Below are 72089 nucleotides of genomic sequence, written 5' to 3'. Positions count from 1 at the left end.
TCGGCACCAGAAATATTTTACGGACCTGACGGTCTACCTCTTCCACCTGGTCTGATTGCTATAGAAGAGATTGTGGAGGATCCTCCATCTAGTACTCCATCGCAATTTGGGGTCGGGATCACTCTATATCCTTCTTCGTCAGAAATTAGTCTATCGCCAGTGGAAGCTCTTGTAGAATTGCTAGGTAATCTTTTAGATAGGCTAGAAATGTCTGAACAACCGTCGACATCTAGGACTGTGTCATCCGACACAGCGACAGCAGAACTTCCTACTATCACTCCAACAATGTTCTTCGGTATACCATCTGTCCCAACCAGCTCTCAATCGCTAGAAGGGGCCCACTCAGGGGCTATTTCGACAGTATGGTCGGTTCCTGTTTGTTCATCTGGAATAGTATCCGGAAACTCTTATGTTGAGTCTCAACAAATTGATCCTTCAGGATGTCAATTTGGGCAGTTCGGTCCTCAAGGGCAAACCATTCCTTTAAGTACCAGATTACCACTGTATGGGGGGCAGTATACCCTTTCATTGTCTCCTCTAGGAGGACAGTCATACGGGAGTTCACAACAAAATTCAGGTTATGCTAGAATTACATCTAGCAGTTGGGTATCGATACTACCTCAACAACCAAGAGTTGTATATTCGATGCAACAATGTTTACCTATGTCAAATATACCAACTATGCCAGCTATTGTGACGGTATCACAAGTACAAGCACTGCCTGTTGTATGCCAACCTCAGGTTTCTCAGGTTGTAATGCAACAGCCTCTTGACCCTGCGACTCAACCACAATCGCCGACTGGTGGAATGACATAGGCCCAAACGGGTACAATTACCCCTCATCTTGGTCAAACAGTTAGTATCGGGCAACAGCACATGGCTTCACAACCATGGTTGGTGCAATACCAACAACCGCAATTCCGACAAGTATACCAAGGATCTGAGCAACAAGTCTTTGCAAATAGTGGGTAGCCGTATATTCAAAACGGTCAAAATCAACCATTCTACAATGGTTATGCCCACCAACCTTACCAAAGTTACCAGCATCAAATGCATTATGCTAGTATGCAAAGACCAACTACTCAGGCGATTCCATCTTATCCTGGGTATGCTTCACCTAACCTGAATCAACAGTTACCCTTCGTGGTGACTTTAGAGTTACCGGACCTAAATCGGTTAACAAACAATCCAATCGCTTACGCTCCTTGGTGGGCAGCGATTCCGCATAAACTTCCGTCAGATATTCCTAAATTTAATGGAAATCCGGGTGAAGATCCGTCGAATGATGTGATGACCTTTCATCTGTGGTGTTCATCAAACACCCTAAATGATGATTCGATTAGGCTTTGCCTTTTTCAGAGGACGTTAACTGGTCCAGCAGCAAAATGGTATATCGAATTGTCCAGAGCTTCGTATGACAACTTCAGTACCCTAGCCACAACCTTTTTAACCCATTTTTAGTTACCGATAAGGTACGAAACAGGAACGGAACTTCTTACCAATTTCAAACAAACAACGGCCACTCACATATCTGATCATATTCATGAGTGGCGACGTCGTCGTAGAATGGTAAAAACATATGTTCCTGATCAGCTTTTAGCTGAATGGTTTATTAAGTCTTTGTTTCCTTCCATCACAGAAGATGTGGCAAAAGGGGAAGTCGTCACTGAAGAGCAAGTTATCGCTCATGCACAATATTTAGACTTGATTTACACTCAGTCTGGCACGCTCTACGATAAGATACCTGATGCTCCTAGACCAGAATTCTCAGTCCCTCCTCCTCCTAAATCAAACAATGACTCTCATGCCGGCGATGGCGTGATTGGCACAACAGACACAAGATCGACAAAGGCTACATCTAAAAAGGCTCGTAAGATTTCCAATCAAAATGCAAAAGAAGAACTTCTTGCCTCGGAAGTAAATGTCGTCTCCACAGATAAAGGCAAAGAAACCAAGCAACTAGGAGGCAAGAAGAAAACCAAAGGGAAGAAGAAGAAACAGGAAGAATCATCGCTTGAAAAATCTTCTACAAACCCTTCTCGAAATAGGAAACCAAATTGTCCATGCTTTATATGCGATGAGGATCATTGGACAGCAGATTGTCCACACAGAGCTGAGCTTAAAAAATTCTTCAAGAATTCAAAAACCTCGGCAGTATTAACTGATCCGTTTCCAAATCCAGGAACAAATCTGGTTGACAGTGGAAATGCTTCCTCGTCTCAAGTGCTGATGTTGTCAGTTTCCAAACAGCAAAATGATGCTTTGATATCGACAAGGAACAAAGATTACGGGAATCCATAGCTGTCGAACAACAAGGATAAAGATCAACCTAGTAGTTCGACAACAACTTCGACAGAAGTTGCGCCGCCCATCATTCCTGAGTTGACAATAAAACTGCCAAAGGGAGTAGTACACAAGTCGACATTTAATCCTCGTGCTAGAGCAGCACAGCATTATAATATAGTGGAAGATCTGGCCCAATCACCATCCGCTATGTCGACACTTGAGGTGCTGCAAAATTTCCCATCCCAAAAGCAGGCTTTATTATCAGCTATCAGTGGGATAGACCCAAAGGATTCCAATCTTGTATCCTTTAATCATAAAGGATACGATCCTCAGTTACCAGCCCAACTAGCTTTCCTCGTTCAAGTGAAAGCCCTCAACAAAACTGTTCATCAAACAATTATTGATGAGGGGGCATCAACATGTATTATGTCGATGAGTTGCTAGAAAACTTTAGGATCTCCAACCTTGTCACGATCTTCAACAACATTAAAAGCATTCGACGGACGAACATATACCCCATATGGTATTCTAAGTAACTTGCAAGTTGAACTAGGGGGGAAGACAGTAGAAATAGATGTTGAAGTAATCGATGGAAACCTCGACTACAACATCCTACTGGGAAGACCATAGATATATGCTATGGCAGCTGTTGTGTCAACCTATTTTAGGAATATTTCATTTCCCTTTCAAGGAGGGATTACAATTGTCGATCAACAAACTTTCCTCCCCAATGGTTCTCAAGTTACGGGAAGCATTCCGATGATCCATGGAAGCCCCCATTCGCTTCAAAATATCGGAGTAGGCCTACTAAAAGACCCTATATTAATGGGAACTTTTTCCCTTCCACCTCCAATAAACCTGGCGGAAGTAGCATCGGTAGGAACCTGCAATATGATATCCTCGATTGAAAATATCTCAGAAAACGATATAAACATGGATCATACGCAGGTATTGCCTCCAAGCCCAACGGAAATATTGTAGCAATCAATGTTCCTAGCATGGGAGGCAAACCCAAATCAACGCTCATCAAGCGTTTGGATAGATAGGTCTAAGGAATATGGCATCCCTTTAGATCCTTGGTCGTGAGTGCATTACACCAATGAAGGAATTGTTCAATCAATGGTAATTGAAGGGGCACCATGGGAAGATTACCACCATCGTTCCCTTCTTCCGGATTGTGAAGAAGATACTCCTGATGACCTTCATCATCCCTCAGTTTTTGATTTCCTATCAAATACTGTAAACACGGTGGATTCTAAGCGAAACTTGTCCAACATTGAAGAGACTATCGCCATAAATATCTCGACCAAAACAGATGTTGTAGAGAATATTTATGTTGGCAAATGTTGTTCTCCTTCAGAACTGGAAATATACAACGCTCTTTTTCGCGAATTCAGAGATGTCTTTGCCTGGTCATATAATGAAATGTCAGGCATTGACTCGAGTATCATTGAACACGAAATCAAGATGTATCCAGATGTCAAACCAGTACGACAACGGCTACGACAGGTGCACCCCAAGAAAGCCACTGCCATCAAGGCGGAAGTTGAAAAGCTCCTCCATGTTGGTTTCATTTACCCGGTTCCTCTAACCGATTGGGTGTCGAACATTGTCCCTGTTATGAAAAAACAAGGAATGATTAGAGTGTGCGTCGATTATAGCGATGTAAATCAAGCTTGTCCAAAAGACAACTACCCTACACCCTTCATTGACCAGATAATTGATGAGTGCGTTGGATGTGAAATCTTTTCATTTATGGATGGATTCTCCGGGTATAATCAAATAAATATCCGCCCACAGGACCAGTCAAAGACTGCATTTATTTATCCGTGGGGCACATTCGCATATCGAAAATTACCCTTTGGTTTAAAGAACGCAGGGGCAACATTTCAGAGGGCAATGAATTATTCCTTCCATGACATCAAAAACATCGTTCAACCATATCTCGACGACCTTCCGGCTCATTCGCGAAAGCGGACTGATCATCTGCAGCATGTAAGAGCGATATTTCTACTTTGCCGACACTACAAGATACGACTCAATCCACACAAATGTGTGTTCTGTGTCAGTTCTAGTCGTTTACTTGGCTTTGTAGTCTCAAAGGATGGGATTCGTCTTGACCCATGTAAGGTTCAGGCAATCATAAATTTGCCTCCACTTTCGAATTTGCTTCAGATTCACAAACTCCAAGGGAAAGAAAACTTTCTAAGGAGGTTCATTCCAAATTATGCCAAACTTGCTAAAGGTTATACACATCTATTGAAAAAAGAAGTGCCCTTTGTCTGGGATCAGGTTGCGCAAGCTTCCTTTGATGCTTTAAAAGAATCCCTAATGAAAGTATCATTAATGTACGCTCCCGATTATCAAAAATACTTTAACCTGTATCTAGCTGTAGAGGATACAACCATCGCAATGGTTTTAGTTCAAGAAGAAAACGGAATTGAAAATCCTATATATTATTTGAGTAAGAACTTAAATGATACAGAAAGCAAATATTGTTATGTTGAAAAGCTAGTGCTCGCAGCTGTTCAAGCGATACAGAGATTTCGACACTATGTCCTCTTTCGAAAAACTACCATTCTGTCAGATTGCAACCCCATGACTTATATATTGTCGCGACAGTTGCTGGGGGGCAAATATTCAAAATGGATAGCAATTCTACAAGAGTTTGATCTGGAATTTGTAAAATCCAAATCAAAGAAAGCTCTTGCTTTCGTAGAATTATTATGCGACCCCCCATCATCGTCTAACGATGAAACATCCGAAGAAACAATCGTGGATGAATCTTTGTTTCTGATATCTTCAAGCAATCCGTGGTATGGAGATATAATCATTTATCTCCAAACCCAAAAATATAGGCCTAATACCTCCCGCTCCGAACAAAAACGTATTCGATACCAATCAAAAGACTACATGATCGTCGGTGATACACTTTACCGTCGTGGTGTCGATACAGTTCTGAGGAGGTGCCTCACCCATGAGGAGGCCGAAAAAGTCCTGAATGATTGCCATTCAGGCGCGTGTGGGGGGCATCAATCTGGTTACGCTACATCGCAAAATGTTTTACGACCAGGATACTTCTGGCCAACAATGTTCAAAGATTGCATAACCGCAGTCAGAAGTTGCCATGCCTGTCAAATTTTCGATAGCAAAACCAAAAGACCACCCGCACCTCTACAGCCAATAGTTGCTGTTGGGCCATTCGCCAAATGGGGCATCAATTTCATGACATGTAACCCCACCTCGACTGGGGGCATGGGTATATCATAGTTGCAGTTGACTATGTTACCAAATGGGCCGAGGCGATGCCTACATTAGATAACAATGGTGAAACAGCTGCCCTCTTCTTTTTCAATCATGTAGTCGCCAGATTCGGCATCCCACAGGCTATAGTCACAGATCATGGATTGCATTTTCACAATCACATGATGGTCGAATTAGCTGCCAAATTAGGGTTGTCGCATGACAACTCTACTCCATATTACCCGCAAGTCAACAAAGTCCTGAAATGCATGCTGCAAAGGATGATTGGAGTTCACAAAAGGAGTTGGCACCTGATCCTGTACTCAGCCTTGTGGGCATACCGAACATCGATAAGGAATGCAACCGGGTTTACACCTTTCCAACTAGTGTATGGCCTAGAAGTAATCTTACCAGTTCAGTGTGAAAGCTCGTCCCTAAAACTCGGAATCGACCTTCTCCCCGAAACTTCAGAAGAGGAGGCTCATTTCTTGGAACTAATCCAATTGGATGAAACCCGTCATGATGCCACTTTGGCTAACGAAGCCCATAAGAAACGAGTCAAGGCGCAGTTCGACAAGAATGTCAAACCCCGTGTCTTCTCAAAAGGTGACTTGGTCTTGCTTTATGACCAAGAATCCGATAAATTGGGAGCAGGTAAATTCAAGTCTTTATGGATGGGCCCCTATATTGTTAAGCGAGTGTTAGCAAAGGAGTCTACGAGTTAATGGATTATGACGGGATTCCACTGGCACAACCTCGTAACGGGTTGTACCTTAAGCGTTACTATGCGTGATTCAGTATAGTAACCTATATGCTTTTGTTACATTTTTGTTTTCGCTAAAGTATTTGTTTTGGTCAAGTAAATCCGTTTTTTACATTTGTCACAGATGTTGAACCTATTGGAATCATTTGTTGGATATGCCGACAGAGCGAGTCGTAGTTCGCGGAACCTATCTTCTGCGGTCTGGGCCATTTTCAATCCAAGTGGCGAGTTAGTAAGTTTCAGAGGGGTATGTATTGGTCGATCAACGAATAACATCGCTGAATATAGCGCGTTGATAGAACTTCTCTCTGATGCCATCACACATGGCATATTCTGATTGGTCATCAGGCTAGACTCATAGCTCGTCATACTACAACTCACTGGTATCTACTCCGTTCGAAATCCAACTATCTATCGCATGTTCCTAAGGGTCAAGATTTTGGAAAGGCAATTTGATTTTATTCAATATCAGCATATTTCCAGAAACTTAAACACATTAACTGACTCTTTGGAAAATTATGTGTTAGATAGACATTTGCAACATTTATAACAAGAAGCATCTCATCAATATTTGCATCAGGATCATATAACTTAACCAAAATAAAACTCCGAAAATAAAAAATATATATATAATTGTTTATGGTTTACACATAATGTTCTGTAACCAAGACAAAATTGGTCAAATGACCCAAAACTCAAAACGCTAGGGGGCACCCTAGTCTAATGATGCTCGTGATAACAAGTCACCGCTTATGCAATCATGCGTAAAAGCCTAGTCCATTGACTTGGCACGCCAGTAGTATGTCGCTGCAACCTCAAAGGCAGCTCATCAGTCCTCACATCTGGAATACCGAGAGTGAGGCCCTCGATCTGATCCTGTAATGCTGAAAGAGTCTCGGCCACATCAAGGTCGCGAAGGATAGCCCTTCCAACAACCTCTCCTGCTGGGGCGGCAGCTGGCACTCTCAGGCGTACTACTGGCCGAACAGGACCAACATCTGCATGATCACATGAGTTCTGATTAGTCTTGACAGAGTAAAGCATGAGGACATTATAAAAGAAAAACAATAAACATAAATATGGTCAAGAATTTATCAATGGCACCCCACTGTTCGCCAGCCGGCAGTACCAAATCTGTGTCACCTCGAAAGTCCATACTAGCATATGGATACTTGGAATAAACCATCTCTTGACGATCAAACCACCTAAAGAAGGTATCAGAAAAGGAAATCTGAGACTGACCAGCATGCCTAGACATATGGTCGACCCATCTCTACATACGTGGTTTAGTCGGTGGAGGTAAACCGAGTGCAATATACTGTGGCTGCATCAGTGGTATCTTTTCCAAGGCGAAGGCAGTCAAAATAGAACCGTATCCAAAGTTCTTCAACCTCCCGCTTTTCACCTTGGTCAACTGTTCTTTCATCACAAGGAGTACTGCGTCACACCAGTTGAACACCTTCGGTTCGAGGCATTCCAAGGCATACTGCATATAAGATCGGTTGGCCACATGAAGAGCCGCACCACCAACCATCCTACCAAAAGTGAACAGAATGGTCCTCAAAGACCTGTCAGTGACATCTCGGATGATGATCTTGCCATATTTACTCGGCTGAGATCCATCTCTGCAATACCTGCGAACATAATCTCTCATAGATTCACCTCCACGGGCCGAACCTGATAAAGAGATGGGGGCACCCCGCCTTGATAAGCCGGTCAAAAAATAGATGTCCACTACAGTCAAGGGGATGGATTTGCCCCTAATCTGGAACACCTGGCTGGTAGGATCCCAAGCATCGAGCAAATACTGCAGCAAGTTGATTTGTTGTCTCATGCTAGAGATGCGGAAAAACTTCAACAGGCCACAGTTCCGCAGTGCGTTTACTGTAACCGGATCATGTAAAGCAAGCATGTCCTCTTCTTCATGCTCACGTTCTCGCCATGTAATAGCCATCTTGTTCCAAAAAATCTCTAAAAACAAAAAAGAGAAGAGTTAGATCCTGATTTGGTGAGAAACAGACAAAATTTCCATCAAAAAACGGTGCATAAATTTCCTTCCTTGCGCTCATCTCACCTACAGTAGTGTTCTGGGTGCGTTGCATGTCAATTGGCTAGTAGAAAGGCAAACATCCAACGCACCTTTCAATACATAAAGGGTGCAATGGAGCCAGGGCGAGTTTTTCAAACCCCAGAGGCTCAGAAAAACCAGAAATCAAGCTCAGAATGCAAAATGGAAAGCATGAAATGAAAGAGCTCAGGTTTAGCTCCTACCTGGTCCAGACGGTGCCGAAAATTGTCCACAGAATCTCCCAGAATCAGCTGATGAAAATCAAGGGGGGAAAGCACCTCCAAAGCTCCAACAAGCCAAAGTTCAAATGAAATGGTAAAATGAGAGGTAAAAGCACTTTTAAGTTACTTTTACATAATTTGAGTAAAATATTAGTGTCCTAACTCATTTTTTTAAACATATATTGTTCATTTCTAACTAGTTTGATGAAGCAATTGAGCATGCAGTACAATCTTTGAAAGAACAAAGCTCTTTATGGTAAAGTCAAGAAGTGGTCGTTATATCGAGCAGTTTTAGCACATAATTCAAGCTCGTTAAAAAATAAACATAAGTCATGAGCAAATGTTTCTCCCCGTGTTTAAGCTCATTAAAAAATGAACTAATTTCTGGTAAATAACCATCGTGAATGTAGTACTTCAGCCTTTAAAGCCTTGGTCGTGTTCTCATCATCACCTCCACTCTGTATTGGCCGATCATTCACCTCCATTTGATTGTTTACCCCTTTTGAGGAACAGCTGCGAAGAGTGATTCTATTAGCCATCCTTGTAACACTGCCATGATTGGAAAATTCCAAACCTTACCTGGAATCAGCTGCGACCCAAATTTATCACTCCTTCCTCAAAAAACGAGTCTCCTTTAAGCTCTTTTCAACTGACTCGTAAAATATGAAAATATTGCCGAGCCATTGGCCTCTCCAGCTCGTTAAAGGGACCGGAAGTGCTATCCCTCCTTTAGATTTTAATCTTTTTGGACCTGAGGGATTATTACACAAAAAGATCGAGCGCTTGTTTTGTTCGGCTCGTTAAAAGTATCGAAAATTCATCCCTTCTGTATTGTTTTATACTTTTTCGGACTTAAGGGATTAGATGACGAAAAAGGATTTTTGGAGTTTCCTTTACGTCCCTTTTCAGACTCTCTAAAATTGAAAAGGACCGAGTTATCTTTGTCGTTAAACTCGTTAAAACCTAATAGCGACAAACTTGTCCATAGCAGACAAGAATGAGTTTCACTATCGCTAGGCTCGTTAAAACATAGCGATGGGTTTGTCCGAAGGGAAAATTATAGAACAAGCATATGTTATCCTCCTCAAGCTTGAAAAAAATAAAGAGGTACTGGTCAACAATGACTGGGGAAAAATTGGGAAGAAAACTTGAAGAAACTTTGTTGGTAGCAAGTCGCTCTTGAACATGACACTTTCACTCCGCATCCAAGTCGAGTTGGGTTGTTTCATTCACCGGTCACATCACACCATCCACATTTGGGGTTAATGCTACCAACCCATCATGTCAGTGTCGCCGATATGTTCAAGAGAAGTCACTCAGATAATTCACCTGTGTCTCACCCGCTGCAATACATTTACGCTCCATTCATTCATGACTGCCACCCTGAACCTTATATCACAAGACCGTTTTCACCTCCATTAAAATCATTTGCTCCGTTCCGTGTCATTGATGTGGGATTCATTAAGGCCCTCCTACGATGGGTCGCTTCTTGTCGACATCAGCTCATTATCCAAGAAGTCGATCTAGGAACACCCATTCCAGTACTTTGAAGCTTGCATGCCTCAATGGCAAGTTTCTCACTTCCGGCGACAGGTTTACATCAATGGCCTTCGACCGAAAGATTTTGTGTGGTGTTCAACGCCAAGTCCCTTATTCACACCACGTGAATTGTACTGTAGTACCTTGAGGATCATTATCATTATCGGTGATTCCTCTTGCGCCTGTTAACAGCTTACATCATTGGCTGGTAATCAGGTGATGTCTTTCCATGTTCGACTCCAGAACATCTCTCACATGGATCGACTTGTACTTTGAGTGAAGATCGAACGAGATTGAAGACCCCGGATCTAGTTTCATCCATCCGGGCTGCGATATATATTCAGGAAAATAAAGACATCAAATGTACATCATTGCTGCACAGATAATCATCCAATCTATGGGATGATGGCTCCTCCAGAATCATCAGTCTACACTCAGACGATTGTCTGTCCTATGTACATGAAAATGAATTTATAAAGCTGAGCATGGGAATGCCCGACTCAGCTAGATCATGAAAATATTATGAAGATAATGTATTGTATTGTATCTTATTACAGGTCTCCTCCCATCTTGAAAGAACTTCAGATCCTCATGATAAAGCATTTCCCCCGACATCAAAAAAAAAAAAAATATTAATGACCTCATGCTTTAGGGGGCAACTGTTATAGACATTTTTGGGCACTGCAACCCCAAGCATAAAATGTCCATAAATCAAGGGCTCCTAAGTCCCTAAAAGTGTTGTTCCAACCCCTAAAGGAACAAGGTCAACTGATTACATCTTCTCCCAGAAGTTCCCCATGAAAAACTACTCAGAACTGGTCAAAACAGGATCATTTCACCTGCTCCATAGGCAAAGTGCGTTGCATCTCACCTAAGTACACTCAGTGGGTGCGTTTCATTTCAAAAGGCCCTTCTATGGGGTGCAATGGGCGAGAAGAGATAAATGGTAGTGTCAATCCGCGAGGTGGAGAAGCATGGAATCTTCTAGAAACTTCTCCTGTGACACTTGCCTCTCTGAATTCGACCAAGGAAGAGTAAGAGATCATCAATCTCCAAGTGGAAGCAAGAACTATCAGAGGGAAGACACTAATCAAATCACAAGCTGACTCATATCCCTTACAGATATCTATATATGGATCCCTCATCCCAGAGATCCAAAGGCTGGAATTTTGCATCTTGTAAGGAATTGCTGTTGGTTTCTTGAGGCAACATCATAGTGTTGGGTGATCTAAGCTTTGCATGAGGTGAAGAAGGGCTTACTTGCTGAGAGGATGATGCTAGGTCAGAACAACTGGTTGTAACTCTCTTGGCTCTTTCTTGATTTTCAATAAAGCTACTCAAGTTTTCCTCCATACTCTTGTGTAATCTATGTTTTGTGCATTTGTATGGTCAATTTACATCTGATCCTAGATTGTTTATGATAATAGATCCATGTTCTCGTATAGTGTTATGTTGCTTTGATTCTACAGGTACTCTGTAAAGCTGGGTGTACAAGGAAACAAGTAGCAAAGGACTATCAGAAGAGAGAGGAATCGAGCAAGGAACCAAGCGCAAGACAGAGGTTGGTCTCCTTTATTCTTCTCTCATCTATCTTTCATAAAGGAAAACGAAAGTAGTTTTACTTTGTTTGTTTCTAAGGTAGCTACCACGCCTTAGTGGGATTAGCAGTTCTGCATAGACACTTTTCCCTGTAACACACATGGTGGCAATATCACTGTTTTTTTTCACATTTCCACGACATGGAACTTTTTTATAAAATTATAAAAAAGCCAACCAAGTCCCTTATAATATGCAGGTAAGTTTATAACAAAGTCTGATACATCTACTATGCTTGTCTTCATTCAATTTTCATAGTTTCTATACTTAACACCGCAAATCACAACTCTTTCAGAACTCAACTCTATAGTGTAATTAAAACCTTTGGAAATTGAATCTGACAACTCTATAAAAAGGATTAGTGAAATAGAAGATTTTGTGAATGAGCCCACTACTTATCACTGCTAAACAATCAATCTAGAATATGAAGTCTTCCATCTTGATCACAATCGTGCTCATGATCAAGGGAGTGCGACCACCTAGCCTGACATAATGGCCATCATAGCTTCCAATAATCAACAACCACCTTGCAAGGACATCCTAGCTCATGTCTCATGAATTTTATTCATCAATCTTAACTGATATAAATCTTATAAAGATACTATTAGAATCCTCTCCGGATTCACTGTTAATACAAGGGTAAAGGAAATTTTCTAGCTCAAGGCACTAACCAATACCAACTTTGGTATTTTTGACCCCTTTGTGGGGATGCATCTACCCTGCCCCATTGGGTTTCTGCCTTGTAACATAGTTCAAGGATCACAAGACTTTCCAATCTTCCTAATCCATTAGACACACTTTATATGCTATACATAGTGAATGGAAAAGAAGCATTATAGAACACACAATTTCACAGAAGGAAGAAAAATCTTAGCCAGTTCAATATCATTAACCACTGATTAATAAAGAATAACAAGTAGTGTAATGAATTGTTCCGAGTTATTTATTTACAAGCTGTAAAGAATGTAGTGGAATGGAAAATATTACTTAGGCAACCCTTCAATATTTTCTATTAATATGTCTATGCATGTACATATGAAATTAAGAGCATTGTTGAATACAAAGTTTCCTTTTCTCTTGCCTCCATTTTGACAAATCAGTGTGAAATCAGTGTCACTTTGAATCTCCTTTCCTATGTGGATGTTTTGACAAATCAATGTGAAATCAAAGTCACTTTGAATTTCCTTTCCTGCGAGGGATCACATCCACAGTTGAGTAGTAAAATATAATCTATTATATATTATGTTCAAGAAACTGACTGCAATCTACAGTGGAAACGAGACCTCAATTCTTATTTTGAATTTGAATATCTCAGGACAACATAAGAGATAAAAATGCATATGGCCTTCGTAGCTAGAAAACAACCACTCCATCATTACAAGACCACCTAGATTTTGGCACTTAATCTAAATAATGGCACTAGTTGTAGTGCTTATTTGCATTAACACCATGGAAAAGCAACAACAATGTTTCAAAGCACACTTACTAGAAAAGTTGTAACGTTCTGAGAATATTTAATGATAGCATCTGAACCTCATAGCTATGGTGGGGAAACTAGGGAACCCAAATATTGGAAGATATCTCATACCAAATCTGAGAAAAAAATAAAAAAGGAAAGAAATCAAAATCTATAAATCAAGCAATGAATTGTTTACAAATCAAATACAATTCCTTTAACTAATAGTTAAATTGTGGTGATATATTTAAATATTTAGTAAGAGGGTAACTCCAAACCATGGAATATTACCTTTGTCATTACCGTCATCCCTCAATGATTGAGATTACAAATCAATACTTATGGAAAGATTGTAAGAAATTCTGTGAAATAGTAAAGCGTAACCTCTATTTTCAAGCAACAAAATCAAGACATTGTTACATCAAGAGCCATAATTGATACATAATCAATGAATCAAGTCCTTGTATGGCACAAGCTTGTTTCCCAACCTCTATTTTCTCAATAACAAAATCAAGACATTGTATGTGGTTATTGCCAAAAGGAAACTGCATTCTAATTTGGAAGAGGATCTTATCAAAAGACATGGATTTATTCAAAGCTACAAAGCCTAATGGGTTACTGAAAAATAAGTTGGAATATGGGATCATGATACTTAAATTGAAAAAATATGCTTTCCTTTTAGAAACATTATAGTTATACAATGCTTTTTGAAAGCATTAGAATTTGGAATTGGGCCTTTCTATCAAGACAAATTTTCATTAACAGAATGTACTTTCCTACCTAAAACGTTGTAGATATCCAAGAAAAACTTGAAAAGCATAAGAGAACTTAGCATAATGTACTTTCTTTCCTTCCTTAACATTCTTAAAGAGTTGAGTTTCTCCAAGTCATCTGGTAACTTTCGAAGGAAATGACAGTTAGTAATAGTCCAATTCACAACTGAAGATGTGTCACAAATACGAGGGGGCATCTCCTCCAAATCACAAAAGTGCTCCAGGTTAAAATCTAGCATTATTGGAAGCTTAATGCTCGATTGGTTGTTATTGAACATAGACATTTTTCAATTCTTCAATAAAAGCTTAAATATAGCTTCTCTAAGTTCTACATGACTTTACTATGCTCTTGAAGTGGGTGCACATGCAGGCTCTCCAAGTGAATAGTCTTAAACTAAGTGAAGATAAGGCCGATAGATCATTCAGTGTGGATCTCTTTAACCCATAATTGAATAATATGTCTCTCTTGAACCCATAATTGAATACTATTAGGACTTTCAATTTTTTCATGGAACTCAAAAATGTTGGAAGAAAGTATTTGCTTCCAAAAAGAGTAAAACTAAAGCCTCTGCTTGAGGACAATTGATGTCACACCACTAACACTTCTCCATGGAATCTATATAGGTAAACCACAAATCCAAAATTCCATTAGAATATTGTGTTTATTGAATACACAAATGAAATCATTGCATTTCTTTAAAATATCTTTTGAAATCAAAATTACAGAAATTACATATCGATAACCTAGTGGGTGTAGGATAAAATTCACCCGTGTCATTCACAGAAAGCATGAGAAAAAATCTAATACTATATATAAAACCAAAAAAAATTCAAATTCATCACTTCTAGGGACCTCGTAACAACCTCGCCAATACACAAGTATGTTCCTATTTGCAGTTAGAAAAATTACCCAAATTACAATCTTTTTACCCCAGCGTATGTTGGAAAGTTATAGAAGGATGACTAGTGCAATCAATCCATTCCTTTTAGCCCTAGATTTGTTTCAGTTTAAAACAGAAGTATACAAATATACTTGTCCAATGTCTATGCTTTAACCATTCACCTTAAGATGTTTTTACAATATAATTTCCTAAGTCTATTTAATATCTTCATTATCATAAAAACCAACCTATATCCATCTTAACTCCACATCTACCACTCTTAGGGGATGAAATCTATTTATCCCTCTAAGCACTGGGTAGACCTAGAATTAAGATGGATCTAAGATGATAGAATTTCCCCTTTAAATAGTCTATTCTCACATGAATACCATGGTATTACCATGGGTCAATACCATGGGTTATCATAAACCTGGAGCTTAAAAATTACTATTAGTAATTTATAAAAATTAATAAAATTAATAGTTGAATTTTATTTTATTTTTTATTTTAACCAAGCTAAAATGTTTAACATACATTAAATCCACCAAGCCCCGAGAGGGATCAAATATTTTTTCACTCTATGCTAGTTTGCATATCATGATATTTGATACCTCTCGGGAGTTAGTAGATCCAGAGTAAAGATGGATCTATGCTGGTTTAAGTCCCCCATTTAAATATGCTACATTCCAGGTGAATACCATGGGTCAATACCATGTGCCATTTTGGTGAATACCATGGGTCAATACCATGTGCCATTTTTATTTTTATTAATATTAATATTAGGGTTAATAATGTTTTTTTGCATGGTATTAATAACAATCTAGTCCATGGTATTTGTCCCATAGTATTTTGCCTATAGGTTTCAGCTAAATATAACGCATTTTTTGAGTGTTCGTAAATATATGGTGACTTGTGGAGTAAATATAAAAAAATGTTTTATGTGTTTACCATACCTCTCGTTTATTTATATTTTTATTAATTTACCATACCTATTTTACAAATATGGTATTTGGCTCATAAGATTCACTTAAATAAAACCTCTTTCTTGAGCCTTCATAAATAGAACAAGGGTTACGGACTAAATATAAAAAGAGGTTTTATTTATTTACCATATGTCTAGTTTATTTATATTTTTATTTATTTACCATACCTTTTGAGTAAGTATAAAAAGATGTTTTATTTATTTACCATACCTCCACTTATATTTTTATTTGTTTACACCCTTGCAAGTATATAAGGTGACTTATGGAGTAAATATAAAAAATGTTTTATTTATTTACCATACCTCTCATTTATTTATATTTTTATTAATTTACCATACCTCTTTTATAAATATGGTATTTGGCCCATAGGATTCACTTAAATAAAACCTATTCTTGAAAATGGGCGAATGGAAGGTTGTAACTCCTAGTTTCAAGGGCTAAATTTACCTTTTTTACCCTCTCCCTTAAAATAAGGTGGGCTATTTGAGGTGATTTGTAAAAATGTGCTATGATACAAAATATTCACCCACTAAAAATTTAGAAACCCCTTAATTTCGCCAAAGGGCGAACATTCGCCACTAAAATTTTCCATGCAGTAGAAGGACTGGAGTGAAGACAGTGACAAATTACTATGTAACAGATGCCCCCTAAAGTATGAAGCCCAAGAGAGTGGGAGGGGTGAAATTCTTTACGAAACTGACTGAGCTGGAACACCATCTGGAAGAACCTACACGCAAGTACAACTGATATCTCTGATAATGAAGTACACATAGTCTAGGCATGGTTGCAGCCATCCAAAAGACATACGAACTAGGTTTGTGGTATGGATGCAGCCATCCAACTAACGAGACCATGATAATGATAAAGGTATGGTCGCAACCATCCATGAAGACTCAAGTATGGTCGCAACCATCCATCAATGAGTCATGTAATCACAAACCAACCCACGCAGCCCGAACATAGGTAATCTGAGTTCAGGGTCTTGAACCCAACTGACCGTAGTACAAATTCTAGCATGCGAATAGATGTGTTGAGGTCGAGCATGATAGAAAGTCGCTTGATTACCGGTCAATGATGAAAACCGTTAACAAGCGCGAGAGAAACCACCAATAATGCCAATGGTTCTCAAGGTACTAAGGAGCACAATCCACGAAGTGTGAAAAAGGAGCTGAAGTCGAACAATCGTGGAATCACTCAATCGACGACCAATGATGAAAGTCGACCGTCAGGTGCAAAGAACTTACCATTGAGGCATGCAAGCTCTAAGGTACCAAAGGGGACCTCTAGATCGATCTCCTGGATAATGAGTTAATGTCGACAGGAGATAATCCGTCGTAGGAGGGCCATAATGTTTCCCCCATCAATGACACGAGATAAGGAACAAGCGGTAGATGGCGAAACAGAGTATCAGAGAAGGAGGCAAGGATGTAAACTGCAGAAGGATTATACTCTTGAGCATGTCGGTGACAGGACTCCAGAGGGTGGCAGCATTCAGGGACCAAGGGATCAGAGGCACGATGGAAATGGCGTGAATCAGATGGAATGAGGCTAAATGACAACCCAAACCCATGGAAGGCCAAATGACGATGTATGGATGTCCCAACCTGACAAGAAGAGAAAGTGTCGACGTTCAAGAGTGACTAGCTACCAATGATGATTTCCAAATTTTCCCCACCATTGTTGACGAGTAACCCTATTATTTTTGAAAACAAGCTTGAAGGGGATAGCATATGCTTGTGAATTAAGTTCGACCACTGGTCGAATCCAACCTAGTAATGGTTTAACGAGCCCTAGGGAGGAGAAGCTTGAGTCTCGTCATGGTCACGAGTCCAATGTCGTCAGGGTTTAACGAGTCCGACATAGGTAAAACTTGAAGTTTTTTTCATGTTTAGGGAGTTTGAAAAAGACACGAAAAAGAAAACTCCAGAGGGGTCCTTTTTCGTATATTTGTGTCTCTCGAACCCGGGAAAGTATAAAATTATACTCAAAAGAATCGCTCGACCATTACGATCGAGGAGTACTTTTCGTAACTAGTGACTTCAACCCGAAAAAGTAGAAAAGTGATCGAAATCACGTCGTTTCGTAACCAATAACGAGCTTGAAACGACAAAGGCCCGACAATCTTTTCGTGTTTACACGGTCGGAAAAGAGCTTAAAGTCGACCGCCTCTTATTTCGTTTAACGAGTCAAAAGGAAAAACTCAGCAATCTTTTCGTCTTTAAACGGTCAGAAAAGAGCTGAAAGCAAACCTCCATTTTTATTCTCTTTAACGAGTCAAAAAGGGAAAAAATACTCGGCAATCTTTTCACCTTTTATGAGCCAGAAAAGGGCTTAAAGGTGACTCGTCCTAGAGGAACGAGTGGTATAAAGGGGAGCAACTGGTTCCGGCAATGATGGAACTGCTCAAAACATGTAATGGTCAAGAGGCTGGCTAATAAAACCACTCATCGCTGCAGTTCCTCAGGAAAGGAAAAACAACCAAGTGAAAGAAGATGATTGGCCAAAGAGATGGTGGTGATGGAATGAAACAACCAAGGCTCATCTAGCAGATAAAAATGGAAATCACGAGGTGTAAATCGGCTATGGGTGGGTTCATTTTTACACAAGCTTGAACCATGGAGAACTCTGCTTGGATTTGGTTTCATGTATACACAAGCTTGAAATGAAAAACTATGGTTGTTATAAGTTTGCATGCCCCCATGCATAATGATGAAAATCGAGGTACATGCCCCCCAAGCTTCATTGCATTCAACAAGATGGATGGAATGAAGGTTCACATTTGAGATCTTGGAAAGACTCGACTTGGATTTTACGAGATCTTAATCAAAGACTCGATTTGGAAAGGGGAGTTGTTTCATTTTTTAATGAGGTTGACACGGTAAAAGAACTTTCCTCAAGACTCCTTGTTTCATTTTTTAACGAGCTTGACACAATATAAGGAACTATGCTCGTACTCTTGTTCATGGGCCATACGAGAACATGGCTCCCAAGAGGTCTTTACGGGATGGAAGAAACGCACTCTGGGAGGAATACATGTCATGATGCACCAATGAAAGATCGAGTTCCAATGCCCCCAGTACATGATGTATGAGACCATTTGCATGATCATTAGCAGAGGCGGAGACTGAACAGGTAGCCACATAATTGACCTATGGCAAGGAAGGCACTGCTTGTGAGCAAGAACCGAGAGGGGATGACAGCGGCGCAGGAGGCACCGGGGGACTAAAGAACGATAATTGATCTATGGTCACCACTCTTCGTCGTGTGGAAAACAAACCACACAGAAAAGTGAAGAGATGAGGGCCCCCATGGCATAGACATAGTCATGACTAAGGAGAAGACTGAAATCTAAAGCACCTTGGACAACCATGATGTTTATATAGACAGTTTTGCCTCCCAAAGTAATAGGAAGCTTGGGGAGGATCCCTAAAGGTTGATTGGTTCCTCTGTCAAACTCCAATAGATTTCGTGTGACTGGCACAATTTGTGGGGTGCCCAAAGCTTGCCAAGTAGTGGAAGGCATAAGACTGACAGACGCACCCTCATCCAAGACAGTGCCAGGTACTACCTTATCATAGGCATGTACTGTAATCTAGAAAGGCACATAGGATGGAAGGTGGAATGCAGTCAAATGACTCTTGTCAAAGGAAACGACTGAACTACTTGGTGGGGGAATTGTATGATTGCCCCCCTGCTCTACAGGAACTGAAGAAGGACTCTCTGAATCAGCTAGGAGAGGAGTGTCGTTCTCGGACGCAGGAGAATCTGACAAGATGAGAGAAACATGAGCATGATGCTCTTTAGAAATAGAGTGATCAACAGGTGGTGAACCCAAGTCGACACTCTCTCTGACCAATGGTTGGTCCAGAACAGGCTTAGCACAGCTAGGCTCGGAAGCAGGAGGATGGACAACAGAAGAAGCTAAGTTAATCTCTTTGTCAACCAGGAGAGGGTCTAAAGAGAGCCTCTGATAACCAACAGGAATTTGGGGTGAAGAAGCTGTAAGAATTTCCAAAATGGCAGAAGCTTTATCCATGAGTGGACAAAGGTGAAGGGGATGATTGCCTTCACATAGCCTAAAGGGGAATCGAATCTTCCCTTTCTTCTGACCACTGCCAGTTGATAGGGTAGCATCATCATGAGCTTTAGAGGACAATGAGGGACGAGCTTTAGATGGTCACCCTTGCACAATTTACAAGGAAACTTAACCTTCCGCGGAGGAGCAGAAGGTGGTCCAACCTGAGATGTACTCAGAGCAATAGCTGCACAGGTGGCCTCGCATTTATCATACTCCTTCTTCTTCTTCTTCTTCTTCTTCTTTTTCTTAGTCTCCTGGTTACTAGATGTGAAACTTTCGCCAGGCGAAGGAGGAGAGGAGGAGGAAGAAACAGGGGAAGAAGGCATAGGCCCAACCTTGGAATCTGTTAGACTCCGTCTTGTCAGCTCGCGCAGTCGAATTCACCAAGTTGCAGAGGCTGGTTCTCCTTGCCAAAGTTCAATATTGCAAAGAGGATTTCATCAGATGGTGGCGGTGCACTCATCATTGATTATGGACAAATATGGAAGGCGCCCACTTCTAATGATTGCTGCAGGAGGAATGTGCATAAGCTGCTTCATTATTGGATCATTCTACATACAGGGACATTTTGATGGGTCTTCTCTTCTACTACTTGCAAGAAAATTATCATTAATTGGTCTTTTGGGTTATATTGCAACATTTTCAATGGGCATGGGTGGAATTCCATGGGTCATAATGTCTGAGATATTTCCTTTGAATATGAAGCGTATTGCTGGCAGTCTGGTGTCTCTCACAGCTTGGTTTGGTTCATGGATTGTCACCCTCACTTTTAATTCTCTCTTTTCTTGGAGTTCTACAGCTTCCTTCTTTATATTTTGCATATGGCTTTTCTGAGGTTCATATCATCGCACTCTGTGGCATCCAAGGATCGTATATAATCTCTGTACCTGTGGCTTGCATCTATGATTATAATGGTTCGATTTGTTCAGAATCACAACTTATTGAGGTGTTGGAAGTCCTGTATGAGCAGTATACACAATATTTGACTTACTGCAAGTATTCTGATTTATCTCAAAACACAGGGAAATGCTACAGAACTATACTGTTCATGTTTCCATCTAGTAATCATTTCCCTTTAGCTTGGCATGAGAATCAACAGATCGGAGAATCGATAACTATGACTGACTCTGAGGTCATCTCTTAACATGCTTGAAGGAGGCACAGGCTGTTGTATTTGGCCAGCAAGTTTGTTCCTATTTGAGTTTTCGTTCTCTCATCCACAACTTTTTTCTAATAAATCTTGTTTTGAGGTGGGATCCGGTGTTGGTTTAGTTGGCATATGTCTCGCTAATGTTAAAGCTTCTAAGGTCATACTGAGTGATGGAGACTTGTCTAGTTTATCCAATATGAAGTTTAAATTAGAAACAAATCAGGTAGCCATCATGGAAAAGTTAAAACAAAAGTATTATCAGGATCTTACATTTACAACGCAGTTAGAATGCAGATATCTAACATGGGAATCGGCCTCTGCAGATGAAATTCAAAACTGTGGTGCAGAAGTAATATTGGGAGCAGATGTAATTTATGACCCATCATCTGTGCCACACCTTGTACGGGTTTTGGTTGCACTTTTGGGGACCAAAAAGGGTTCATTGGGGAGCCACGATGGAACACCAGTTCCAGAGCCACCAATTAATGAGAATAGATCCATGTTTGGTTCGATTGAGCTAGAAAAGCCTGATAAGAGTCACAAGGACAATAAAGGTCCTAACAACGCATACCTCTGTAGTTATTTCTCGCAGATTTTATCCAGACTTAGAGTTAAAAACATCCAACAGGCACACATATACTACAAATTGGACCAATTACAAAGGAATGAGGTCACGGGAATCCAAATTTGCAGATCTTCATACGGTTAGATAGTTCGACAAATTCTTTGATGCGATTGCAAAGAGCAGAAATTGATATGGCTTTCACACTATATCAGGAGCAAATGATTTGAGTCTAAATCCAGATGGCTCAGCTGTAAATCCTACAGCTATGCAGCAGCACATTCGAAATGATTCACATCTTATGAACCTATTGCTGGAGAGAGATCCAGCTTTTGCAGAGGTTGTTATTGGGGATAACTTGAATGTCTTTTAAAATACTCTCAGACAGCAGCACCAGCAAAGGCTGCAGCTTGAACGCCAAAAACAGGAAGAAATAGCACTCCTTAATGCAGATCCTTTCGATGTGGAAGCACAGAAGAGGATTGAAGAGGCTATTCGACAGAAAAGTGTTGATGAAAATTGGGAAGCTGCACTAGAACATAATCCAGAGGCTTTTGCACGAGTGGTTATGTTGTATGTTGACATGGAGGTCAATGGTGTTCCTTTAAAGGCATTTGTAGACAGTGGAGCCCAAATGACAATAATATCTAGGAGATGTGCAGAGAGTTGTGGTTGATGGCATGTAAGGTTGCTGAGACTTTTGGATCGACGATATGTGGGTGTTGGTCATGGGGCCGGTCAATCTGAAATAGTCGGTCGTATACATGTGGCACCAATTAAGATTGGAACACAATTTTACCCCTGTAGCTTCACAGTGCTTGATTCTCCTAACTTGGAATTTATCTTTGGGCATGGACATGATGCTTGCTGGTTATTCACCATCAAAAAAGAGACTCTTAAAAAACTCAGAAAGTGGTGTGTTTGTGAATTTGATGTCGATGGGAAAACTATAGTCTTTTCAGGGCATGTCAAGGTCCAAGGAGTGCCATCTCATAATTGGCAGCGCTATTCAAACGGAGCCAAAACACCATATTTCTTGGATAGTATAACGGTGAACGGCAGCAAAGTAAAAAGTCAAAGTTTAAATTGGAACGTAGATATTCATGACAGCAGAAAACAAGATTCGATTGCCTATATTTATCTTCAGTAATGGGATTGACATCTGTAAATGCCACCTCTTCATCAGTTATCAACAGATTCGAGTAGAAAATGGAGCACTTATCTATCTTCAAAAATGTTGATTGGCTCTTAGTTTTGTTTGTTTAATAATGATAAAACAAATTCCTTGTCTTGGGGTCGATGGTTTTTCCCCTAGCAGAGTTTATTTAATGTATTAAAAAATAATTTGTAAGGAGGGGAGAGAGAGTTCTGAGCGCTGGTGGAGGAGAGAGAACAGAGCTTTCATTGTACAGTCTTTGACAGGGATTTTAATGAAAATACCTAGCTCTGGCTTCTAAGATTCCTGTGGTATGAGATTTAACATTTTTGTCCTCTTTTGTTTCATATGTAGCCTGTTATGTGTTCATGTCATTTCATGATAGTTTCCAATTGAACAAATGAAGTGTTAAGGTAGAATTCATATTTTGTATGCTCTGCCTTTAAGTTTGTTCATATTTAATGTTTTCTTCTGTTTGACAAGGATTCATCCTCTATGCCCTTGTCAGCTCCTCAGCAGTCTTGCCATTCCATTTAATCTCAATTTGATGTTAAACTTTCTTGCCTACCTTGCCTCAGGAGACAATCTGTGTTTTTGATTACATTTCTCTATTCAAGCTATTTCTTAGCCCCATGCAGCCCAGAAAAACCCCATCATTTTATTAAAAACCCCTTTTTTATCAATTTACTAGCCTAAAATCAGTATTCATATCGGTCATCTCAGCCCTTTGAAGACCTTTTGCCGAGATAGACCCGGAGAGAGCCCTCTCCTGTCCTCGTAGGGCTAGCTACGAGGCTAAGTGGTTTGATGTTGCCTTGGATTTTGCCTTCCTTAGCCTGAGGCAAATTCGAGCGCTAACATATTGGCGACCATACTGGGGAGAACATTCAACTTGTTGATTGTCTTGTTCCAATACATGAAATCAAATTGCAGATCTGATGCTGATGGTGGACAGCAGTCAGACACATATGCAGGCTGAACCATTCACCTGGCGACTCCAATTCGATCCAGACATTCCAACGCTTGCTGATCCATTCATGCAATGGTAGGGTATGTGGCAAACCCTGCCCTGTGTGAAGCTGTAGAAGAAGTAAGAAATGAGTTAGCAGATTCTGAATTTGATGAAGATTTTTTCAGTGCCTTGCTTCATTGGTTGAAATCTCCAAAGTTCCCTTTTGAAACTAAAACTAGATTTTGTGAGTTAGTTGTTGAAAGAGTTGAGAAGGAGATTCAATATTTAGATGAGCAGATCCAGTCATATGATTTCCAAGACCCTAAAAAGTTCTTGGAAATCCTTCCTCCATTGAAACAAGAAATCATAGAATTGCCTACAGATGTTTACATTGACAGTGTGCAGCTGGAGGTATGTGTTGCAGAGTTTGGGCAGCCAACAGAGTCTGGCTTCCGTGATCCAATTGCAATGTACATGGAAATGTTTTTCAGTTTGATTAATAGATCAGGCTATATTCTGCGTGACCAGGCTCATTACGTGCATGAAGGGCTGCCAGCAATTACATCTGTGTCCTGGTGGAAGCATTTTCAACCGGCATCATTCTCAGGTTTACTTGAATGGTTGATCTGGCATTTCAGTATTACCTGATCTATTGCTTTTACAGCAAAGTAGGGTAGCTTTTGTAAATAAATAAGCAGCCATAAGGTAGCATTTTGTTCCAGTTTCATTACAGTTTAGTTTGAAGTTTGCCGAATTAGTCTTTCAATCAATTCAGTCAGTTTCCAGTTAATAAGTTGAGTCTTCAGTTGTGTTGATTTGTTGAAATAATGGACTCCATTACCCAATGGATGGAGGCACTGTCTGCTCTCCCAAAGTTCTGCGGTTCTTGGCACCTCCAAGAAGCGGCAACTGCCATCCCTAGTGGAGCCGATGTTAGACACCGTCTTGTCAGCTCGCGCAGTCGAATTCACCAAGTTGCAGAGGCTGGTTCTCCTTGCCAAAGTTCAATATTGCAAAGAGGATTTCATCAGATGGTGGCAGTGCACTCATCATTGATTATGGACAAATATGGAAGGCGCCCACTTCTAATGATTGCTGCAGGAGGAATGTGCATAAGCTGCTTCATTATTGGATCATTCTACATACAGGGACATTTTGATGGGTCTTCTCTTCTACTACTTGCAAGAAAATTATCATTAATTGGTCTTTTGGGTTATATTGCAACATTTTCAATGGGCATGGGTGGAATTCCATGGGTCATAATGTCTGAGATGTTTCCTTTGAATATGAAGCGTATTGCTGGCAGTCTGGTGTCTCTCATAGCTTGGTTTGGTTCATGGATTGTCACCCTCACTTTTAATTCTCTCTTTTCTTGGAGTTCTACAGCTTCCTTTATATTTTGCATATGGCTTTTCTGAGGTTCATATCATCGCACTCTGTGGCATCCAAGGATCGTATATAATCTCTGTACCTGTGGCTTGCATCTATGATTATAATGGTTCGATTTGTTCAGAATCACAACTTATTGAGGTGTTGGAAGTCCTGTATGAGCAGTATACACAATATTTGACTTACTGCAAGTATTCTGATTTATCTCAAAACACAGGGAAATGCTACAGAACTATACTGTTCATGTTTCCATCTAGTAATCATTTCCCTTTAGCTTGGCATGAGAATCAACAGATCGAAGAATCGGTAACTATGACTGTGACTCTGAGGTCATCTCTTAACATGCTCGAAGGAGGCACAGGGTGTTGTATTTGGCCAGCAAGTTTGTTCCTATTTGAGTTTTCGTTCTCTCATACACAACTTTTTTCTAATAAATCTTGTTTTGAGGTGGGATTCAGTGTTGGTTTAGTTGGCATATGTCTCGCTAATGTTAAAGCTTCTAATGTCATACTGAGTGATGGAGACTTGTCTAGTTTATCCAATATGAAGTTTAAATTAGAAACAAATCAGGTAGCCATCATGGAAAAGTTAAAACAAAAGTATTATCAGGATCTTACATTTACAATGCAGTTAGAATGCAGATATCTAACATGGGAATTGGCCTCTGCAGATGAAATTCAACATTGTGGTGCAGAAGTAATATTGGGAGCAGATGTAATTTATGACCCATCATCTGTGCCACACCTTGTACGGGTTTTGGTTGCACTTTTTGGGACCAAAAAGGGTTCATTGGGGAGCCACAATGGAACACCAGTTTCAGAGCCACCAATTAATGAGAATAGATCCATGTTTGGTTTGATTGAGCTAGAAAAGCCTGATAAGAGTCACAAGGACAATAAAGGTCCTAACAACACATACCTCTGTAGTTATTTCTCGCAAATTTTATCCAGACTTAGAGTTAAAAACATCCAACAGGCACACATATACTACAAATTGGACCAATTACAAAGGAATGAGGTCACGGGAATCCAAATTTGCAGATCTTCATATGGTTAGATAGTTCGACAAATTCTTTGATGCGATTGCAAAGAGCAGAAATTGATATGGCTTTCACACTATATCAGGAGCAAATGATTTGAGTCTAAATCCAAATGGCTCAGCTGTAAATCCTACAGCTATACAGTAGCACATTCGAAATGATTCACATCTTATGAACCTATTGCTGGAGAGAGATCCAACTTTTGCAGAGGCTGTTATTGGAGATAACTTGAATGTCTTTTAAAATACTCTCAGACAGCAGCACCAGCAAAGGCTGCAGCTTGAACGCCAAAAACAGGAAGAAATAGCACTCCTTAATGCAGATCCTTTTGATGTGGAAGCACAGAAGAGGATTGAAGAGGCTATTCGATAGAAAAGTGTTGATGAAAATTGGGAAGCTGCACTAGAACATAATCCAGAGGCTTTTGTATGAGTGGTTATGTTGTATGTTGACATGGAGGTCAATGGTGTTCCTTTAAAGGCATTTGTAGACAGTGGAGCCCAGATGACAATAATATCTAGGAGATGTGCAGAGAGTTGTGGTTGATGGCATGTAAGGTTGCTGAGACTTTTGGATCGACGATATGTGGGTGTTGCTCGTGGGGTCGGTCAATCTGAAATAGTCGGTCGTATACATGTGGCACCAATTAAGATTGGAACACAATTTTACCCCTGTAGCTTCACAGTGCTTGATTCTCCTAACTTGGAATTTATCTTTGGGCATGGACATGATGCTTGCTGGTTATTCACCATCAAAAAAGAGACTCTTAAAAAACTCAGAAAGCAGTGTGTTCGTGAATTTGATGTCGATGGGAAAACTATAGTCTTTTCAGGGCATGTCAAGGTCCAAGGAGTGCCATCTCATAATTGGCAGCGCTATTCAAATGGAGCCAAAACACCATATTTCTTGGATAGTATAACGGTGAACGGCAGCAAAGTAAAAAGTCAAAGTTTAAATTGGAACGTAGATATTCATCACAGCAGAAAACAAGATTCAATTGCCTATATTTATCTTCAGTAATGGGATTGACATCTGTAAATGCCACCTCTTCATCAGTTATCAACAGATTCGAGTAGAAAATGGAGCGCTTATCTATCTTCAAAAACACTGATTGGCTCTTAGTTTTGTTTGTTTAATAATGATAAAACAAATTCCTTGTCTTGGGGTCGATGGTTTTTCCCCTAGCAGAGTTTATTTAATGTATTAAAAAATCATTTGTAAGGAGGGGAGAGAGAGTTCTGAGCGCTGGTGGAGGAGAGAGAACAGAGCTTTCATTGTACAGTCTTTGACAGGGATTTTAATGAAAATACCCAGCTCTGGCTTCTGAGATTCCTGTGGTATGAGATTTAACATTTGTGTCCTCTTTTGTTTCATATGTAGCCTGTTATTTGTTCATGTCATTTCATGATCATTTCCAATTTAACAAATGAAGTGTTAAGGTAGAATTCATATTTTGTATGCTCTGCCTTTAAGTTTGTTCATATTTAATGTTTTCTTCTGTTTGACAAGGATTCATCCTCTATGCCCTTGTCAGCTCCTCAGCAGTCTTGCCATTCCATTTAATCTCAATTTGATGTTAAACTTTCTTGCCTACCTTGCCTCAGGAGACAATCTGTGTTTTTGATTACATTTCTCTGTTCAAGCTATTTCTTAGCCCCATGCAGCCCAGAAAAACCCCATCATTTTATTAAAAACCCCTTTTTTATCAATTTACTAGCCTAAAATCAGTATTCATATCGGTCATCTCAACCCTTTGAAGACCTTTTGTCGAGATAGACCCAGAGAGAGCCCTCTCCTGTCCTCGTAGGGCTAGCTACGAGGCTAAGTGGTTTGATCTTGCCTTGGATTTTGCCTTCCTCAGCCTGAGGCAAATTCGAGCGCTAACAGAATCAACATGTCATGGTTCGAACGAAGGAGACGGTGGAACAAGAGTCATGATGCTCAGGACCACCGAGGTTGAAAACAAGCACAGGGACAGACCGATGATTAACCCAGGCAAGGACAGTGTTGCCATATACGGAGCACCAGCATTTCCAAAAGGTTGAAACGGACTAGGATTCCCCTCTAGGGACAAACTTTGGCCCGTAGACTCGGGGAATGTTGCCATCAGGAACGAGCCTGAAAAACAATCGAACTGTAAAGAAGAATTCTAACTATTACGAGGAATATTTCGTGGGCAGTAAATTTTATGACACAGGAACAAAACTTGACCTTTTCATCTTTAAAGAGTAAAGAAAAGGACAAAAATATGACTCTAGTCGCCTTCGAATATTTGATGAGCCTAAAGTGACAAGTGCTCAGATGGACCTTTTCTTTTAGGGAGTTCAAAAAGGAACGAAGGTGACTACTCTGGAGAACTAGGCAACAATTTTACCAAACAACCCATAAAACTGCATATACACCTTGGCAGTCATATGAAAACCAAGGACTTTCCGTACGACAGTTAATCTTCTCGAATGCTATGTTCGATGCGTTACGGTTTGCAAGGTTGCAGACACGGCTTCCTAAGGATAAATGATGATAACCTAGTGGGGTCTCCCAACATATACTCGATGGTACATGGGAGCACAATTCTGTACTAGACCGCTATTGAGTCACAGAAGGAGGAATCACCCAACCTTGAGTGAAAATAATAGTGACTAGGTTTAACGACGTCGGAGCACGTCTCTAGCCTAAACCTCTAAATAGTGTGCATTATGTTCTAATGCATTGTTATATTCATTCAGTTCGTTTTAAGGTTGATCTTGAATTATATTTCAGTTTTCAGGCCTTACCGTATGTATACAACAAATCCTAGGATGCAGGTAGAATGAATGAAAAATCCTTTTTCTTCAATGAACACCTACCTACAGGAGGGTAGAGAGATCATTCCCAAACCAAGAAAACCAAGACAACAAAGGCAGTCACTCAATGCATACAGACATCAATCCTTAAAGTGCACGGATACTACTAATGAGAGATCTTATCATTCGCTTTCCAATATGAAAACTTGAATGCAAATTCACTTTCACTTTCATACACTAAATGGATGCAATCCTTTTGATTTTGATGTCTTTAAATCTAGAAGAAGCACATAATCAACAAGAAAGTGTGGAAAAAGTTGGTTGATCCAAACAATTGTGATCTATGTTCGGTAGCGAAAAGAAATCGAATCAATGCCAAATATTGGTTCAATAACAGTCACTAAACAATCAACCAAAAACAAGCAAAGGGGAAGGCTCAATGAAACCAATAAAAAGTTGCAAATGAACCTTGAACGAACAAGCAACCAAGCCAATTGATTCAAGAAACTTGAAATAATGAACTAGGTCACATAGGCAAAAAAGCAAGATTCATTCAACAGAGCTGACAAAAGAGTGCCTCAACCATAAACAGTGAAAAACAAGCTACTAAGCAGGTAAGAAAAGCAAGGGACCAGCAGGACTGATGGACTCAGGAGGCAAAATTGAGAAAATCAATTCTACAGCAATCAGCGCGGGTAATACACAAGCAACAAGCACTGATAAAGAACTAGCTGCAGCAACAGAGCAATGTCAGCGCGGAAGTACACGACTTTTCCGCGATGGTCGGATTTTCAGAACCATCGCGACTGTGAGGCGTAATTACGCGATGCACAGGATATTACAAAAGGGTGAGTGTGATGACAGCGCGATTGTTAAATTTAAATCCATGATGATGTTCAAAACAATGACAGGCGAACCAAAACTCCCAAATCAAAAGCAGTCAATTCTTCAATCAAATAGAGGTACTTCCTAGATCAAGCCAGGAAACTCAAAATACTGGTAACTAATCCCAAAACTTCAAAAGAGACCAAATCGAAAATCAAAACAAGAGAAAACAAAGGAAGAACAAAGGCCAAACTCCCCAGTGGAGTCGCCAATATGTGATGCAGGAAAGTGTTCCTTCTGTGGACAGAGGCAACCCCTCTAGCCCTAGAGTGGGTCTAGTCACAAACAAGGACAGATCAACAATAGCTTTCCTTAAACAATCATAGTTGGAGGCCTACCTCAACCGGTGGTCGATGGAGTTCCGTTGCACTACTCCAGCTTCTGCTTCCTTCTCCTAATGAGTGATCAACCTGAAACAATGCAAAGGAAATACAACAAAGCACGTAACCGGAAAACAACAATGATCTATTTACTCACAAAGTCAAGAAGTCATGAGATATCAAGTAAATTACATATAAGACATAGGAAAACATCATTGATTGTATTAATAATGAAATAATAGTAAGCTTACAACCAAAGTATTGACGTCACAAGCCTTCTCAGAGGGATCCAGCCAGCATGTTCCTCAAGCATTCACTCTTTGGAAATGGATCTCCCAAACTCACAAAGTTCTCTCTCACTCATAAGTTTTATAAAATGTTAAGGGCACTTCACAACTTTCCACAAGCTATCAACAATCCCACACTTGTCACACTCACACCAACTATCTAGCAAACTCACAAACACTAACAGCACTACTCAACTAGCCAACTATTAGAAACTAGCAATGCATAGCAATGGTGAGAGTTTAAATAGGAGGAGTCTCCATGAAAAGTGGAAGAGTGAGCTTATCCCAAAGGAAGGTAGCACAATTGATGGAACTGCCATGCCAGAGAAAGGAGGGTGATACAAACTATGCCAACAACCAGGTTTGGAGTCATCTAGAAGGCTGACTGTTAGAACAAATTCGCCCAATCTGGATCATTGTGGGTGAATAACTGAGATTTAGCACTGATATTGATAGTGAGCAATGTAGCTAGTTAGATCACCGCTAAAGATAATAAGTAACCTCTCACTGGAGCATGAAATCGGACCATCGTGGGAATTAGATATACTTCTGCACTGGTAGCGCAGCTGGACTATTCATGAGCATGCTTCAGTGCATATATTAAGTCCACAGTCGCGATGAGGCAAATAACTTAGGAAAAATGGGTCATTTGGCAGCACAAGAGAGAATTTGTTCAATATGAGCATGTTTGTCTTGGACACATGACAGAGTAGAAGGACTGGAGTGAAGACAGTGACAAATTACTGTGTAACACCAGGTTGATAAAAGTAAAGTTGGTAGCCTAGGAGTTACAACATTGTTTGCTGCAATATTGGTGCTCACCACTTTTTGGTGCCATTTCCGGGGAAGCTTCAGAGTATTCTTTGATTACTTCTTTCTTCTATTTCCTGTTGCAACATTTTTCCAATAGTTTATTTCGGCAAAAGTAGACTAGTCATTTCTTTTCTTTCAGTTCTGCATTTCCTTGCTTTCCTTTTCAATTCTATAAATTTCCATTTAGCAAGTTCATTTCAGCTAGTTGCAATTTGTTTTGTTCAATCACAATTTCAGTTTTTGCAGGTACTTTCAGTGTGGGGAAAAAGAAACAAAAAACCAACCAAAAATATTTCCTTTGATGCCTCGTAGGAGTAGAGATAACTTAGGGAAAAATTTTCCCAACACCCCCACTGCTTCACACAGCTAACCTTCTCTATTCTTTGGTGGCTGCAATCAAGAAGAACCCTTAGGTGAAAATCCAAACATATTTGAAGAAGCTATAGAGGAAGAGGAAGAAGAAAACATATTCTACAAGTTCGGATATCTGAGAGAGTTGATCACAGACCAAGGCAGTCAATTCACTTCCAACCTAATTAAAGACCTGCTCACACATCATAAGATCAAGCACAGGACTTCCACCCCTTACCATCCACAAGCCAATGGGCAAGTGGAGGTCACTAACAAAGCATTGGAAGGGATCCTAACTAAGGTAGTGAGCAACAGCAGAAAAGACTGGGCGGACAGATTAGTTGAGGCCACTTGGGCCTACAACACAACATGGAAGACCATCATCGGGTTCACACCCTATGAATTGGTCTATGGGAAGAAGGCTTTACTATCAATGGAGTTTGAATTCAATACCCTAAGGATGGTAGCTCAGCTGGACCTAGACCTCAGCCATGCACAGAAGGAGAGATTACTTTATCTCAATGGATTGGATGAATACAGATTGCAAGCCCTTCTCCATACAGAGGTAGTTTAGCTTCAGAGAAAGATATGGCATGACAGAAATATGAGGGAGAAGCAATTCTAAGAGGGAGATTGGGCACTACTCTATGATTTAAGATACAAGGATTTCAAAGGCAAGCTGAGGACAAGACAAATGACAATGGTTTAATTCTGATCAGAACCATTGATGATGAAGCCATCCCCATGCTTGTCAATGGACATCGGTTGAAAGTCTACAAGAAACCCCTATCCAAGTGAGAGTTTATTGAAGATTTGAATAAAACAGTGATGGTAGTGGAGCATGTCTTAGCTTCCACTTCACCCACTCACTGAAGAAAAAAGAGAAAAAATAAGGACACAAGTGAAAACCTCCATGAGGTGCTTGAGTCCCATCATTGGGTTGAAAACCTCTTCTGAGGCAGTCCAGTGATGTCAAAAAAAAAAGGAGAAAAGAATAATATCCTTGGGTGAAAACCTCCCTTGGAGGTGCCCAGGGTAGGCAATTAAGGTGAAAACCTCTTTGAGGTGCCCTAGTTGTTTTCAAAAAGAGAGAGAGAGAGAGAGAGAGAAAGAAAAAATGAATTTTTATTGCATTGCAGGTTTGCAGGAGGACTACAGGGAGCAGAAGAAGGTGCCAACGGGACCCTGACATTCATACTAGCATCCATCTCATCTTCTCCACACCTTCCTCCATCATTTTTGGCATCTCTTTCACCCCACTGTACCTCTTCTTCCAAAACTATGTTTTCTATAGGATGCTCCTGTAGGAATTACAGAGAGCCAAAAGTGTCTACAAGAGGCAGTTTGAGGGACAAGAAAATCTTCTTAAGGAACCTATAATCCCTCTTACCATCTTCAAACCTCCTTGCCATCATTTCCAAACCTACATCACACTCCAAGCATCATTATTATTATTATTATTTTCTCATTTCCAAGAAAAAAGCACAGAAAAAACAGTTTTTTAGTTTTGAAAAAAAAAAGAGGAGGAAAATGCACCATTAACTTTACTTGAAGCTTACCTACTATCCCTCCATCATTCATCTCCACCTATAGCATCATTCTCGAGCTCCAAGCATAGGGAAATAGCTAAAGTTTCAAGGGGAGAAGCAGATACAGGAGCTCATGCAGGAATTCCTGTAGCAGTTGATCCCATAGAACTCCAGCACCAGCGACAAGGGACAACACATTTGAAGGTTGAAAAGGCACATTTAGCTTAGCTCTAGAAAAAGAAGAACCTGCAAAAACACACAACAACACATCAGCAAGAAGAGACAACATGCATGAAGGAAAATGAAGGCATGCAGTAGAGAAATCCACAACACCTCATAGTCGATGGAAGCAAATACACTTGGATTACAGGTAAGTAGGTAAGTCACTCCTCTATCTGCATTTGTGTAATTAGGAATCATACGAAGGCAACGAGATGGTTGTAATTGAAAGAGGGAAAGGTGGCCAGTTAACTTGGCCACCTTCATTTAGTTGACTCCACTTAACCGAGATATCACCCACATGTGCGCACAGTCAACTCAAGCAAAAGACGCGAAGGACATGTAGTGGGAGAAAGAGTTAACTCTGATGCAGTAATGAGGGGATGATTATGAGGGGGGTCATGATGACCAAGCAGGTGGGGACCAATGGTCCTAATTTGGGCAATGTACACCTTGCCACCTCAGCACTCATAACTGAAAACAACCATAAAGGTAATGAGCACTCCTCCCTGCGCATTCTCATCACCTTTTCTTCAGTTTCTCCTCGTAACTCAGCCACACAGTAGTCTTCTTATGCCCCCACAACCTCATATCCACCATCCTCCATTGATTTCCTCTATATTTTTTCTCTCGGCATCTTCTATAGGAGCCCTACAGGTTTTCTATAGGAGCACCTACAGGAAATCTACAGGAGGGACAACGGGCTTCTATAGGAGGGGCAGTGAGTCATTTTTAAGGGAGGAAACGTGATTTTTGGCACGAATTTTAGTCTGAAGAGGTAGGGTTCATGAATGCCCTCTATTGAATATCAAAATGTGAAAGAGTTGGTCTCAAATTGAAGATAAAATGAGTCTTTAAGAGGGTAGAAATACATTAAAAAAAAATTTGTTTTTTTTTTAACACAGTCCACTCTGTTTTTCCATTTCACTCAAAATTATTTTCTCCGCCTCCATATCCATTTTTTCAAAAGAAGTACAGGCAGTATGACAGGGGGTTTTATGAGAAAAGAGCCCACTAACTCCACTAGACTCCATGCACATCCTCAAGTGGTGGAAATATTTACAAGGGCAGACAGGATGAATTTCTTTGAGAAGTTTAGAGGGTTTGATGATGAAATTGCCCATGAATTTGCTCTCTCTCTGGTCCCTCACACAAGAACTCATGCTATTGTAACCATTAGAGGCTTCTCCATTGAAATAACCCCTAAATTCATCAGTAGGGTCACTACCCTTCCTCTTGGGCTGCCTTGGAGTAAAGATGAGAAAATAATTGGCCAGGTGTTATAGACATTTTTGTGCCTTACAACATTGAGCATGAAATTTCCATAATCCAAGGGATCCAAAGTCCCTAAAAGTGTTGTTCCTGCCCCTAAAGGAGCAAGGTCAGCCAATGACAGCTTCTCCCAGAAGTTCTCCACCAAAAACTGCTCAAAACTAGTCAAATCAGGATCAATTCAGAGGCTCCACTAGCTTCCTGCGTTGCAAAGCACCCAAATACACTGGCTAGGTGCGTTGCAACGCAGGTGAATGCACTACCAGGGTGCGTTGAGCGGGAAATGACAAATGGCAAGCTCATTCAACGAGGTGGAAAGACAATGGAAGCTTCCAGAATCTTCTCCAATGACACTTGCCTCACTGAATTCGACTAATGATGAGTAAGAGGCTCTCAGTCTCCAAGTGGAAGCAAGAACTGACAGAGAGAAGCCACAAGTCAAAACATAAGCTGACTCATCCTCTCTGCTTACATCTATATATGGATCCCTCATCCCAGAGATCCAGAGGCTGGAATTTTGTACTTTGCAGAGAATTGCTGTTGGTTTGAGATTGAGATTAGTGCATTGGGTGATTTATGCTTTGTTGGAGGAGAGGAAGGGATTCCTTTGCTGGGAGGTAGATGCTGGATCGGGACTCTCTTGGTTGTATCTCCTCTTGGACTTTCTTATCATATCAATAAAACTATTTGAGTTTCTCCTACATGCTGTGTATCAATGATGCTTTGTTATATTTGCATGTTTAGCTTAATCTGATCCTAAGCTTTTTATGAATGTAAATCTATGTCTTTTGTGTAGTTTCCTCTTCTGTGATCTTGCAGGAACTTGGTGAAGTTGGACTAGTGAGGGAGCAGGTAGCGGGAAGCGAACAAAGAGGAGAGCGATTGGACCAAAAAACTAGCGAAAGACACAAGTTAGTTACATCCTTCCTCTTCGTTTACATTTCATAAAGAAGAATACAAAAATAGTTTTCCTTCTTTGTTGCTAAGGCACTATCACACCTTAGAGTGGGATAGGGGCGTTCTGAATGGATACTTTTCCCAACAACACCAGGCTGCCAAGAGGAAATTTTTCCAAGATAATGAAACCCCTGTTGAAGACAAAAATGAATTAGGAGGGCTAGTGTACCTTATCTGTGGGATGAGGTTAGCTACCAAATGATCAAATAAATTTCTTTTGAGGGGAGGAAAAACATTGTTTATGGATATCATTTCAGAATCCTCCAAGAATTGAGATATGGCATGGATACCCCAGCACATCAAAAGCTCATTATCCCTTACTTTCTCCTTCAGCCACTCATTAACTCCAGCACCAAGGTACAAGAAGGAAATTCATAGCAGCTAGCTCACCATGGCCTAGTCAAGATCCTAGTAGAAGAAGCCCTCCATACCCTTACAATCCCTATAGCATGGGAAGTTTTCAAAAATATGACAGCTGAGGATGACATCAAGGCATTAACCTATGATGTCAGTCTTGTTGTCAGTGAGGAGGGAGAATAGGAAGGAGGAGGAGATGAAGCCAATGGTGACATAGCAGAGCAAGAGAGGAAGGAGGAAAGAAAAGAAATATAGGAGGGGAGAGTTGAAGAGAAAGAACAGGAGGTAGAAAAAGAGACAGGGCAGGAGGAGGAAAAAGAAATAGAAGAGGGAGAAAAGGAGGCAGAGAGGGTAGAGCAAAGAGAAGAGTCCCCTAAAACTTTGGAAAGAGAAGCAGTAGCTGCCCTCACTACCCTTAGTACACCAGTCAAATAGAAGCAGAAGAGGAAAAGAAAAACCTCCATGTATTTCAAGGCAAGGAAGAGTACCAAAATTAAAACAAGCAAACCTCAGCCCTCATTAAAGACTCCCATCAACATTGAAGATTCACCATTTGCCAAGGTGAAAGAATCTCCTTCCAAGACACCCGTAACCTATGAAAGGAGGACTACAAGATCTTCTACATGGAAGGGAAAGAAAATTCTACAGGACCCCAAACCAGACCTATAGGAGGCTAAAACAGTCCTACAGGAGACATTGTCCAAACTACAAGAGACACAAAAACTTGAGGAAAAGATAGGAGGATAGTGAGAGGTGAAAGAGGAAACACAAGAGTTACAAGAACCTGACCCCTAGCCTAATCTTGACTCCTATTATAGACTACTTGAGGGAGGCAAGAAAATCCCATAGAAATTTGCAATTCCACTATTTTTTGAATTGGAAAAAGAGAGAGTGAGTATGCATAGGTGGATGTGGATAGCCAAGTCCAAAGGAGTTGAGGATATTGGCCACATGGAAGACAAACTCAGGGAAATGGGTAGGGGATTGAGTGCTCTCAGAGACAGAGAAGCCATTACAAAAAGCCACGTTGAGAATGAGAATGAATTATTAAGGAGGTAGCTGTAGGAGAAAGAGACTCATTTGGCATACATGGCCAACTTATCCATAGAAGCATTACAATGCAGAACACCAGCCAAATCTTATGGCCTCTATCTAAAGGATCAATGGCTTCAATTCCAAATAAAAACTTTGGCACAAAGAGGCATAATGCCTTTCCAAGACTACAGGCAGTTCATGGATTTGTGTGACCAAAGCACCTCCGAGGACAAAGCAAAGATGGCAGAGTTCTATCTACACAACATGGCCCTCACAGAACTGAATGTGTGGGACCCCAATGCCAAGCTAGAGGATCTGCAGGTAATGGCCATGGTGTCATGGATGAACCATGAAGAATTGAGGGCAGCAGAAATGAAAATATTGTTAATAAAAGAGCAGAATGAACCATTGATGATAAGAGTTGAGCCATTAGATCCTATGGCACTCATCAGCACACACAACCTGCTTGCTAATGACCCTCAAATTGCCCCTAAATATCTAGCCAATCAGGAACAAGCCATTGCACACTTTGATATATGCTTAAGCTACTTAGGGATGATTGTGTGCATGCATGCATGAGAAGATGGAACACCCTACCCCACAGCTTGCAGATCAGAGAATACCATTCCCCCATGAGGTTGAAGGAGGCAATGAAAAGAGTGCCAATGTACAAGCGCTCCATGCAAAGGCTGAAGGTCAACTAGATTGGCCTCAAACTGAGTCCTCCACTCATATTAGGCATGCTAGAAGGCAGAAAAGAAGAAGAGAGAAGGAGCAGTGGAAGGACATAGATAGAAAGGCATGATTTTATGGAGAACATGAGCAAACCACATTAGAAGCCTAGAATGCTAGGGAGGCCACCAGGGCCATGAAAGACTAAGAGATTGACTAGGTTTCTCAGAGGATGAGAAACACCTTCAGTAGGGGGTGATGATGAGCCTCATAAATGAGTAATTATATGGGCTCATTTTACCTCCTAACCTAGTCAAATCAACCATTCTCTTAGCTTATTGTATGATTTTCTGATTATATTTATGCTTATAGGGTGAGTTGAGTTAGTTATTATGCCATGTGGTCTAACATGTATTTAATACAAATTATTGATGGATTTTGAGGCCAAAGTCAGGGATCTAGTGGTCAAATTGCAACAATAACTCGAAGTAGACAAAGGAGATGAATTATAGGAGGGAATCGCCCTCATTTATTTCTCCTCACTTCAAATTCCCCTTCATTAAGGTCGGAGTACAAGCAACTGAATCATGCACTAGAAGGCAACTGAGCAAGTGGAAGATGATTGATAGTTATCTCGAGTTTTGGGAGCCAAGCCTCCTGGATTTTAAGGAATTTGTAGGTAGCTTCAAATGTATAAGTAGAGAGACCTAGGGCCTCACTAGGGTCAACTTTTTTGCTTGTGTAAACTCTGCTCAAATTTCAAGCTTACTATTTTATGACAATTTTATGTAATCTTGCTATCTTTTTATAATGAAGATGGAATCCTTTTTTAGCTAGCACTGAGTTACCTCAGAGGACTGAAACTCTTAGGTTAGGTCCCAATCCAAGTATCCAAGCTTCTCTTTACTTGTATTTGCATGCTTTACTTTAGTTTGTAGATTAGTTTGCTGATAGATGTATTTCTCTTATGGTTAAGAATAGGTTGCTTTTGATGATTTAGTAGATTGCTTCAATTTGTGCTTTCTATAGTAGGTTAATTAGTGATCAGAGAAGATTCAAAAGGCTAGCAACAATGCCCTAGCCTCTCTTCCTCCCTCTGGGACCATGATCTGAGGCAAAGACTCTCTTGCTACCCCAAAAACACAGATTTTTTCCTCATTCCTAGGACTTCTAGTGTTTGTAGCTCTCTAGTAGGTTGATAGTCCAGTTTTGATTTGCTTTAGATATTCTTTATCATGTTTACTTCTTGAAATGAAATAGTCTTTTTGCATTCTTTCATTTCTTACAACATTTCCTAGCATTTCCTTCTATACATCATAGTTTAGGCCATTTTAATGCAAAACTCTGTTTTTCCTAGGATGCACTCATTTCATTGGTTGCTTGATTTTCTTGGTTGAATGTCAGTTTCTATGTAGAAGATCTCTTCCAGTAGTAGGCCAGCTTACCAAAAATCACACCCTCCATCTGATCCATGCCCTATAGGTCTCCCAAACCTCACCTCAATTATGCCCTAGTTTCCTTCATTTTTCATAGAACTTCTTCCTCTCTCCTTGAGAAAACCTAATCATCTTTCTCTCTCCTGGTGATTCATGGTAGACCTTAGGTTCCCTAACACCTCATTCCAACCTTCATCCACCTTTTCCACCCACTCTCACACCCTCAAAACAGTGAAAATTTCTCTCGGCCTCCTCCTATAGGCCTCCTGTAGTCTCCATGTTTTCCTATTGTAGTTTTCTTGTGTCCTCCTGTAGTTTTTCCTGTAGGATTTCTTTTGAAGGCCGAGTGTGGGAAAAACCTCCAAAAGGCCACCTAAGACCTCCTAGGACCCATCCACACCATCCTACATCCTCCCAATCTCCAAAACCGCCCTCTAACACCACCTGTTCGTTGCCACACTCACACACAATAAATTAGATGCATGTTAAATTCACATAAAAACACATAAAAAACCAAAAATATGTTTTTTTCTTATTTACTTCAAGAAATAGCATGGTTAGATGTTGTTTACTTCCTTGAGTAGGTAATGGCATTTCTTTCATGGTTTTCATAGTGTTTTTGGCAAAAGTAGAATTAGCTTGTTAATTAGGGTTTACTAGGTTTTGCTTTACATTCCAGTCTTTCTCCTTTTTGCAATTAGAATAGCATATATAGAGTAATCTTTCTTTCATTTCATCACACATAGAGCTTCTTCTGAAATCTATTGAATTTGGCTTGAGCTCCTAGCGATCTCGTGCCAGCTGACCAAGTGACAACCTACAGTGAGAACTAGTACTTGTGCATATAGCACCGACGCTTCCAAGTTTGTTACGAACTACCGGGTTGATAAAAATAAAGTTGGTGTTATAGACATATTTGGGCACATCAACCCCAAACTTATATGTTTATGTATTAGGGTTCAACAGCCCCTAAAAGAGTTGTTTCATACCCTAAAGAAACATAGTCATCTGAATACATCATTCCCCAAAAGTTCCATCTCAGAAATCATCCAAAAAGTGCCTAAACTGAACCATAATGACTGCTACACTATCAAAGTGCGATGCATACTGACTTCTACACTGTCAAATTGCGATGCATACTATTTAGGCCTTCTATAAAGTGTGATGGGCGAGGATGGACAAATTTCCGGGACAGTTTATTAGTTGGTTGCTCATGGAATCTTCTAGAAACTTCTCCTGTGCCACTTGCCTTTCTGAATTTGCCCAAGGATGACCAAGGGAATTAGGAAACCATCTCTAATTCCCCTCTCTTGTGGAACCAATTGTAACAAGTGGAATGATACTAAGCAATCCCCATGGATGACTCACACCCTCGCAAACATCTATAAAAGTATCTCCCATTCAAGAGATCAGGAGGTTGAATTGTTGTGAATTGCAAGTAAGTGTTGCTATTTTTAGTATTGAGTAGAGAGCATTGTATTCTTGTTGGTGTGTTCTTGATAATTCATGAGGTGAAGAAGGATTGATGCTGGGAGGATGGCACTGGATTAGACAACTGGGTTGTAATTCTCCTTTTTATTAATAAAGTTCTTCAGGATTTTTCCCAATTGATTGTGTAATTATGAATGCTTTCATTTGTTCATTATATATCCGATTCTATAATGTTTATGCTATAATAGATCACGATGCTTTGACAGTTCTTTGTTGCTGTACTTATGCAGGTACTCTCTAAGTGTGTTAAGTACGAGGAGGAGTTACGGGATCTGCCAAAGGAGAGAGAGATCAAGCAAGGGATCAAGCGAAAGTTCTAGGTTGGTTTTCTACTATCTTTCTCTTATCTGTTACACATAGGAAAGATCATTGAATTGCTTTAAACTATTGTTTCTAGGGTAGCTGCCAAACCTATAGGGTTAGTCATTCAACAAGACACTAATTTTCCCAGAAACAAATTGGCTACTCCGCTGGGTAAACCAGATGTTTATTTGTTGTTTGTTGTTTTGTTATATAAACTATAGACAGAGTCTGAAGCTAGCCAGGAAGCCTTCGAACCGCTCTTGTTATGTAATTGCGTAGTAGATGAATGCTACTTCAGTCAATCTCTGGTTTAGTTTATGTATTAAACATCTAATTCAAAAACACATCTATAAGCCCTTTTGGTAGCTCAGTAACCTCTCAATACATTCCATCATACTTTGCTTACCTTTACTCCTCAAAACCAACCTTAATCCATTGAAAATTTCTGCAAATTTGAGCCAAAACACTTTCAGAAATCGTTCCCTGGACCATCACACTGTCTTCCATTGTGACTTAGTATGCATCTCACTTCCCGAATGGGTAAGGTGAGATGCATCTCACCCTCTTCAAAGGCCAGGTGTGATGATTTATTGAACTCAATTTCCCATCTAGGAGTTGAGGGTTTTTGACTAGTTTTCAGTTTTGTTTGGTTGTTTGCTAAATATGAACAATGTCTCATCACTGAAGCCCACTTACATCACTCAGATCAGCCTCAATTTAGATTAGGATTAGTAAATGTTTTTGTGTATTTGTTTCTCATTTACAATCCATTTTCAAAAGGTGGTGTTAATCGATTTGTAATTTTGATAGAAAAAGTGTCGTGAAATCTTCCATTTTCGTAAAAAAATTGAAGTGTCGCACAATCCTCCTTCATTTGATAATCGATTAAAATATTTTTTGTTGCATTTAATTTCGTTTGTTTACATTCAAAGTGTCGAAAGATATTTCTTCAAACTTGAAAGTGTCGTTTTGAGTCTTCCTTTCTCTCTTTGAAGAAAAATTGTCGAAATTGTCATTTTGTGTGAAACATTTTGAGTCATTACTGCATTTAGTTTTCCTTCTTGAATCATTCACATTAAGGAGAGCTGAAAACAAATACATGCATTTGCATTTTAGTATTTTGGTTTGTGAATGCTTGATAGGAATAGCTAGGGAAATTGCATTAGATGTGCTCTTTGCTCTTTGTCAAAGATCTGATTGCTCTATCCTTTAGTAGCTAAGGTTTTCATCGTTCAAACTAAATCAAAAGTTTGTTTATCATGATAGTTGCATTTTAGGAATTGCGAACATACATCACGCGGTGAACCCTCAAAGGCAAAATTTTAAGAAAGATCAACTTAAAATGAACCTCAATTAACTTAACAACGCTTTGGAATCTAACGCAACACATTTAGAGGTCTAGGCTAGAGACGTGTTCCGACGTCGTTAAACCTAGTGGCTATCGTTTTCATTGAAGGTTGGGTGATTCCTCCTCTTTGATATGACAAGTGATAGCACAGACTTGTGCTCCCCATACCATCACGTATATATTGGGAGACCACAATAGGCTTAAATCCTTTATCCATAGGAAACCGAATCTACTGCCTTATTGATCACAATGCACTGAACACAACATTCGGGAAGATTGACTGTCGTACATAAGTCCTTGGTAGTTTCTCTTTAATTTGTCATAAAGGTGTATATTGCAGTTTTGCGATTGGTTTGGTAAACCTTTTTGTCTAGATTCTCCAGAGTAGTCACTTTCATTCCTTTTCGACTCTCTAAAAGAAAAGGTCCATCTGAGCACTTGTCCTTTCAGGCTCATTAAAAATCGAAGGTGACTAGTGTCATCTTTAGCTTTTTCTCGACTCTTTAAAAATGAAAAAGAAAAGTTGTGTCCAAGTGTCGTTAAAATAAATTGACCACAAAATAACATCCCTATTACTTAGTTGATCTTAGGTTGAAACATATGGCGACAAATTTGAAATCCACCGATCAAGGAATTCCTTTTGATGGGAATCCTAGTCCTTTTCATTCTTTCAGAAATATTGGTGCTCCTTATATGGCTACATTGTCCCTTCCAAGATTTACCATTGGCTTGCTAGTCTGGTTGTTTTCAACCTCCTTGGTTCAAAATGTCATGATTTCTCCGTAATCGAGTACACCTCCAACTAGAAAAAATCAACCTCTAGTTGATCCTTTAGTTGGCCCTTTGCCTTCTTACTCATTTGTTTCTTCCTCCCCTTCTTCCTCTTCGCTTGGTGAAAGTATTGGTACTAGCAACCAGGTGGCTAAGAAGAAGAATAAAGGGAAGAAGAAGAAGATGAAGCAAATTTAGCAAAGGGACAACTAAGCAACCATTGCTTTGAATGCAACATCTGATGATAAACCTCCCATCAGGCCTCACAAAGTTCGATATCCATGCAAGTTTTGTGCAGGAAACCATCTTCTTTGAAGTTGTCCTGATATTCCTCAGATCTTAGAAGAATGGTATTCCCGTTCACATCATCTTGTGTCATCAACTTCTGGAGATCATGTTGGTGACACACCATCAACTAGTGATAGTAAAGTTCATGGAAGAAGGGAAAAGTCAAGTTTCCCTGTAGGTTATGTGAAAGGAATCACCCCATTCACCTTTGTCCCTATCTGGATGAAGCCAAGAAAGTGTTGGATAACTGTCCTGCTTCACCGCAGAGACCTCCATCTGGTTACAGAAAGCTATCCCTAAATCCTTCACTAGTTGATGAATCGACTGACCAAAATCAACCATCGATCGAACCCACTCTCTCTGAAAGCGAATCCTATGAGTCTATACCCGACCAAGATCAACAGGTCAAGGTAACAATTGACCCGATTTCACCTTCGGTAAATCATACCTTTTCCAAAGAAAGTGAACACCATACCACTCAGGTTCTTTTTGTTTCTTCAGATTCAAATGAACTTGGGGGCAATCCTATTGTTCCATCAAGACAGGAGGAAAATCCTCCCACTCCTGTAACTCAAAGGGTTAATCCTCCCGTTTCTATGGTACCCCCTCCAAGTAGTCTAGTCACTTCCTTTGATTGGAATTGACTAGCAGGATTCTGCCTCCCTTCCTATGTGCCTTTCCATATCATAGTACAAGTTTGTAATATGATTGTATCTGGAACTATTATAGATGAAGGTGAATCAGTGAGTATCCTTTCCTCAACTGCTTGGAAAGCGCTTGGTTCGCCATCGCTTGTGCTTGCTACATAGAATCTGTTGGGTTTTAATAGAGGAATGAGTCGACCATTAGGGATCCTCCCTTAGTCACCTATTACTTTGGGAGGAAAAACCGTTTATCTAAACGTGATCGTAGTTCCAGGCCCTTTAGATTACAATTTACTTCTAGGGCGCGACTATGTTTATAACATGGGAGCTATTGTTTCAACACTCTTTCGAGTGATTTGTTTCACGCATGAAGGCAGAATTGTCACCGTTGACCAACTTTCATTTCCCGGTCCAAATCTAGCTCCTAATCAACCATCGTCCCTAAATGGTCCATTTATACCAATGGTATCATCCCTGCCACGGGTTAATTATGTGGCAACCTGTTCCATATCTGCATTGATTGACGATCAATTCAGTGATGTTGTACATTATGTACTGGGGGCATTGGAACCAGATCTCTCCTTCATGATCTCTTACGAGTTGTGATTGAATATGAGGATAGTTCTTTTACTGTGTCAACCTCATTAAAAAATGAAATAGGTGTCCAAGGATAGTTCTTTTTCTTGTTTCAACCTCGTTAAAAAATGAAACAAGGGTCTGAGGATAGTTTGTTGTCTTGTTTCAACCTCGTTAGAAAATGAAACAAGGAGTATGAGGATGGTTCTTGGTCTTGTGTCAACCTCATTAAAAAAATGAAACTAAGGATACGGGGATAGTTCCTTATCTTGTGTCAACCTCATTAAAAAATGAAACTAAGGGTATGAGCATAGTTCCTTGTCTTGTGTCAAGCTCATTAAAAAATGAAACAAGGTACCCTAAAGCAAACTTCCAAGTCGAGTCTTTGATTAGATCTCATAAAATCCCAATTGAGTCTTTCACTTGATCTCGTAAATGAACCTTCATTCCACCCACCTGATAGCCATGAGTAGTCTACTTAGGTGAATGTAATGAAGCTTTGGGGGCATGCACCTAGTGGTAAAGTTAAATTTCCTTGTAGGTTATGTGAAGGGAATCACCCCATTCACCTTTGCCTATCTAGACGAAGCCAAATAGATGTTGGATAACCATCTTGCTTCACCGCAGTGACTTCCATCTGGTTACAGGAGACTCTCCCTTTCATCATGTTGGGGGCATGCAAACCATTTTCAAGCATAGTTTTTTCATTTCGAGCTTGTGTAAAAATGAAACTAAATCTAAGCATAGTTTTTCGTTTCAAGCTTGTGTAAAAATGAAACTGAATCCAAGCATAGTTCCCTATGGTTCAAGCTTGTCTAAAAATGAACCCATTTTCAATTTTTAACCCTTGTGATTTCCATTCTATAAACCTTTTCTATCATATGTGCCTTGGTTGTTTTCATCCCATCGCCACCATCTCTTTAGCCGATCATACGCTTTCACTTGGTTGATCTACCCTTTTTTGAGGAACAGTTGCAATGAGTGGTCTTATTAGCCAACCTCTTCACATAAATCAACATGTTTTGAGAAGTTCCAACATCACCGGAGCCAGTTGCTACCCTAGACACCACTCGTTCCTCAAAATAGAGTCCTCTTTAAACCCTTTTCAGACTCTCTAAACATGAAAAGATTGTCGAGCGCTTGCCTTTTCGGGCTCGTTAAAGTATTGGAAATGTCATCCCTCCTGTATTATTTTATCCTTTTTCGGACCTAAGGGATTAATTTACTAAAAAGAACTTATGGAGTTTTCTTTTCATCCATTTTAAAACTCTTTAAACATGAAAAGGACCGAGTTGTCTTTGTCATTAAACTTGTTAAAATAATAGCGACAAACTTGTCCATATAGATGAGACCGAGTTTCACTATCGCTAGACTTGTTAAAACATCAAATAGCGATGGGTTTGCCGGAAGGGCGAATTATAGAACAAGCATATGTTATCCTCCTCAAGCTTGACAAAAATAAAGAGGTACTGGTCAGCAATGAATAGGGAAAAAGGGGAAAAATCTTGAAGAGTTTATGGTAGCAATTCGCTCTTGAACATGACACTTTCACCTCATCTCCATGATTGAGTTGGGTTGGGTTATTCCGTTCACTGGTCATCATACCATTGGTCTTTCATACCATCCATATTTTGGGGTTAACGCTACCAATTCATCTCAGTTTCGCTGACATGTTCAAGAGAAGTCATCCAGTTAAATGTCCCATACATTGCAATACCTCTAACCTTCATATTTTCATGACCGCCATTCCTGAACCTTGTGTCGTTAGTTCATTTTCACCTCTAGAAATCATTTGCTTCATTTCGTGTCATAGATGTGTGATACATCAAGGCCCTCCTACGATGAGTCGCTTCTTGTCGACATCAGCTCATTAACCAAGAAGTTGACTTAGAAACACCGTTCTAGTGCTTTGAATCTTGTTTACATCAATGGCGAGTTTCTCACTTCCGACGACAGGTTGACATCAATGGCCTTTGACCGAAAGATTTTGCGTGGTGTTCGACATCGGATCATGTATTCACACCACGTGAACTGTATTGTAGTACCTTGAGGATTATTATCGTTATCGGTGATTCCTTTCACATATGTTAACAGCTCACATCATTGGCTGGTAATCAGGTGATGTCTTTCCATGTTCAACTTCAGAACATCTCTTCACATGGTTTAACTTATACATCGAGCGAAGATTGAACGGGTTTGAAGACCCCAGATCTAGTTTGATCCATCCGGGCTGCAATATATTCAGGAATACAAAAACATCAAATGCATAAAGGCTCTACACAGATGGTCATCCTAATCATTGATGATGACTCTATATCTGTAGAATCACCAGTCTGTATCTGCAGATGACTATCTGATCTATGTACATGAAATGAAAACTTATAAAGCTGAGCATGGGAATGCCTCCCTCAGCTAGACCATGAAAAATCATATTATGATGATGTATTGTATTTTAACTTATGTAGGTCACCTTCCAGTTTGAAACTTCGGATCCTCATGATAAAGCATTTCACCCGACATGAATATTTACGACCTCATGCTTTAGGGGGCAACTGTTATACACATATTTGGGCACATCAACCCCAAACTTATATGTCAATGTATTAGGGCTCATCAACCCCTAAAAGAGTTGTTTCATACCCTAAAGAAACTTAGTCATCTGAATACATCATTCCCCAAAAGTTCCATCTCAAAAATCATCCAGAAAGTGCCTAAACTGAACCATATTGAGTGCTACACTATCAAAGTGCGATGCATATTGACTACTACACTGTCAAAGTGTGATGCATACTGTTTAGGCCTTCTATAGGGTGAGATGGGAGAGGATGGAAAAATTTCCAGGATAGTTTGTTAGTTGGTTGCTCATGGAATCTTCTAGAAACTTCTCTTGTGCCACTTGCCTCTCTAAATTCTCCCAAGGATGACCAAGGGAATTAGGAAACCATCTCCAATTCCCCTCTCTTGTGGAACCAATTGTAACAAGTGGAATGACACTAAGCAATCCCCATGGATGACTCACACCCTTGCAAGCATCTATAAACGGATCTCCCATTCAAGAGATCAAGAGGTTGAATTGTTGTGAATTGCAAGTGCTACTATTTTTAGTATTGAGGAGAGAGCATTATATTATTGTTGGTGTGTTCTTGCTAATTGATGAGGTGAAGAAGGATTGATGCTGGGAGGATGGCACTGGATTAGACAACTGGGTTGTAATTCTCCTTATTATTAATAAAATTCTTCAGGATTTTTCCCAATTGATTGTGTAATTGTGAATGCTTTCATCTGTTCATTATATATCTGATTCTATAATGTTTATGCTACAATAGATCACGATGCTTTGATAGTTCTTTGTTGCTGTACTTGTGCAGGTACTCTCTAAGCGTGTTAAGTGCGGGGAGGAGTTACGGGATCTGCCAATGGAGAGAGAGATTAGGCAAGGGATCAAGCGAAAGTTCCAGGTTGGTTTTCTACTATCTTTCTCTTATCTGTTACACATAGGAAAGATCATTGAATTGCTTTAAACTGTTGTTTCTAGGGTAGCTGCCAAACCTAGAGGTTTAGTCGTTCAACAAGACACTAATTTTCGTAGAAACAGTTGGTATCCCAGGAGTTGTAGCATTCTTGTTGGGGGGTCACAGGGGGTTTGAGGGGTGCAAGTAACTCCATTCTATGGGGTTCGGGGCAACCATGGAAAAGTTTAGGGGCGAATGTTCACCCTTTGGCGAAATTAAGGGGTTTTAAATTTTTAGTGGGTGAATATTTTGTATCATAGTACATTTTTACAAATCGCCTCAAATAGCCCACCTTATTTTAAGGGAGAGGGTAAAAAAGGTAAATTTATCCCTTGAAATTAGGAGTTACAACCTTCCATTCGTCCTAATTTTCAAGAATAGGTTTTATTTAAGTGAATCCTATGGGCCAAATACCATATTTATAAAAGAGGTATGGTAAATTAATAAAAATATAAATAAATGAGAGGTATGGTAAATAAATAAAACATTTTTTATATTTACTCCATAAGTCACCTTATATACATGCAAGGGTGTAAACAAATAAAAATATAAATAAAGTGGAGGTATGGTAAATAAATAAAAATATAAATAAACTAGACGTATGGTAAATAAATAAAACCTCTTTTTATATTTAGTCCATAACCCTCTTTCTATTTATGAAGGCTCAAAAAAGAGGTTTTATTTAAGTGAATCCTATGGGCCAAATACCATATTTGTAAAAGAGGTATGGTAAATTAATAAAAATATAAATAAACGAGAGGTATGGTAAACAAATAAAACATTTTTTTATATTTACTCCATAAGTCACCTTATATTTACGAACACTCAAAAAATGCGTTATATTTAGGTGAAACCTATGGGAAAAATACTATGGGCCAAATACCATGGGCTAGATTATTATTAATACCATGCAAAAAAACATTATTAACCCTAATATTAGTATTAATAAAAATAAAAATGGCACATGGTATTGACCCATGGTATTCATGTGGAATGTAGCCTATTTAAATGGGGGAATTAAACCAACATAGATCCATCTTTACTCTGGATCTACTAAGCCCCGAGAGGGATCAAATATCGTGATATGCAAACTAGCATAGAGTGAAAAAATATTTGGTCCCTCTCAGGGCTTGGTGGATCAAGAGTAAAAATGGATGTTGTAATTTAATGTATGTTAAACATTTTAACTTGGTTAAAATAAAAAATAAAATAAAAATCAATTATTAATTATGTTAATTTTTATAAATTACTATTAGTAATTTTTAAGCTCTAGGTTTATGATAACCCATGGTATTGACCCATGGTAATACCATGGTATTCATGTGAGCATAGACTATTTAAAGGGGAATTCTATCATCTTAGATCCATCTTAATTCTGGGTCTACCAAGTGCTCAGAGGGATAAATAGATTTCATCCCCCTAAGAGTGGTAGATGTGGAGTTAAGATGGATATAGGTTGGTTTTTATGATAATGAAGATATTAAATAGACTTAGGAAATTACATTGTAAAAACATCTTAAAGTGAATGGTTAAAGCTACATTTAATCACTTCACAAAATTTAGTAAAAAATACCAATATCTCCATTAATATTGGTTTTTAACTTTTTCTGATTTAACAAAAAAAATTCAAAACACTGAAACCTTATCACTCTTTCCGCATGACCCTCGCAGAAGATTTCTCACAATTTTTCAAACATTCTCAATATGATATCTTCATGAAAAAGTTTAGGTACTGATGTTGGATTAGTTGTTTGAAAAATAAGCTGGTTTGTACAACCTTTCATCTTTTGTGCTATTCTTAGTTTGTCCTAATGATCTGTAGTGGTTGGAGCCATTGCACCATGTTTTCCTAAAAGGTGGAGATTGTTCACCAAAAGGGAAATTAATCTACATGTTACAACGTTGTTAAAAAATGTGAGACTTATGAGGGTAGTGAATTATGCTAATAAGCAATTTAGATTGGGAGAGACGTAATTAAATTTTATTATTTACTTGAATATTTCCAATTAAAATAATAATAAATGTACATTTATATATTCATATATTGATTGGAAGGATTCTCACAATGGTCACTTCTTTCAATTAGATCCCCTTCAAGCCTTTGGGATACTTAATACTTTCTTATATAATATAGTTGGGGCTTGCTACTTGTTGGTGTGTTGGGGTAAACAAACTTGATGTGTTTTTTTCTATCTCACAGTTGGAGTCTATGGAAGAAGAAATAAATTTGATAACTTGAAAAAAGTGGTAGCTTGACAAAAGTTGTAGAAAAAATATTAATATCTCCTACCTTGATAGAACTCATTGTCAATATCAACACCTACAAGAACTTTGTTGTGGAATATTATCAAAACTAATAGAAGGATATGAAAGAGTGTATTGTAAGAACCATGACAAATACGGCCACTGAAACTTGGAACATTGTTTGTAGGAAGAGAAAATTATGTTTCTTTTTTCCAAACATGTATGTTAGTATATTACAGTTTAATGAATATGTTTTCTTATTATCATATATGGTTTCATACTTTAACAAAAAAGTCACCAAGACTTCACAATGTTTTATTATTCAATAAAAGATTTGCCAAGATCTTACAAGATTTTATAATTCAGTTAAAGATTCTCCATCACTATACAAGATAATATAATTTGGTGAGAGATTCACCAAAAAATTTATATATACATATTATATTATTGATAAAATTGCCTCCCATTTTTCCTATGTATCATGGGGATTAACCCATTTATTATACATATAAATTTATGGTGGTTCTTAAAATTTTCCCTGGGGGCAGCACTCCAGAAAATTTTGGTTTTGGAACCTATGTTAGGTTGGGTGGACCCACCTATGGTTTTGTGCATGATTTTCGCACATGTTTTTGGATGCAATGGTTTTCGGTCCATGGTATTGGATGATTCGGCATGTATAAATATGTATTGTAACATTGAAAGGAACATAATGAAAAATCAAGCTGGTAGTCCCAGTTTTGGGATCCAGGGGAAAATCTCTATGTATATGTGTTTTATGTGTTATGCTCTCGCAATGTTTATTTTATGTGTTTTAGAATTCGTATGTAGGTAATTTCTGTACGGGGTTAAAACCTACAAAACTCGTGAATATTTCTGTCCATCCATCCTTCAATTTCTTTCTTTGTTGGATTCCAGTGACACAACATTAGACATCCCTCATGCAGATCCCGGTCCCGGCAACGAAACCATTTGTTGGCTTGTTATGGCCTGACCCAGGTTCAGAGGTGATTTAGGCAAATAAATCCCAGTATTACTGCTCCTTTCAGTAACAGTTCATGGAGCGTGTATTGACGTCTCACCCGAAGTAGTATGGGAGGGTGCTAGAATCAGGTTTCCACACCGAGGAGATGTTTGATGGTTTCTAGTGGTCCGCGATTCGACCCAGTGCGCACTTTGCTATGTGCTCTTACGCGTACCTCTCAGCCTAAGATGCTACCTTTGCGTAACCCTACTAGAGGGCCGAACAATGTTATTACCCAATTCCATGCTAGTAACCCCATCTTAGTTGATTAACTTAGCTTACTTGTATGATTTTGGTTATACTTAATGATATTCACAGTTCATATAAGTGTGCGCAGTAAATAAACAATATAATTGAAAATTACATCAAACATATAATAACTCAGAACAGATACACAGAATTCAGATAAAACTTCTCTTTATTATTCTCTTCCTTCGGTTACATACTCTATTCCGCTCTACGCACTCAGCTGCAGGGGTCCGCGCACTCAGTCGCAGAGTCTACTAGGCCTCCGCGCACTTAGCTGTAGAGCCCCTCCCTACTACTACGACCCAAGATACACTTAGATAATTGCTTTGTACTTCTATCTCATACTTCGCTCTTAGATTCTATTCTCATCCTATCTGATTTACAACTTAGAGCCTCTCTCTATTTATACAATCCCATGGTCCGTGGACCAAGGCCAAAATTACATTCAATCTTAGGTCGGATACCCATATGACTCTAACATACATTTCACACCTGCAATTTGCGGAGATTTATAATAATATCACTCAAAACTTGGGCTTTAAGCCCCAAAACATGCTGTGGGGGGATTCCATGCCCAACAGGAGGCTACTGTAGGACCAAGTACATGGCCCGCGCTGTGGTGCGCTATCTGCCAGGTAGCTGGAAAACATGTAATGAACAATTGTCACTTGCTGCAAAACTTTTTACAGATTCCACAACAATTATTCTGCAATTTCTGTAAATCGGTGGGCCACGATGAGCGTAATTGTTGTAGCTATGAATTGATGATGGATAGAATGCCCACATATCGAATTAAAATAGAAACTTGACCTCCAGATTAAGGTGTTGGGGGAGCATGAGGAGGATATCAAGGGTGCGGACGAGGTCGAGGAGGAGGAGGACCTGGTAGAAGTTAAGGGCAAGTTATTCGCTATAATTGTGAAGTTCTAGGACACTACGCATGGGAGTGTACGAGACAAACACACCCATCATGTTGATACTGTACTCATTTTGACCACGCGATAGAAGAATGCCCTATACTGATAGCTAAGATGTGGGAGAAGAAGGCGCAGCCTCAGAAACCTACCTAGAATTTACAGATGATGAGGGCCGAGCCCCACAAGGAGGATCCCAATGTGAATATTGTGCTGCAAAAAGGAATGATGACTGGTGATGATAAAGGAAATAAACCTGAAGAAAGTGAGTGTGTTCACAAGGCTCTAGAAAAGGAAGCTGGGTTTGATTTGGAGCATGTGAAGGAAACATTTATGGAAGTAAAGAAAAGCTTCGCTGAGGCCTCTACCTCAAGAAGTCAGGACAAGCTATTTGAAGAGGTTGATCCCTCCATTCTTACTACCTTATTGGAGACTTGTATGAAGTTATTGCATGATAGCAAGGCTATGGAAGGGCTTCAATAACTAATAAATAAGTGTGCTGGTAAGGACAGTGCTCCTGAATGACATCGCGCAATCAGAAAGATAGGAAAACACAAGACAAGAACATGGTCTGAGATGAGGCACTGAACAAATAAGAGAGTATGAGATGGACCAAGTTATTCTAGATCTGGGGTTGGATGCGAATGTTTTGCCTAAACATACATGGGAAAGAATGGGGAGACCTACACTGCAGTGGTCTTTGATTCAATTAAGGATGGAAAATATATAGAAGGTTATCCCTGTGGGGAGATTGCATGGAGTGACCATAGATATAGAAGGTACGAGCACGTTGGCCAATTTTGAAGTAATAGAGATTGTTGATGACAACAATCCATACCGTGCGCTCTTGGGAATTGATTGGGCTATTAACATGAATGGGGTAATTAATTTGAAGAAGCAGAAGATTTCGTTCGAAAGGAAATCGCTCTGCGCAGTAGTACTATTGGACCCTGTAGAAGGACTACGCTATACTGAACCTGTCCATGACTATGAGGAAAGAGATGATGATTTGTAACAGATTTATAAAACTAAAGCACAAGATGAAAATTGAGTTAATCCAACAGCTGATGGATGAATCGCATGGGACCATGAAATCTCTTGTAACTCATATTCAGGTGAAGAATTGGAGCACTGGCAGAATAGGTTGCACGAAGTATCTACGTTGCGCTACAATATGATGACTAAATCGCTGCACTATGTGTCATCGGAGGTAAGAGATTTACCTTATTATGATGGTTTGACTAATGTAGATAAATTTTTGGATGCATTTGAAAGGGAAGTGCTTGAAAAGCATCATGTCCGAGCGTTGGATTTGGTGTTGCACGCTACGCCTACACTGTGGTGGGGTATGCATAAAGACAATTTTGATGAATGACACGAGTACAAAAGAATGATGAGATCGTGGTTTAGTCATCCAAAAGTTTGGCTAACTGAAAAATATAATGGAGGAAATGATCCATGTGATCATTTAGCAAAATGGACTAAGATTTATGGAACGAAGCTACGGCCAGAGTGGGTGCATATTTTTTGTCACACTTTGGATATCATTCCTATGAATTGGTACTTGGAAACAAAGCTCTGCCATGGTACTGCGGAGTGGGACATATTAAGAGAAGTATTTTTGATGACCTTCATCTTTGAGGATGTGTTCGAAAGCATCAATGAAGCATTGCATGAGGTTAAGGCTCTTCAAATACCACAGGATCCTTTAGAATTGATTCAACCAGTTGGAGCACCTAGCTATGTCATGCCCTAGAATGCTATAATGTGATGACTGAAGGAGATGATGAGGATCCAAGGAATATTAACATTCCAGAGGCATAATGCCATCGCGAAGTTGAAGGACTGCAGATAGAGAATCCAGATATCACCGCACCACTGAAAACTAGGCAAGTAAACATTAGCACGGAGGCAGGGCTGAAGTTTGCAAATATTGGAGATTACTGGGATGATGCTATAGTAGATAAAGTCGTTGAGTTGCTCTGTGAATATCAGGACTTATTTCCTACCAAATTTTCGAACTTAAAAGCAATCCTAAGTGATTTGGGAGTGATGAATAACTTTGAAATCAGATGTAAAGCCCGTTAAGCAAAGGCCATATCAGCTTAACCCCAAACACAAGGAAAATGTCCTCTTGGAGTTGGACAAGATGCTTGCAGCAGGTATTATTGAACCGGTTGAGGAATTTGATTGGCTGAGTCCAATGGTAGTTCAAGAAAATAAGAAGATGGATGAAATAAGGATTTGAATAGATCTCAAGAAGCTTAATGATGCTTGCTTTCATGATCCTTTTCCAACTTCATTCACAGATGAAGTACTGGATAATGTTGGAGGGCAGGAGGCCTATTCATTCACTAATGGTTTCTCTGGATACCATCATATTAAGATCACTCCAGAATGCGGGAGTAATACCACCTTTGCGACAAAGTGGGGATGTTTCCAGTATACAGTGATGCCTTTTGGACTTAAGAATGCGCGGGTGATCTTCTAGCGCATAGTTGTTGCAACGTTCAAGGAATTCATTCACAAATTACTGGAATATATTTTGATGATTGGAAAGTGTTTGGGGTGGTAAAGCACCATGTAGCCAACTTTCGCTTGAAGTTGGATACATGCCAAAGGTATCGGATAGTGCTAAACCTGAAGAAATTCTTGTTATGCGTCCCTTTCAGGATCTTGTTGGGTCATGTGGTGTGAAATCCAGGACTAATGGTGGACCCTTCTAAGATCGCAGTCATAGTTAATTTGGAGGCACCAATAAGTGTTAAATAGCTACGTGAAACGCTAGTTCATACTAGATATTATCGGAAGTTCATCAAAAGTTATGCTCAGATTACCGTGCTTATGGAAAAGCTACTGAAGAAGGACGCTACATTCTATTTGGATGAATAATGTCAGTGGAGTCAGGATTTATTGAAGGAGAAAATGGTCACTCCGCCAATCTTAGTCTTCCCGGATTGGAAGAAGTAATTTCATGTGCATGTGGATGCCTCGTTTATTGTGCTAGGAGTAGTGTTGACATAGGCCAGTGAAGGATATATGGATCACCCTATAACATTTGCAAGCAGGAAGTTGTCAAAAGAAGAAAAGAATTATTTGACGACAGAGCGCGAAGGGTTGGCTATGGTGTACGCGCTACAGAAATTCAGACATTACCTGCTAGGCGGACATTTCAAGATGTACACAAACCATTCTGCATTAAAATATCTAGTTAATAAGCTTGTGTTGGGTGAGAAAATATGCAGATGGTTGTTGTTGTTTCAAGAATATGATTTTGAGTCAATTGTTAAGCCAGAGCGATTGAATGCAGGTCCAGACCATCTATCGCACATCGAAACAGGGGAGGAGCCTACTAATTTGGAGGAAGGGTTACCTGACACGTAGCTCTTTGTGGTGCGCATAGTAGATAATCACTCCGTGGATATTATCCATTTCTTGACCATAGGAATGGCTCCAGAAGGATACATCAGTTAGAAGAAGAAAGAATTGGTGGTGCACGCGACAAATTTCTTGTGATCACAGGTGATTTGTATAAGATGGGATCAGATGAGATACTTCGACATTATGTGACTGATTTTGAATGAACCAGTATCCTCACTGAAGCTCATGGAGGAGCTGCAGGATAGCATTATGCGGGAAAAGTAACAACTCAGAAGATTTTGTGCATTGGGTTGTGGTGGCTGACGCTGCATAAAGACTCTAGAGCATATTGTAGGGCATGTGACACATGTTAGAGGATGAGTAGACCATCATGGAGGGATGTGATGCCTTTGACTGTACAGGTGTCATTGCATCCATTCGAGAAATGGGCAATTGATTTTTTAGGACCGATTCAGCCTCCAGGAAAGAAAACAGGTGCACGGTATATCATCACGGCAACCGAATACTTGACCAGATGGGCAGAGGCACAACCAGTGAAGGACTGTACAGGGGAAACAACAACAAAATTTCTATTTGAATATGCGTTGACCAGGTTTGGTTACCCAAAGGTACTGGTGAGTGATTGCGGTATGCATTTTCTCAATGAAACGATAAGCACGTTAATCGAAGAGTTCCAGGTTTTCACCAGAAGAGTATACCATATCATCCTTAGGCCAATGGAATAGTCAAGGATTTTAATAAGATATTGGAGAATGTGCTAATGAAGGTTTGCAACATGCAGTGAAATGATTGGGACTTGCACATACCAGTAGTATTATGGGCTTGCAAAACTACTTGTAAAAATCTTATTGGTCAGACACCTTTTAGGTTGGTCTATGGCATAGAAGCTATGATGCCTATGGAATACATTGTGCCTAGTCTACACATGGTGGCTTCCATAGGAATGGCGAACCGCGGAGCCTTAGAATAACGGCTCATGCAGCTAATGGGGCTCAAGGAAGATAGGATTTTGGTTGGATTCCATCAGCAGGTTCAGAAGGAACGCGAAAAAACTTGGCACGATTAACACATCAAACTGCGCACGTTCAATGTAAATGATTTGGTTTTATTATATGACAATAAGCTTGATAACTTTCCAGGGAAATTTTAGATGCACTGGCTGGGACCATATGTTATCAAAGAGATTATAGATGGTGGAGAAGTTTAGCTCGCAAAGTTGAATGGAGATCCATTTCCACGTAGGGTAAATGGAAGCCGATTGAAGCCATACACAGGGGATCCAACCCAATGACTACATGATGGTAGCACAGTCTTAGCGCTCCAGGCAGCTGTAAGGAGGCTAGGGACTATAAACTACATTGCCCGAGTTGTAGAGCTATGCGATAGGGGGGGATGTGAGAAATAAGATGATGTCACAGTACCAGAAGAAGCGTGAAGGGAGATGCATTATAGGGGGAGAGACCACACAGCACATCCAGAAAGTGATTGTTACAGTCATTGTTCATGATTTGATAGTGAGGAGATGGTTAAGAGGAGCGGCGGGGAAACATTTAAGGTTGAATTTAAGAGTAAACTATTTGGAAATCTGTTGCCACATCATCATTTATGGATGGATTTTGGGGGGAATGGTCGAATTTGAATTTGAATTCTTAAATTACGTGTGGCTGTCCAGCGAAAAATACTTTGCATCCTTATAATTTCTATGTTGAGTTGTCGATTATTTATGAATCCTTAGGTTTTCGCTGATTTGGTCAGTAGTTTTGTATTTGATAAGTTACCCAAGGATACCCAGCAGTTTATTCTTAGCACAATGTCTGGACTAGGAGAGACTATTAGTATTGGAGGAGTTGTCACCTCTGATGGAGCTTCTCCAGAGGTAATGAGCATGGAGGCTCTAGCTGTTGCGCCTACAGTGCCGAGGTGACCTAGGCTGAAGCCTACACTAGTAAGAGAAGTCCCCAAACCCAAGAAATACAAGCAGAAGAATCCCATGTCAATGCACAAGTCACTGAGGAAGCATGCTACTACCTAGGCCCAGAAGAAAGAAAAACAAAGTGCAAAGGATAAGGGGAAAGTGGTGGATTTGGAGGCTGAAGAGGGTGTAGAGGACATAGACACCGAGGGGGTGGATCCTATATCCAAGTTGCCGGATTATATCCCTCCGCACAAGGGAAAAGTAAAAATCACCAAAGATCCTGACGCAGAGAAGTTCTTGATCAACACACCCTTGTTGCTGGAGACAGTTATATTTGAAGGTCCGCGCTTCCACATTTAAAGCTGAAAGACTGGGATTTGGCAGACCATGAGAGGTTCCCCCACTTGGCAATAGAAAACTACATGAAAAGGGTATTTTACAAGGAGCCAAGTGTCACCGCGCTGGAGCCTATGGACTGGATTTGCGAAGTGAATCAGTCAGTGTTGCTAAACCTGTTATGGGTGCCCCATTACCACCGCTCCAACATCAACCTCATAGTTATCAAACAGTTCTTAACCTTGGTGCATGATGGATGCTTGTGGATGAGCACATCGATCCCAATTACTTATATGTTGATCCATCGGATCACGCTGTCGCCGCACTCAGGGTTGAATCTGGCCATGGAGTTTGGTAGAAAGACCAGTGAGCGTGACCTCACTGAAAAGATGAAGGCAAAATTCAAACTAGTGAATAAGCTGTGCCGGTACTCTATTACATCTATCACCAACCCTTCAGTGAAAATAGTGACACAAATCTTAGCCAGAAAAGTTAAGAGAAAATTCTATGTGGACGAGGTTCCGACGGTAGTGATTTCTTTGGTTGCACAATGCACAGAGGGTGTGAAGTTCAATTGGGCGCGCTACCTTTGTAGCGAGTTCCTCGCGAACTATCGAGAGGCGCAGGATGAGAGTAAAACATTCCACTACGCGTGGTTATTACTCTCCATCATATTAGTCGTGTGGGATCTGCTGGAGGACAGTCAGTTTCCTCCCATGGACAAGGGATTGCTGGAGGCTGCATAGTTTGCATCCCTCTAGGCCACAAAAGATGTTGTGCGGGTCACAAAGACCAAAGTGTTCTGGGTTTTGATGGAGGCTAGTCTGCGCATGGCCATCAACTAGAATCTGTGGTTGTCTCCGATGGTGTTTGAACAACTCTCGAAGTATGCAGAGTTCAAAGCAGATTTCCACCATGTATACATCAGAGTGCGGAAGAATCTGCAACAAAAATGGTTTGACTTGCCGTACTTGGCCACAGACAACATCATCTAGGAAAAGATTAATTGTTGGACAATAGATTAGCATTCTCCATCTAATCTAGCCACATGCACCAACAAGTCTAAAAAAAAGAAAAAGGAGTAAGCAAACAAGCAGAAGGTCCAACACTTGGCCCAGAAGCATAGAAAAGAGGCCGAGGAGAAGGCTCAGGTGGAAGCAGAGCGCTCCGCGAAGCAGCAGGCCGAACAGGAAGAGCACGACTCTGAGCAGAGTGGTAAGTCCCCTTCACCCCAAACAGTGGAGGAGGAGTAGTCAGAGCAGGGAGGTGGTGGTCAGGAGGGGTAGAGCACTCCCTTTCGAATCAAAAGGTATAGGGAACAAGGAAAGGAAGGGCTGCGGAAGAAATCAAAAGTGTAAAAGTCGTCGTTGGATCCGATCACTTTGACAGACGATGACTTGGACAAAATAGGCAACAAGGTGCATGATACCATAGTGGAACTGCTCCAGCAGTTCGAATAGCAGCAACAATAGGCACTGAGTACTATTTAGAAGTATCTACATGAGCTGCAGATTTAGACAAGTAAGATGCAGGTAGGCACATGGCAGATCAGTGCTGCATCAACTAGTTTGGCACCAAGGATCACTCAGGCAGTAGATATGGTTCGATCACTAGATATTAGGGAAATTGCATTGCCAGATGGATCCTTGAGCATAGAGGCGGCCAATGACAAGGTCATCATGGGTTCTCTGAAGAAAATCAGCCTCAACCTAGTTGCGCTCCCCAATGAGTACCTTCACATGCTGCAGGCAGGTGTGACAACAGAGTTCATAGCTCAGGAGCAGTGTGTACTAAGCCTCATAAGTGAATATAGAGTGAACAATGAATAAATGTTTGCTAATAATTCAAAGGCATTCTAGTCCAAGGAGAAAATTCAGGTGTAGAGTGCCCAACTGGTGAACGCAGTGACAAAAGCATGCAGAATGATGCCAGAATTGCATATCCCAGAGGAAGCGTCGTTGAAAGCAAAGATCGAAAAGCTTGCTGCGGGCATGTGTAATGCCAAGGCTGAAGTGGCTAGAGTTCAATTCAAGTAAAACATCAAGATAACAGAACTGGAGTTGAAGTCACAACCTTCAACCCCGCCAAAGGTAAGGGAACAATGCAAAGCTGTTGTTAAAGATAGATTCGCAATGGTGGATGCCGCAGTGGCAAACTGTGTCATGTTGTTTGAGCAGACTATGGAGGTAGTCATAGCCCTACAGGAAGATCCCACGCTATAGGTATTAAATACAAAATTCCACGAGCTCTAAGAGAAATATAATAAAGTGAGGGTGACAACGCACACCATTGCTACAACACAACGCCTTTCCAAGTTGCAGGAGGTGAAGTAGTTGCTTACACAGGTGGAAGCAACGCAAAAGAAAGAGGTTGTTCTTAAGGCCAGATTGGGGCCCTAGTTGGATGAGGCCTACATCGTCTCTGCCAAAATTCAGGATAAATTTGTGAACCTGCAGAGTACGCAGCAAAAAATCAAGCAAGAGAGTGCAGGACTAGCCACAAAGTAGCTGGTGGAATAGATCAAGCAGGAAGTTGTTGGGTTGTGTTATATTCTTTCCACGACTAGACCATGTAGTTAACTGGGGGGTTAAAGGGGGGGCGAAGCCCCTCCTTCATTGTGCCGATTGCATAGCGGGGGGTCACAGGGGGTTTGTGGGGTGCAGGTAACCCCACTTTATGGGGTCCGGGGCAGTGCCCAGAAAATTTTGGTTTTGGACCCTATGTTAGGTTGGGTGGACCCACCTATGGTTTTGTACATTATTTTCGCACATGGTTTTGGATGCGATGGTTTTCGGTCCATAGTTTTTGACAAGATGGTTTTCAGTCCATGGTATTGGATGCTTCGACATGTATAAATATGTATTGTAACATTGAAAGGAATGCAATGAAAAATCAAGCTGGTAGTCCCGATTTTGGAATCCAGGGAAAATTCTTTGTGTATATGTGTTTTATGTGATATGCTCTCACATTGTTTATTTTCTTTGTTTTAGAATTCATATGCAGGTAATTTCTGTACGGGGTTAAAACCTACATTTGCTATATGAGCTATTTTGGCTTCAAGGGGATGCCTTTGTTGCTGAGGGGTTTTGCTTGGGCCTGTGGTAGACATTGTTCAGTGGGAGACCTGCAAGATTGATTCTGGTGGTGAAAGAAGATGGCGAGTAGTGAAAAAATAGAGATCAAGAAATTTATGGTCAGAGTTTTGAGTTGTGGAAACTCAAGATGGAGGATTTGTTGGTGGATAAAGATTAGTGGATCACGGTAGATCTGGGTACTAAACCAATGGGAGTGTCTGATGTAGAATGGAAGAAGTTGGATCGGAAGGCAAAGAGCACAATCAGATTGTGTGTATCAGATTCAGTATTGCTGAATGTATCAGGGGAAGCTACGGTGAAGGCTTTGTGGGACAAGTTAGGGACTTTGTACCAATCTAAGTCTTTGGTGAATAAATTGTTCCTACAGAAAAAGCTGTATAACTTGAGGATGATTGATGGAGACTCGGTGACAGAGCATCTGAATGCATTTAATACTGTAGTAAGTCAGTTATCGTCTGTTGATATCAAAATTTCAGATGAAGATAATTGCATTAGTTTGTTGTGTTCTCTACCAAATTCGTGGGATAGTCTAGTTATTGTAATAGGTAGCAATGCAACTACCTTGCAGCTTGATGAAATAGTCTCATCCTTACTGATGAAGGATATGAGACGTAAAAATATGGAGAGCCAGAGTGGTGATGCCTTGTTTGTACAAGGACGGTCCCAGAACAGAAACAAAAATAAGTCATCGAGTGGGAGATCTAAATCTAGAGGGAGATCTAAATCTCTAGGAAAACCTGTAAAGGTGGTGTGCTGGAAATGCGGAAAGGAAGGGCACTACAAAAGGGACTATAAATCTAAAGCTCTTGATAAAGGAAAGGGATCTGATGGTGCTCCTTTTACAAAGGCGAAAAGCACCCTAGATGAAGGTGGGGATGTGTACTTGGCTTCTTCAAGTACACATGTAGATCATGAGGCATGGTTGATTGACTCAGGTGCATCCTTTCACTTCACTCCCTATAGAGAGTGGTTCTGCGAGTATGAGAAATATGATGGTGGTGATGTCTTCTTAGGGGATGATAGGAAGGCTATAATCATTGGTCGCGGAAAAGTAAAGTTGAGGTTGCAAGGTGGAAGGGTTAGAAAACTTCCAGGTGTTCTACATATTCCTACATTGGCCAGAAATCTGATTTCTGTAAGCAAGTTGGATGATACAGGTGTAAAAACAATGTTCGAGAAGGATACCTGCAAGATGATTCGGGGAGCACTGGTATTGATGCGGGGAGTTCAGATTGGAACTCTATACAAGCTGCAAGGTAGTGCTGTTTTTGATGGGTGCAACAGTTCTGTGGTTCCTGAAAGTGGAGCAGATAATCTAGTGGTCTCTCGAGAGAAGACCATGTTGTGGCATCAAAGGCTTGGACATATTGGAGAGAAGGGCCTTCGAATACTTCATGGTAAAGGCATGGTAGAAGGTATGAGTAATAACTCTCTGGATTTTGATTTCTCTAAAAATTCTGTACATGGGAAGCAGAATCGGGTGAGCTTCCCCTCTAGTGGTAAGAGGGCGAAACATATATTAGAGCTTGTGCACAGTGATGTGTTTGGAACTATGAAGGTTCCATCATTGGGTAAGTCTATGTACTATGTATCATTTATAGATGACTTCTAAAGGAATACATGGATATATTTCCTTAAGAAGAAATCTGAAGTCTTTGATAGGTTTAAAGAATTTAAGGCTTTGGTGGAAAACCAGACAGAGAAGAAGATAAAGGTGTTGAGGACAGATAACGGTGGAGAGTTTTGCAATAAGGAATTTGAAGAACTCTATAAGAAGTATGGTATAGCATGACAGAAGACTACTCCATATACAACTCAACAAAATGGAGTTGCAGAAAGAATGAACAAGACGTTGATGGAAATGGCAAGAAGCATGCTCAGTGGTGCCGGGTTAGGACAGGAATTCTGGTATGGACTGGTAAGAAACACTCTATTTCACATCTGAGGGTATTTGGATGTGATGCATATGTACATGTTCCAAAGGAGAAATGAACCAAGTTGGATAGTAAATATTAAAAGTGCATCTTTATTGGGTACAAGGATGGTTTAAAGGGTTATAAGCTTTGGAACCCAGTAACAAGGAAGGTTGTGTACAACCGAGATGTGGTGTTCATAGAGGTGAAAGATGTTATTAAACATGAAGTCCAACCAATGGAACCTAAGAAGATAGAGTTTGAGCTAAAGGAGGAAGAATCAGACTCTACAATAGAGGCGGAATCAGAAGATGAAGAGCCACAAACTCCAGTTGTGAGAAGATCAGTTCGAGAAAGAAGGCAGCTAGAAAGGTATAGTCCATCTGCTTTCTGTTCAAATTTTTCTTTATCTATTACTGATGATGATCTCAAAAATGTGAAGGAAGCAGTAGATTCAGAGGATGGAAAACCTTGGAAAGAGGAAATGGTTGATGAAATGGCATCTTTACACAAGAATGAGGCTTGGGATCTAGTGGAGTTGCTGGCTGGAAGGAAACCTATTGGTAGCAAATGGATGTTCAAGAAGAAGACAAATGCAAAAGGAAAGGTGGAGAAATACAAAGCTTGGTTGGTAGAAAAAGGTTATTCCCAGGTGCCGAGAATTGATTTTGGTGATATTTTTTCTCCTGTTGCCAAGGTAACTTCTATTAGATTACTTTTATCTGTTGTTGCTGCTTTTGATTTTGAGGTAGAACAGATGGATGTGAAGACAACATTTCATCATGGGGATCTGGAAGAGGAGATCTACATGAAGAAACCTGAAGGTTTTGCGGTGAAGGGTAATAAATCACTGGTATGCAAGTTAAAGAATTCTTTGTATGGGTTAAAACAGTCCACAAGGATGTGGTATCTGAAATTTGATACATTTATACGAGGACTTGGCTTCACCAGAAGCAAAACAGATCATTGTGTGTATTTTAAATTAATTGGTGACTGTGTTATTTATCTGGTCTTGTATATGCATGATATGTTGTTGGTTGGAAATGACAAAGAAATTATCCAGGATTTGAAGACCCAATTGTCCTCAAAATTCTATATGAAAGATCTTGGTGTTGTAAACTATATTTTGGGCATGGAAATTGAAAGAGATTGGGCAAAGAGGAAGCTTTGGTTAAACTAGAGGAAGTATGTCGAGACAATACTGCAGAGGTTTAATATGCAGGATAGTAAACCGGTGAAGGTTCCTATTCCTATAGGTGTAAATTTATCTGCTAAACAATGTCCCAAGACACAAGAAGAGGAATAGGACATGTCCCGTGTTCCATATGCAAGTGCGGTTGGTAGCCTGATGTATGCAATGGTCTGTACTAGACCAAACATTGCACATGCAGTGGGAGTATTTAGCAAGTTTATGTTAAAACCACGGAAGGAGCATTGGACAACAATGAAGCAGGTTTTCAAGTATTTTCATGGCACTAGTGATTATGGTTTGTACTGCCAAGGAAGACCAAGATTGGATAGAGTTTTGGATATCCATGGCTTTGTTGATGCGGACTTGGCTGGAGATCTAGATCACAAAAGATCTACAAGTGGGTCTGTGTTTAACCTATTTGGAGATGTAGTCATTTGGATGAGTAAGAAACAATCTGTAGTGGCGCTATCAACTATAGAGGCAGAATACATGGCAGCCACTCATGCAAGCAAGGAAGCAGTTTGGTTGCAGAGATTGTGTTCAAGTATGGGGTTAGTACAGGGAGCTATAAGGATAGACTGTGACATCCAAAGTGCAATTTTCTTGGCAAAGAACCCTGCTTACCATTCAAAGACAAAGCACATTGATGCTCAGTATCACTTTGTGAGGGATATGACATAAGACAAAAAGGTGTTGTTGATAAAGGTGGACACTTTGAAGAATACTGCAGATGCATTGACAAAATCTGTGAACTCTGAGTTCTCTTGGTGTATAGAAACAATGGGTGTTGCAGGGTTGGATAAATGACTAAGCTCTCTTGGGGCCCCTTGTGGAAAGAAAACAACAAGTGGGAGAATGTTGGGTTGTGTTATATTCTTTCCACGACTAGCCCATGTAGTTAACAAGGGGGTTAGAAGGGGGGCGGAGCCCCCCGTTCATCGCGCTGATTGTGTAGTGTGGGGGCCACAGTGGGTTTGAGGGGTGTAGGTAACCCCACTCTATGGGATCTGGGGTAGTGCCCTAGAAAATTTTGGTTTTGGACCCTATGTTAGGTTGGGCGGACCCACTTATGGTTTTGTGCATGATTTTCACACATGGTTTTGGACGCAATGGTTTTTGGTCCATGGTTTTGGACGCGATGGTTTTTGGTCCATGGTATTGGATGCTTCGGCATATATAAATATGTATTGTAACATTGAAAGGAACATAATGAAAAATCAAGATGGTAGTCCCGATTTTGGGATCCAGGGGAAAATCTCTGTGTATATGTGTTATATGTGTTATGCTCTCACATTGTTTATTTTCTATGTTTTAGAATTTGTATGCAGGTAATTTCTATACGGGGTTAAAATCTACAGAAGCCACATAGAACGTGACTGAAGTAGCGGTTGCACAAGTGGAGCTGGGGGATCTTTGCAGCAAGAGCTCCATGCTAGCTAAGTGACTCGAGGGTGAGTCACAATCTTTGTGTTGGGGGCCTATTGGGATGGGGTCCCCTGGGTCAGTTTTCGGGTAGAAAGCCCAAGTTTTGATGTATAAAATATAAAGTCTCTGCAAATTGTGGTCGCGAAGCGCGTAGATAGTTAAAGAGTCATAAAGGGTTTTGCCCTTCTTTATGTAAGTTGAGTTGGCTTTTTGTAGATCTACCCATGGTCTGCAGACCATGGGATTGTATAAATAAGTGTGCCTTAGAGAGTCTAAGGTAGTAATAGAAGATGAAGACGAATGTAAGGGGTCAGTAGAAGGAAGCTCATAGAAGTCTTAGAGTAGAAGGAAGGCTCTGCAGCTGTGTGCGCAAAGGCCTAGAGTAAAGTCCATAGCTGAGCATGCAGACCCCTGTAGCTGAGTGCATAGGTAAGTCTTGGGTCTGTAAGCTGAACTGAATATTAATAAAGAATATTGTTGCAGAAATACCAGTGTTTATCTCTTTACATCTATTTTATAAGAATGCGCTTTATTTTGTTATGGGTTTATGAAATAATGATGTATTGATGCGAGACTTTACATTATTTATATCGTTATATGAATGCCATTGATGTTAACTATTTATGCGAATATTATCTTGTTGTATGTGAAAGTTATCGAACACTTAGGCCCATATGAGTAATTGTTGGGTTAAGAGTAATATTTGATGCGCATAAGTAGTTGATTAGCTTGTTCAAGGTCCACAAAAGCCAGTCGTAGACCTCTGCAAAGGTCTAGAGGCCAATTCAAGGAAGTTATATCGATAAGCCTTTAAGTCTTATCGATCTGCGTGAAGGAAGATTTAGGGCATATAACGACATCACACTGATCTCTAGGTGCGGAAACTTCGTTCCAGCATCCCCCCATACTGCTTTGGGTGAAACTTTATTCCATGCTCCATGGGTTGATGCCGAAAGGGCCAGTGACTATAGACCGAACAGTGAACAAATATTTAGGAGAAATTGGTGAACTTGCAGTGTACATAGCAGAAAATCAAGTAGGACAATGCAGGACCAGCCTCATAGCAGCTTATGGAACAGATCAAGCAGGTAGCCACGTAGTGCACAGTTGAAGTAGTAGTTACACAAGTGGAGCTGGGGGATCTTTGTAACAAGATATCTGCACCAGTCAAGTGACTCGAGGGTGAGTCACGATATTTGTGTTGGCGGCCTATTGGGATGGGGTCCCCTGGGTCAATTTTGGGGCAAAACACCCAAGTTTTGATGTATAAAATATAAAGTCTCCAAAAATTGTGGTTGCGGAGTGCGTAGATAGTTAAAGAGTCATAAAGGGTTTGAACCTTATTTATGTAAGTTGAGTTGGCTTTTTGTAGATCTACCCATGGTTTGCGGACCATGGGATTGTATAAATAAGTGTGTCTTAGAGAGTCTAAGGCAGTAATAAAAGATGAAGACAAATGTAAGGGTTCAGTAGAAGGAAGATCGTAGAAGTCTTAGAGTAGAAGGGAGGCTCTGCAGCTATGTGCGCAGAAGCCTAGAGTAGAGTCCGCGGCTGAGTGCGCGGACCCCTGCAACTGAGTGCGTGGACCCCTGCAGCTGAGTGTGCAGGGAAGTCTTGAGTCTGTAAGATGAATTGAATATTAATAAAGAAGATTGTTGCATAAATACCCGTGTTTATCTCTTTACTTTTGTTTTATAAGAATGTGCTTTATGTTGTGAAGGGTTTATGAAATAATGATGTGTTGATGCACAACTTTACATGATTTGTATTGTTATATGAACGCAATTGACGTTCACTATTTACGTGAAGATTATCTTGTTGTATGTTAAAGTTATCGAACACTTAGGCCGGTTTGAGTAATTTTTCGGTTAAGAGTAATCGTTGATGCGTGTAAGTAGCTGATTAGCCTGGTCAGGGTCTACAAAAGCTAGTTGTAGACCTTCGTGGAGGTCTAGAGGCCGATTCAAGGAAGTTATATTGATAATCCTTTAAGGCTTATCGATCTACACGAAGACAGATTTATGGCATAAAATGACATCATGTTGATCTATGGGTGCGAAAACTTGGTTCCAGCATCCCCCCATATTGCTTCAGGCGAGACTTCAGTCTGCGCTTTGTGAATTGATTTTGAAAGGGCGAGTAGTGTGGGAATTTCTTTGGCGCAACTAAATCTGAATCTTGGTCAGGACCCACTAGGCCAACAATACCTGTAGCCAACTGCACCAACCAAGACTCTGCATGCACTTATTTATTCAAGGATCTCTTATCCACCAGGTCAAGACTGATATAACTACAGTCAGATCCAGGGTCAATCAAAATAGAAACAACTTGATCACAAAGTTTACCTTCCATCTCGATAATAGATGCATGATGATCAACTTGCCTATTATCCAATGCTGCATAAATTCGAGGGATAATATGTCCAACATACCAAACTGTCTGTGCCTTTTGAGCACTATAAATCTGAGGTCTACCACCCTAATACTGTGGAAAATATCTCTTGCAATGATCCTTTCCACAAGTCCAAGACTATAAAGGCTTCTTTCCATCACCCTTATTCTTCTCCTCAGACTGAAATCCCTTTCCTCTATTAGCTGCATTGGACTTATTTTGTGGTACTACATTCTCCTTGTCATCTGTATCCCCAATTTTTCCTCTCATTTTAGCCCACTTTACTTTATTCTTCTCATTACCTTTCCAATCCTTCTTAGACTCTGTCTTGCGCTTCGATTTCTCATAACAATGCTTCAACTTTCTGATGGCTTCCTCCTGTGATCTAGGCTCATTAAACTCAATTATATCTTTGAATTGAATCTTTGAATCTTTGCTTTCTCCTCCTTAATATAAGGCACATATCTCAATAAATAGAAGGATCTACTAGTATACTCCTCATCAATCATAGAACCCACCTTTAACTCGTAGAACTTATTTTCTGTGTCATCATAGTATCTTTCATATAGATACTTCTTCCTTAAAATTATCTCGAACTCACTCCACGTCATCTCTCCTTCTCAAATTCCTCTGACATTCTTCACATTTTCCCACCAAATGTATGCTTTCCCTTTAATACTGAAAGAAGCTATCCTAGGTTTCATATTTAATGAATAATCATGCAATCCGAAAAACTTAGTCATCCCAAGCAACCAAGCTTCTGCATCTTCTGACTTCTTCATTTCTCCATCAAATGTAGAAGGCTTTTCTTTCTTGAACTCCTTTGGAAAATACTACTTCTTACTCCTCCTATACAGATGGTAGTGGTGATGAAAATGATGTCTCTATGAAATAGAAATAGAATAAAACTCATGCCCATTACCCCTCTTATAAGATGCATCAAAGAACCTACCATCTCTGACTGTGTCATCCCTGTCAAACATGTATCCTAATTGATACCTGTTACCATATGCCCCATTAATCATTTCCTCCTGTCCACTACTGATCCTAAGCGATCCTTGTCTCTGCAAATCTGATATACCCTAACTTCCACTTGCTTTTCCTATGCTCTAGAAAGTTTTTCATGTGACTGAATGATCTTGTCATTATCCATCTTACAAATTTTGATATATGCTTTAAAACTTCTCGATGTATTTGTTATTTTAGGGGAGTACTAATCGCCTTGTTGTTCATATGATCTGTAGAGAGAATCACATGAACTATAGTCCACCATTCTGTTATTCATATTGAGCTTCTTCTTCCTACAAACATACTATGTTAGATAAACCAAATATAAACATGATCAAACATACCTTAGTGAAGTTCAAGGGAGGCTATCTCATCTACACAATTAATCTAGATTAACAAAATATATATGACACATTAACACATGATGACACCATGATGAAACCAACTGGAATAATGACCATCACATACATGCATGACAAACATATTTTTCCCATCCAGTCCAAATGTTGAGCCCGGGAGCTCTGATACTAATCTTTAACCACCCCTCCCACATTTACCCAATTTCACCAGCCTACCAGGGTAAACATGAGACGAAGAGTTAACATGACATGAATTGACCTCCAAGCTTCCATTTTGGAAGTGGGGTTGACAACTCACAAACATTCCTCAAGGCTTACAGGACACTCAGGGGCTAAATAATTACCCCAGGTGACAAAACCCTGAGTTTGGGTTGCTTTTCAGTGACCTATACTCCCAACCTCACCCTTGACACTGCTTGCATGCAATTGTGACCTAAATTTCTCAGTTCAATGCCTATGGTCCTGAGATATGAGCCACAATTCTAGGCTAGCCTCTAGATTCTTGCCCAAAACTGAATGCAACTTCTAAGAATAATAAATAACATAAGGATGATGTTAAACATACAAAATTTGAATAATAACTTGACCTAACCTGGCCTAACCAAGATAGTCATTTCATCATACATATGGCGAACACGTAAGCTACATGTCATGAATGCATATATGATCACAGGAGTTTGAAAATTATTTGAGAATCACCAAGAAGGTCTAATTCCCTCTCATAATAGCTACAATAACATTTGTTAGGCCATGCATTCATCGACCATTCAGACATTCATCAAAACATGTCAAGATACATAAGTAATATACATCACATAACCAACATGTAACCAACAAATAACCAACATCGAAACCATGGAAACTCAACCATAATATCACCAACATAATGTCTACAAATATACATGAATCAGAATAGAAGAATAACTTTTATTAACATATGAAAATACCAACCAATTCAGGGACTTCCATGTATCGCCCGACCATAGATTGGCCTGAACCAAATCTCTCTTTCAACTAATCACCCATGTGCCATATTCCAAGAATGAATGTGGGATCTCGTGGAATAAACCAAAACAAAACCAAACCATGGCTTCTAAAGGAAAAACCACCTCAACCCTTAACCACAACGATTCCACCTCTATTTTATGACATCACTAACACCAACCAGATCATTCTCTACCTAAGTTGTCCAGGGCTCTAGGAACTAGTAACTCAACCCCATCCTTCTACGGATCCAGAGCGTTTTTCCGACCCACCTTCAAGTACTAGTAACTCAACCCACAACCATAAGTAATTATGAGCACAAACCAAAAAATAATTAAGTGGAAAAACCCACAACACCATGGCTATCAAGGAAATGGCAAGGTGAGGCTAAAATGACTATTAATCCAGGAAAAACTCCTTGCTAATGACAACACATAACCAAAAACTCACATGCATATACCATCCATTCATAAACTAATAAGGAAATCATACATGCAATCGATTACCTACATGGCAACCTAGTTGTAGTTGTTGATCCACCTGTTCCCTTACGCTTTCCTGCTTTCCTTTTTCCTTCTTTCTCCAATCCAGGTGAAAACTAGAGTGCTCCAAGAATGGTCTAAGTGTGAAAAAGTATGAGAGAGAGAGAGTGAATAGAAAAGAGCTCCAAACCTAAACTGTCAAAAGCTAAACTAGAAAAAAGATCCACTGTCAAAAGCTGTGAACTGAACCTCATAAGACCTTTTATCATTGACACCTCTATTTTCTTCATTTTTCCTTCAATTTTCCTCTCATGCAAATATGTGACCCTTCATCTCCCTTTTCTCCTATTTTCCTTTATTTTCATTAAAAAATGCCATTTATTTCTACTTTGCCTTTGCCAATTTCCGTAGCCATTAATTAATCACCAGTGATCCCCATCATTGTGTTTTTCCCAACATTCATCTTGGAATATGTGTCCCATGACCTTCGTCTTATTTTTATTTACATAGGAAATAAACTAGGGGATATTACATTTTCTCTTATTGCGACCCACTTATATTTATTTGATTAAGATTTTTAAGCATGTCTCTAGGATAATTCATATGCATGTTTAGTGATTAAAATAGAAAAGGTGGTAATTTGTCCACCCAAGAATTATGCAATTCTAGTTTATTTTTTGTTGTGTGTTTCTCTAGAATATTACATTTTAGATTGGTATCTTTCTAGTAGAGGGATACTTATAAGGAAACACTTTTGGATAGGATTTCCATATAAATTTGTAGTTCAATTTGATGCCTTGAAGTTGTCAGATATAATTTGTCATTGATGGAAAAGATAAAGCTGGGTGCAAAGTCTTGGGAGCCATTTTCAGTATAGCAGATAATATCAAAAGCTCTTAGAAGTTGCTGAGATGGATGAAGCTTAGAAATCCCTTTCCAATGGTATGCCAAAGTCTGAAAAATGCTTCATGTATCAAAACATATGATAGGTCAAAGTTCAAAAGTTAAAAGAGGTTAAGAGAGTCAACAAGTCAAGGTTCCAAGTCAAACCATCAATCTAGTAATGAGATAGGATAGTTGGGTTGGTGCACAACAAAGAAATGAGTTGACTCCCTCGACCCCCAACCATGTGGGACCTAGTTAAAAATGATAGATAGTGATGATGTGGAAGGATAGGTGGAGCCATGGTGACA

The 72089-nt window shown here is 40.0% G+C and overlaps 2 pseudogenes; both read left to right on the top strand.

The window, feature by feature from the left end:
* The first annotated feature begins 20358 nt into the window (after positions 1–20358).
* On the top strand, positions 20359–22749 carry LOC149166213 (uncharacterized; annotated as a pseudogene).
* A 2016-nt stretch (positions 22750–24765) lies between these two features.
* On the top strand, positions 24766–57720 carry LOC149166212 (uncharacterized; annotated as a pseudogene).
* The last annotated feature ends 14369 nt before the right edge of the window (positions 57721–72089 follow it).

Source organism: Pinus tabuliformis, chromosome 5_1 (genome assembly GCF_031772625.1).
Source record: "Pinus tabuliformis cultivar Carrire ecotype Pingquan chromosome 5_1, CPIR1, whole genome shotgun sequence".
Taxonomy (NCBI): Eukaryota; Viridiplantae; Streptophyta; class Pinopsida; order Pinales; family Pinaceae; genus Pinus; species Pinus tabuliformis.
This window is presented reverse-complemented; position numbering and strand designations above follow the sequence as displayed.